This window comes from Lycium barbarum, chromosome 4, assembly GCF_019175385.1.
Source record: "Lycium barbarum isolate Lr01 chromosome 4, ASM1917538v2, whole genome shotgun sequence".
Classification (NCBI taxonomy): Eukaryota; Viridiplantae; Streptophyta; class Magnoliopsida; order Solanales; family Solanaceae; genus Lycium; species Lycium barbarum.
Window position 1 is genome coordinate 17,500,922 of NC_083340.1, and position 71,727 is coordinate 17,572,648.

The 71,727-nt window shown below is 34.6% G+C and overlaps 3 protein-coding genes across 8 annotated transcripts; 1 reads left to right on the plus strand and 2 right to left on the minus strand.

Annotated features, from left to right (window-relative positions):
• Positions 1-213: 213 nt before the first annotated feature.
• Positions 214-10,636, plus strand: LOC132635427 (uncharacterized). 2 transcript variants are annotated; one of them, XM_060351809.1, is made up of 5 exons: positions 222-645; positions 4,636-4,766; positions 6,029-6,151; positions 6,850-6,977; positions 10,141-10,636. In XM_060351809.1, the coding sequence occupies exons 1-5, from the start codon at positions 432-434 to the stop codon at positions 10,451-10,453; spliced, it is 909 nt and encodes a 302-aa protein (XP_060207792.1). In that variant the 5' UTR covers positions 222-431; the 3' UTR covers positions 10,454-10,636. The 2 variants fall into 2 exon arrangements, with proteins under 2 accessions (XP_060207793.1, XP_060207792.1); XM_060351810.1 differs by lacking the exon at positions 6,850-6,977 and having other exon boundaries at positions 214-645; positions 10,141-10,277.
• Positions 10,637-11,593: 957 nt separating this feature from the next.
• LOC132635428 (protein CYCLOPS-like) lies at positions 11,594-17,840 on the minus strand. 2 transcript variants are annotated; one of them, XM_060351812.1, is made up of 11 exons: positions 17,049-17,840; positions 16,601-16,656; positions 16,350-16,487; positions 16,013-16,061; positions 15,889-15,941; positions 14,920-15,602; positions 14,421-14,464; positions 14,259-14,304; positions 13,302-13,350; positions 12,235-12,363; positions 11,594-12,108 (listed from the first exon to the last, which is right to left on the minus strand). In XM_060351812.1, the coding sequence occupies exons 1-11, from the start codon at positions 17,238-17,240 to the stop codon at positions 11,985-11,987; spliced, it is 1,563 nt and encodes a 520-aa protein (XP_060207795.1). In that variant the 5' UTR covers positions 17,241-17,840; the 3' UTR covers positions 11,594-11,984. The 2 variants fall into 2 exon arrangements, with proteins under 2 accessions (XP_060207795.1, XP_060207794.1); XM_060351811.1 differs by having other exon boundaries at positions 14,259-14,313; positions 17,049-17,839.
• A 4,945-nt stretch (positions 17,841-22,785) lies between these two features.
• LOC132635429 (ATP-dependent Clp protease proteolytic subunit 4, chloroplastic) lies at positions 22,786-31,900 on the minus strand. 4 transcript variants are annotated; one of them, XM_060351815.1, is made up of 4 exons: positions 31,431-31,900; positions 28,370-28,865; positions 24,168-24,204; positions 23,816-24,085 (listed from the first exon to the last, which is right to left on the minus strand). In XM_060351815.1, exons 1-2 carry the CDS (start codon positions 31,832-31,834, stop codon positions 28,382-28,384), a joined length of 888 nt encoding a protein of 295 aa, XP_060207798.1. In that variant the 5' UTR covers positions 31,835-31,900; the 3' UTR covers positions 23,816-24,085; positions 24,168-24,204; positions 28,370-28,381. The 4 variants fall into 4 exon arrangements, with proteins under 4 accessions (XP_060207799.1, XP_060207798.1, XP_060207800.1 ...); XM_060351816.1 differs by lacking the exons at positions 23,816-24,085; positions 24,168-24,204 and adding an exon at positions 22,786-22,804; XM_060351817.1 differs by lacking the exon at positions 24,168-24,204.
• Between the last annotated feature and the right edge of the window lie 39,827 nt (positions 31,901-71,727).

The following is a 71,727-nucleotide window of genomic DNA, read 5'->3' on the forward strand; positions in this document are numbered from 1 at the left end:
TGAATGTTTAAAATAGGAAAAAATAGTTTTTTATAATTCCAAATATAAAAAAAATAAAAAAAAACCTTTGAAAAACTTATATCGGAATTTACACAATCCAGTTTTGATTCTCCTACTTGGAACTTTGCCACCAAAGTGCAAACAGGGAGTAGTACTTGGAAAAAAACAAAATAGAATAAATGTAATTGGCTACTACAGCAAAACGTAAATGAAAATGTGGCATAGAAAATGGCCACAGATGGGTCCGCCAGTGCTGACTATACTGAAACTGAACCTGAATCCCAAAATCCTTTCAAAAATATTTTTCTTCCCAAACACCAAATATTGAACCTAAACCCTTTAATAATATTCCGATCACCGGAACCCCCAATCTACCCTCAAATCACATACTAATTTACAACAGTGCCATTCTGCACAATTTTCAGGTTTCGATGGATTTGGCTGAAAATCCGGAAGAGGTAAAAGAGAAGAGAAAGGATGAAATTCGCGGGTCGACCCGGGTTCGCAGATTATTGGCGATTCTTCTCTCTTTATGTGCCGTGTTTTCGCTATCATTTTCGTTGCTTTATTTTGCTGTGTTTCTTGGAAACCTATCGATTTCCAGTCCAATATCTCTTCCTTCTCAATGCAAGATTGTCTCTAGCAGTAAGTTTGATTCCTTTTCCTTGCTCAATTTTGCTTGTTGGTTTTGTTTTTGGTGTGTTAAATACCTTTTCTTGTTGGGTTTTGTTTTTGCAGTGTTAATTACTTTTCTTGCTGAATTTTGTTGTTGGAGTGTTAATAACTTTTTTTTTTTTTTTGTTGAATTTTTCTTTTGGAGTGTTAAATACCTTTTCTTGCTGAAGTTTGCTTGTGGGTTTTGTTTTTTGGAGTGTTAAGTAACTTTGCTTGTGGGTTTTTCTTTTGGAGTGTTAAATACCTTTTCTTGCTGAAGTTTGCTTGTGGGTTTTGTTTTTGGAGTGTTAATTACTTTTCTTGTTTAATTTTGTTTTTGGAGTGTTAATAACTGTTCTTGCAGAATTTTGTTGTTTGGGTTTTGCTTTTGGAGTGTTAATAACTTTTCTTGCAGAATTTTGATTTTTGGGTTTTGCTTTTGGAGTGTTAATAAATTTTCTTGCAGAATTTTGTTGTTTGGGTTTTGCTTTTGGAGTGTTGTTGGTTGCTAAGAAATTGCGGGTATATGAATATAGTTGAAGAGTCTGGTGAGTATTGAATCTCAAATTGTTGAGTAATCCTTGTTGTGTTTTAGCATCATATAGCTCAAAGTTCCTTTTTTTTTTTTTTTTTTTTTTTATTCTTTATTTTGATTGGTGCTGGTTGGTTATTGGGATTGTGTGGTTCCAGGGTGTATCATGGTTTTTGTAGATGATTTTGTGTTAATTGATGAATTTGCCAATGGAATCTGCTAAATCTCAATCTATAAAGAATCATTTTTTTTAGAGTAAGGTTCTTAGACAAGGAGAAGTAACATGCATTGCAGGTTCAACCTTTCAGGAGATTGATATAATAGATAAAATGTAACACATAAAATAAAGGTGTGATGGTCGAAATAGAAGAAAGTCACAAGAGTTCCATGTGATAAAAGGTATACCTACCAAAGTGAAAGGCAGGGAGTATAGAAGGTTTGCGACTAGCGAAATTATATGGAAGTGACTGTTGGGCCTCTTAAGACCCAATGTATCTGCAAGACGAGCGTTGTGACAAAGCAGATGTTAAGATGGATGCTTATACAAGAATAAACAAGACTAGGAATGATCACATCTAGTAGTGGTGTCATGTCTAAATCTACTAATGCTTTGGCACTGGTGCAACACTATGAAGCTTGGATATTTTAAAAATGGGCTAGGTAGATAGACACTCGAATGAAGGAAAGTTGTCTCAAAATAGATTCAATCTTTTAATATTTATTTGGATTTAGCAAATAATAGAGTACAATGAAAAAGAATATGTGTAAATGGGACTAACGAGTCAAGATTACGCTGTTAAGGTTTAGTTATTGTTGGTAAACATTCATTTGGTTTGTCTTTGCCAGTGTTTTCCAGAGGTCATTTTTGCCTGGGTAGTAATTGGTAATTTGTTATATAAGTGTAGGGGTAAGTGTGAGATCAGTCTTAAAAGACGAATTATTGAGTATTCGAATAATTGTGGCCATCTCTGGCCGAAAATATCAGTATAAAAGTGGGCAATGGAAGGAAAATTCTCTTGTGGCATGACAACTGGCTTGGGCATGGATCCTTAAAAGATTTGTTTCCTGAGTTCTATAATATTGTTACTCTACCGGAGGTAAAACTTGAATCAGCTAAAGGAGTACATGGATGGAATATTACTTTCAGAAGATTACTACATGACTGGGAATTGGAAAGAGCTGTGGAATTATTCAAGACCTTGGAACAATTTCAAGGTTTTAAAGAATCTGAGGATTCTTTGTACTGGAAACATGGCAATAATGGTGTTTTTACTGTCAAATCAGCATACAATTATCAACTCAGGCAATATACACAATCTGATCAGTGGCCATGGAAATCCATTTGGAAGACTAAGGCACCGTATAAGGTTTCATGTTTCTCTTGGCTGGTAGCAAGAGAAGCATGTCTCACCCAGGAAAACTTAAGGAGAAGGGGTTTTCATCTATGTACTAGATGTGTTCTGTGTGATGCAGCCAGAGAAAGTAACTCACATTTATTTATACATTGTCCTTTCACTATACAATTGTGGCAATTTTTCCTGAACATGGTAGGACTAAGTTGGACTATGCCGGCGAACAGCTGTGAGTTATTGAAGTGCTGGAACTATAATGGGGGAGCAGTAAGACAAAAGAGTTGGTGGAAACTTGTCCCAGCAGTTATTTGGTGGATAATTTGGAAGGAGAGGAACAATAGAGTTTTTGAAGACAAATGTAATTCTGTGCAGAAAATTAAGATGAATTGTGTCATTTTGTTTCACTTTTGGTATAAAGAAAACTATGTAGAAGAGGCTGAATCACTAGTTGATATGATAGGTTCCTTGTGAAGCAGTAGTCTGCAGCATGGTGGGGTGTTTTTTTTTAATTTTGTATGGCTGCACTGTCATGGTGCAGGTTTAATATATATATATATAAATATACATGTTACCAGTCTCAAAAAAATAAAATAAATGGTGCCCTAATAGGATGGAATAAATATAGAGGATTCAAATAGTTGATGTTAACTAGTTTGGCATTAATGCGTACTTGTTGTTGTACTTTGGTTGCTAAGAAATTGTAGGTATCTGAAATTTTGATCAAAATCAGTTTAAATTGTTCGCTGACTCTTAAAGACGACAACAACTTGGTGTAACATTGCTAATACTTTGATTAAATTTTTTTGGGGTTCAACCTTGCTGTGGTTAGCATCATAAGGCTCAGAAACTATCCTGGAACCAAATGAGACAGTATTAATTTGAGCTCATTTGTTCTTGATTGCAAATTGATAATGGGTTCAAGAGGGTAAGTTGTTGATACAAGTTACGTCGTGTATCTTAGTCCAAAAACTGGCTGACACGTACTGGTTTGGAGGGTTGTGTCCTAGCTTTCTAGGTGATGGAGGTGAAGCAATACGTATAATGCGGCGTCATGAGACTCTGTGAAGTGGCTACCAAGGGTACTGTTGCATATTGTGTTGACTCTGTTGCTTTTAAGGGAAAGAAGAAACACACCATTTATTAAAACTATAAGGAATACCATATGTGTCAGCATGTTCAGTATTGATTAGCCTCAATTTTAGTTATGGAAGAAGAGTTTAATTTTTGTGTACTGACAATGTAAAGATTATTTACACAATCAGGTCATTTATAAGATAATTACAGGTAAATATCTACCATGAATATTAACTAGTAACTTGATAAAATCAATGCTAACCTGCTATAGTAGGTTAAACTACATTGATAATTTGTAGGTTAAACTACATTGATAATTTGATGGTATAAAAATCTTTGCACTGTAGTTACCTTTTACTCAAAAAAAAAAAAAAAAAAATCTTTGCACTGTTAGTTTATACAACTTGACATCCATGGGTGAATAATGAAACCTGCCTCAAATACAATCATATGCAAGTTCCTTACAGAGGCTAGCACTTCTTTTGACACCTCTGTCTCCGTATAGAATTAACTTAACAGATAAATACTCTATACAAGTCCCCTGGAGGGCTAGCAATCACATGCATAATTACATCAAGTGTATTTTTCCATTCTTATTTTGTCCAAAGAACCAAATGACCCCTTATTGCATGTTGCAGCTGCAGTCTAGAAGCTTTTCCATAGTTTTGCCATGTAAGAGATGAATTCCTTCCTAGTCTAACGACTTACTTAGACAGAAATAAGGATTAGTTTTCTCCATCAGTGCCTAATTTGATTAAAACATTGTTAGCAGTAATACACTAATGTGTTCTTTTGTTGATGAAATACATATGCATTCTTGTTTATACTTCTTGAAACTATTTCTTTAAAATTGCTGCAACCTTGTCACGAGGAGCAATGACAAAATGCCATATCCTTGTTGACACAATAGTACAGATTGGTTTATACCCAATAAAGAAATTGTCTTTCATCAAGTTTTGATCTGATTCAGTTAATTGTCAGCATTAAGTTTCAATTTAAACCAATATTTTATCTTCTTTGCAGGTGTGGATCTTAGGTCATCTAAAGTCTGTGAACTGGGGTTGTTGAATTATAAGGCAAAGCATGTTCTTTATCCTTCTGAAAGAAAAAAGTTCCGATGCCATTATGATTACTATTGGGCTTCTGTATTTAAGGTGACTACCACTATTTATTGTTCCTTAAAATATTATTTTCCATTTATAGTTCTTTTGGGGTGTATGTTGATAAGTTGATAGTATCTGATCATCCATTTATGCGGTTAAGTTCTTGAAAAGGAACATGGTATACTTGATGTAGATGAGTTATTGAGTTACAATTCCAGGATAAATTTATAATAAAATTCTTACTTGTCAATAAAAGAGAAAATTCTTATACAATTGACCTGAAATTCTATTCTGAGTTCCATGTTAGGCAGAGATTCTATTTCACAAGGATTTTGCTAGAGTATGATTTCGGAAGTCAGGTATGCTGTATGCCGGAGAACTAGTTCAATTAGATAAATAACCCCTAAAAGATAGGGGAGGTAATATGCATGTACAGGAAACAGAAATTCTTGGTATCAAAGGAGATAGATGTTTATTGAATTCCTCTGGTATATATCCACTATTTCTTTTGGCTTGGAAAGGTAATAGTTATTAAAACTTTCACTTTTCCCCATAAGACGACATTTTTCATTGAGTATATTAAATATACGTGGCTCTGTAACTTTTAGTTTTTTAGCAGAATTGGATTGTGTTTTAGTCACTTGTATGATTCTAAATTTAAACTAACGTACCCATTTTTCACTTTCTTTATATAAGCGGTGATATTATTAGATTTCAGTGACAATTTATTCCTTTCCTTGGGTCTTCCCTTCTCTGTGCCGCTCTGTCTCTTTCATTGGCATTCCATTAGCCAGCAGGACTCTATGCATTTGAAGCTAAAGTTACCTGTCAAGAAAAGAGGTGGAACATTTTCAGCTTGGTGGTATCCATGGATCACTTGGTTCGGACCTTTGTATGGGTTCCTGCCTTGGGATGAACTGAATATGGATTACCTCCAAGTTGCTGCATTTTTTTATTTATTTCATTTTTGGTAATCATCCTTTTCTTCTTTTTTTATTGTTTTTTTGTGGGGGAGGAGGGGGGGGGGGGGGGGGGGGATATCGATTCTTTTCAATTGCTTGCTTATGCATTTACGAAGAACAAAAATACAAGACTTCCTTAACATGTTTATCCTGAGAATGACTTATCTAGAAAAAAGTGTATCATGGAGAATGAACGGAATATGGATTACTTTTGAAAGTTGCTGTTGTTATTTTTGTTCTCTTTTTTTTTTTTTTTTTTGGGTTTGTGGTGGGGAGGATGGGGGATGGATTCTTTCTTATTGATTGTGCAGAAGCCACTCGATTGCTTGCTTATTCGTTTCTGAATAACAGGTCGAATACATGGATCATTCAGGTCAGGCACGACTTGCACTGGCAGAGGCACCTAATGAGGCCCTTCCATCTGATTGTAGACCAAACTTTTCTGGTGCATGGTTGACAAAGGATAAATTTGAGGTAGTTACTGGACATTGTATGCTCACTATCGAGTAAGAGAATGTTGATTTACCTATAGATGAGCTTCTTAACATGAAGTTTATCCAAGTTCTAACTTCTTTTATGTTTCTATTACTGTAAGATGGTCCTTCTCCTAGTACTGATGGGCTCTATTGACTTTATATCTTGTATGTACCCTTCTGCAAGTGTATTCAACTCTAGCAGAACGATAGCCTTAATTTTCTCTTTTTACTTTCTAAATGAACTAAATGTTGCATGTCCCTATTTTCAGTTCTGAAGATAAAGCTGTCAAACAACTGATTTTATAATATGTAAAAGCAACGAATATAAAATTAACAGGGGTATTTATCTGATTAGGAAACATTGACCTGCATGAGTAATTTTTGTTTGTATTTTGATGTATATTGTTTGTGTCTAATTGCTACATCAAAAAGTTTCTACTGAGTGATCTTAGATTGTAACGAGGTTAAGTATTCATTTTGTTTATGTGTTCTTCCTTCTCACTGAAATGTTGAAAGTACAAGAACATGTTAGATTATATATATATATATATATATATATATATATATATATATATATGTTGCATTATGTGAAGCATACGGTTCAATTAATGGTCACTTGAAGAAGCATCAGTTTCATCCTGTTCATGTTACAAAATCAAATATCTTGATGCTGTTGCATGCACATCCTTTTTTCAGGTAAACAAGACTTATGAGTGTTGGTATACATTGGGAATATCTAAAGTGCACATATATAAAGATGGCTTTTTTGATTGCCAAGCAAAAGATCCATCAACTATTGAGATGTTTATTCGATATTTAATCTTGTGAGTATTATTACTTAAGCAAAATGTTCTTGTTCCTTCATCTTTAATGTGTTCTTTTATGTTGCTCGGACTCTCCAAAACTGATGCCGCACCCGTGTCGGATCCTGCAAAAATGCACTAGTTTTGGAGGATCCGACACGCACCCGTCACCATTTTTAAAGAGTCCGAGTAACATTCACTGTTCATAACGTGATAAAAAAAATACACCCAAATTTTAATTTAAGCAAGGAATAGAAACCCCCACCCCACCCCCGGGGCGTATAGTTCAAGTGGCAAAGGTTGAGGGGCTTTTGAATTAAGTCACAAGTTCGAGCTCTGCTCATGGAACTAAGCCTGTAATTAACGGGAGAACAATAGAGGGGCGGGCCCATTATGCCCGAGTTTCGAAGGCCGCAGTTGGTCCTAAAGGTTGGAACAAATGGGTCTCTTGGTTATAAGAAACAATATACATATGAGCAAGCAATAGTTTTCAAAATCTCGATTTTTATCTGTTGCCTCCTTGATCTTCTTTCTTGACATGGAGTCTTTTTATTGTTTTAATATCACTTGACATCATTTGCTCATCTAATTTTATGATATTTGGAAATAATTGGTTTCAATCATTGGATTAATCAACCAAAGTTATGTGAACAGTCGTCAAATTTTCCTAATTTGAAATTATACTGCAGTAACAAGATTAAAAAAAGAACTGGAGTATGAACTTTAACAGAGAAAAAAAAAAGGAAAGAAAATGGGCAGAGGGAGAAGGGGAGTTCTAGATTTTAGATCAATGCGAAGGGAAATGGTCAAACGAGAGGACTGAAACCAAAAGAAGATTGGTGATGATGTTGTTTTGCAGCTCAGTGGGAGGTGGAGAAAGGGAAGAAGATGAATTGTAGCGCAACAAGAAGGTGGAATCACAATGGGGCACCATGTTTGTGTGACAAAAAGGGGTAGTGGTGTGTGGCCTGCCAAGAGGAATAAAGTGACTGGGAACTTCTAGGATCTTTATATTTAGGTTCAGAATGGTCATTTTGTAGTCTTATTATCAGAATGAGCCATAATCCAGGGAATATAATTCCTGCCAAAACCACAAAAGATAAGATATGGAGTGTCTATCAAATGATAGATACTGATGGTTTTCCAGACAAATGATAAGATTGGTGGTTTTCCATGCAAAGTTGGAAATAATTGGTTTCAATCATTGGATTAATCGACCAAAGTTATGTCAACAGTTGTTAAATTTGCCTAATTTGAAATTATACTGCAGTAACAAGATTAAAAGAAGAACTGGAGTATGAACTTTAACAGGGAAAAAAAAGGAAAGAAAATGAGCAGAGGGAGAAGGGGAGTGCTAGATTGTAGATCAAATGGTTAAACGAGAGGACTGAAACCAAAAGAAGATTGGTGATGATGTTGTTTTGCAGCTCAGTGGGAGGTGGAGAAAGGGAAGAAGAAGAATTGTAGCCCAACAAGGTGGAATCACAATGAGAAGGGCACCATGTTTGTATGAAAAGAAGGGGTAGTGGTGTGTGGCCTGCCAAGAGGAATAAGGACGATTGGGAACTTCTAGGATCTTTATATTTAGGTTTAGAATGGTCATTTTGTATTCTTATTATCAGAATGAGCCATAATCCAGGGAAACTAATTCCTGCCAAAACCACAAAAGATAAGATTGGTCTATCAATTGATAAGATACTGATGGTTTTCCAGACAAATAATCCACAAGTATTCTATCTGCGGAATCCTCAATTATTCTATCTGCGGACATACCAAAACATTGGATTTGGCTTGATAAATTTTATCGGAACTTTGGTCCATCTACCAATCGGGCCCTTTAGGGAGACTCATCCATCATCAAGAACCTCTGCAAGCCACAAAATAGTCTCATTTACTACTTCAATTCCATCGTACATTGCATGATGTTGCCTTATTATTGATGCGCTTCTTTTATTTTAATGACTGAGAAATTCGTTGTTCCAGCTTCTACACTCGGGGATAGTGGACCTGTTGCTCTACCTTCTCCACTTAAATACCGAACTTGGCGCAATCCTCGAACTCCTTTTTGAGATTAAACTTGCCTTTGTTTTCTATTGAGGCATATGTTTGTTAAGATTGGTAACAATTTTTATATATCAATGCACAAAGGCTGTGCAAAGCCATATGTAAAGAAATGAAGCTGGCAAAAGAACTATCCTTTTCTCCTTACAAGATTCTAAAGTCTCTAGGATAGGTTCAGTTCCACTAGGAATTCTTCTTTAAACCAAAAATGAAAAAACAATATGGAGTTCATCTTAACTAAGCTTGCCTTCAAAGCATCTTCGATTTCCTTCTCTCCAAACATTCCACCATATGCAAGCTGGTATAAAACTTCCATCTGCTTTTCTGCCTGGATAAACCTCCTAGGGTCCAGTATTTCAGCAAAATCTAATACCTCTCATGCACAAAAAGATGTTCCAGATTTGTGAAGTCACCTCACAATGTAGGATTAGACGGCAATCTGTCTCAGCTTTCTTGCCACAAAGATGACATCTAGAAAACAATTGTATACCTCTCTTCTTTAGATTTTCTTCAGTTAAACAGGGCTCTTTGACCACTAACAACATAAAGCGTGCCACTTTTTTTATGGTATTTTAACTTTCTATATGTGTTTCCATGCCCACAACTCTAGCTGATTGTGGGGTTTGTTCAGGATTCCATTCTGATTGAAAGTTACCTTCGCAACTTAATACTTATTTACGTTCGCAAGTTAATCACAAAACTGGTTTAGAGGTGATTCCTCTACACTAGTATTTTGAACTGAACATGAATAAGCTCAAAGTATGGAGTTAGCTTAGAAACACTAATTCTTCATCTGGCATTACTTGAAACTGGAATTTAATATGTTACCTTAGAAATTGGTATCTGTTAGCTTGCAAACAGTAACCTTGCAAGTTGACGTTTCTTGAAATTAGTCAGGAATGCAAAGTTAGCTCATATCTCTAGTAGCCTGAAACAAGTATGGTTCCTTGAGTCTTCTTCGCCCGTTTGCTGTAATTTACCTTTTCTGTCTTGCTACACCCTATAGGTTTGTCAAATTAAGTTCAAACTTCATGGCATGAATGTCACACTCACTAATGCTAATAGTTTTACTTTTCCATTGCCAGCCTTACTCATATGTCTTAATTGGATATTATTGTGGCAGGTTCATGAGGATATTAAAATCTTGGTATGTTAGTGGGATTTCATACTGGCACTGGAAATGGGAAGCTGTAGCCGGAGTTATTGCTGGTTTCTGTACTTCCATCGTATCAATAATTTTTTTTGGAATGTTACGAAAGTTGTTTTCTTGCATCTGTCAACTTTCCGTGGCGAGAAGGCTTACTCTGCCTCTCAATAAAGTCCGTTTAAAGAGAGTTTGTTTCCTGCTAGCTTATGTGTCATTTACTAGTTGGTTGGCCGTTCAATATCTCAGACGGATTGGCCTCCCTGAAATTGCAGTTCACTATAGCATGTAGCACTCATTTTTGTAGAAGTGCTAGAGCCGGTTGGCAGTTTTAGTGGAAATGTGTAACTATGTAATATCCTTGTACCAGTAGACACAGTTTTCACAGAGTGTTCCTACCATATGTTGTATTCTAGTTCCTTGTGTACAGAACGAAATGCAGGAATAAATACAAGTAAAAGTTTATCCCCGATCATTATTCTGTCTCACACGTGAATGAAGTCTAATATTGTTCTTCTCAGGTGACCGTACTCCGCTTTTTTTTCTTCTTCTAGTTTTTGAAGAGACGATAATATCTGAATCTAGTTGGTTACAGAGGGATCAGGTTAACTAGAAAACTTGTAGTTTTTACCACTCCGTCGATGCCTTTCCTCCTGTTTTTTACCAGGAAGTGTCAGCATATTGTCAGTAACTAGCAGTGGGAGTTTTACGACTTTGTTGTGATACTTTTCAAAGTAATAGTTAGAAGACACATATGGCTCTATTACATCATCTTCTTTCTTTGTGAGAGCTTTGTATCTTTGGCTTCCAACAAATTTACCGTCCCTTGAAATTTACGGGCCCCAGATTTTTTACTCATTTAAAATCCTCAAACAGGATAGTACTGTAACTATTATTTTGTTATTTGACTGATTGCCCCTGCCAAAATTTGTTTGGTATTTGGTTTGTTCCTCTACTGATTTTTATTCTACTGATGCGTTGCCACACTTTCTGAAGAATATTGCCTGAGCTGCAGAGGCGGAGCCATGAATTGAAGTTTATGAGTTCAGGATTTTAGTCCTTTTGAGTTAGTGGTTCTAAATTAATAATTTGTACATAGTAAAGGAATTTCTTAAGACAAAGATAGAGTTTGCAGTGTTTGTACCAAACCTACACTCTCACTCCGCCCCTGGCCTGAGGCATGATGGCTTATCTTGTTAAGCTACTTGTGGATGCAGTTCATGTAGAATAGAAATAAGAGAGCCAACATGTAACACAACTGGTCCAATTATTTTAAAGTACTTGCGCAGAGACGTGAATGTCTTCGAGATAAATTCACTAGTACACCTACAAACTTTTTAACTGTATATTTGTTATTTTACCAAGACAAAACAGTTCAACATCATCAGTTAGGAGGAAAAAACAAATAGATAATGGATAGCAAACAAGGAAATGAAAGGAAATTGGTCAGCTAGGGGATTTTATTGTTAACGAAAGAAACGTCACAAAACATAGTGAGAGAGAATTTGAATTTTACAAGATATTAGCAGAAAAGGAAACAAAGGTACTTCAGAAAACCTTTTAAAACTCCATAGTACGTACCCAAGCATTCTACAATGTACTCATACAATGTTCAAGTTCATCACAATTTTGGGGATTCTGCTCTTATATGCAACCGTAGATTTCTGTCACTTGAGATTTGGATTACAAACTGAAAACATGCAACATTGAATTGAATTCAGCCTAATTTCCTATGCTTGTATCAACCCCATTGAACCTCCTAAGGAAGCACATTTGGAGCTGCTAAAAAGCAACAGTAACCTTAGCAGTTAAGGTGGAGACATTTAAAACCTTCCAGATTCTGAAATGATCCTCTCGATTTCTCCAAGTAGGCGCTCTTTCTCCTTAATCAAGTCCTCATTCTGCTTCTGCAGCTCTTCAATTTGCGTAGTCTGTTCAGAATCCTTTCTGTGATTATGCAAAAGCTCTGATTAGTCACTAATCCATGATTGCTTTACCAAAAGATTATACGTAAGTATGATAAAGTTGTCGCATGTTTTGGACTTTCATTCCTCAGTTTGTGTTTGAATGTACCTATTCATAAACGCCAAATTAAGTTTAAGTGATCGGACTTCCTTCTCCAGATTCTCACAGCGCTTCATAAGAGATTGCATATCTGAAGGCATTGCTGGTGTTAAATTTCTCTCTTTGGCTTCTGCCATTCTGCATCAATATTAAGACCAATAAGCTTATGTAATAGATCATATACTATGAGAAATTTCAATACACAAAATCTGACCATCATACAATTATGGTTGCGAAAACTGAAAAAGAGAAAAAAGTTGGTAAGTATCCCGGCATTAGTCACAGCAGTTATAAACTGCCATTAGCTTTGGTTCTACTCTGGAAGCTCAACAGCCTCTAACATTTTATTTATAAAGCCAGGGAAGACTCTAGGCTTTATCATACTTGAATACAATTACCATCACCACATTCGATAATAAGTTTAGGATATCCATTGTCAAATCAAAGTGACTATCAGCACAGATAACCAACTTTAGGCTGCATTTTTGGATAGAGACACATTTAGGTCACAAAAATTTGTTCAAATTCATGCCTGAGTCAGGTACCAAAAAGTTGGTTTGAAATACAATATAAGCTTAGTCACACAACGTAGATAAAACAGGAAAGCGACAACAAAAAACAGAGAACTAAGAGAAGAGAAGAGAGACATAACATCTTGTTAGACTAATCAAATTTTTGGCATGACAGGAAAAGGCCATGCAAACACGAGGCATCATTTTCGAGCAGCCTAAAATCTGAATGGGCCATGAGGTTAAAGCATCAGAAAGTGCAAAACTTTTGCAAGTATATGCAATGAAAAACATGCATTTGATGTTCCATTTAGAGAGGCAATGCCTTACAGAATGTCAAGGTTTAACTTATAACATCTCATGCTTTTCAAAAACTCATTTCTGATTTCTGTTATCATATCATTGCAGGAAAATAAATCTGGAAGTCACATATGTAGGTAGAACACGTGCTATCCATAATAATTTTCTATATCCTACAGTTTTTCTAACCACAGAAAGGACTAATCACTATGAAGGTAGTAGAAAAAGAATAAGATTCACTTAAGTTCTGAGAATAGTTTTACATACTTCCGAGACCGCTCCACCCTTCGCTTCTTTTTAGGATCTCCATTTTCCGCTGCATTGGTTTATGCCAATTAGAAGCGAACAACATGAAAGAAATTAAGTAACTACATGCAATATTTCACATTTTAGTTTGCTGTTTTTTTCTAGAACTCTTTGATCTTTAAAAATGTTAGAAAAGATATAACAAATCCCAGAAAAGATATAACAAATCCCAGAACAAGAAAGAAGCCCTAAGGTCAATAGAGGGAAGCCTCTCGTAGATTAACAGAACTCTCATGAGAAAGTCTCTGTGGTTGTCTACAACCCTTTTATCATATGTTGTATCCTGCCATTACAGAGGCAAAGGCAGGATGTTAGTTTATGGGTTCTAAATTACAATTCTGTTTGTTTAATCTGTTCTAATAGATTGTAAGTACATATTAAATGAATTTTTAAACACAAATACAAAGTTTGAGCCAAAGTTACTGGGTTGTGTTGAACCGTAACAACCACTCTGGTTCCGTCCCTGCCTGCCTATAAGTGGGATCATTACAAGTGTTGCAAATCATATTTAACTTGTAAGCTCTGTTAAATCCCTTTTAGCACCAAGTAGTATTTAAGGATTTGATTCTTACTTTATTTTTTCCAGTTTCACTCTTTTGAGTTTTGATTGCATGATTCATTTTATAACCTTTCTAAAAGTAATGCAATGAATGGAAACGAATTTCAGCAGTATTGCAGTGCCAACCTTAAAATATATTCCATAAGTTCTTCCGATATACTCATTGTGTTGTTTTTCACCTAACAAGTGATCTATCCTAAACTACTTTGGAATTTCAGGATAGTAAGGCATAATACATCCTTCAACATTGTTACATTTATAATTATAAATAGATATGAAAGTGAAAAATGCAAAGATGTGATATTTATCCAATGCATTTAAAAAAAAAAAAATCCAGTGCATTTAAATGTCTTAGTTACCTGATTGAACTGATGTCAAAGATCCATTTCGAACTAAACCTTCTTTCTGCGATGTCTGAACAAATTGGACAAATTATCATCAGCCTTAACCATCTCGCTATTCTAAGTTGAACAATGGGTAATATTGTTTCCAATTCCAAGGACATGGGGGGTAGAAAATACCTTTTGGTTGTCCTTCACGTTATCATATATTCGTTCTCTAATATCTGCAGTTCAACAGTAAATGACTATATTAACAAACCTGTGCTAAAAACATAGTACTAAGTTTGGAGAAACAACCATCTCAAACAAGTGCATTATGTGAAATCCAAAGTTCCAATTAGTATCTTTTCTTAGTTTGAATAATTAAGAATCATCTTTCAGTTTGAAGACCCCCTCGATTGCATGAATTTACTAAGACGCCCATGTTGCAAATAGAAAGCATACTCCCTCTGTTTCAATTTGTTTGTCTTACTGTCCTTTTTACTATGTTTAAAAAAGAATGTCACTTTCTACATGTAGTAAATCTTTACACCCAACATCCTACATGGCATATCTAAGACCAAAAGATTAAAGTGGCATTTTGGTACATTACGCACATCTTTAGTTTAAGACCACAAGATTCAAACGTGCAAGTCAAACTAAGACAAATAAATTGAAACGAAGGGAGTATCATATTCACCTCTAGCAGTTGAACCATTTTCTGAGCTCCTTGTATATCCAACTTGATTTCTAGAGCCCTCGTACACATTTAAAGCTTGACTTGCATTGCTCAGACCATCACATATATCAAAACTGGTTGAAATTATTGGTGCAGCAACAGAAGATTCACTTCGAGAATGTTCCTGTGATACCACGGCCATCTGGATTGGGTTTGAGGGAGCCATAATACCTTCTAAGACGTCATTAAATGACCCCTGCACTGTTTGTAGAATCCCCGTATCTCTGACTTGAACAACGGATGCATCCTGATATGTCCCTTGATTTTCAGAGATATGATTAATGCTGGAGTTACAAAAGACTTCTTGATTACCATAATACCCCAGCATATTTTCCTCAATGGCTTCCCTAGCAGTATGATAGTTTGTTAATTTCTTCCGTTCTAAGGTACCCTTCAGCATGCTTACAACAGAGGAAATATTATCTGCACCATCCACTTGCTGAGTTTCAAAAGTTGATGAAGATGAGTTGGATGGAGATACAAAAGTATTGGGTTGGTTGTTAATTTCACACATCGACATGTCAGTGTACCCAATTGGATCTGCAACTTCCTCGTTAAAGTTATTAACAGAATTTCCAGGTATATTATGCAAGGCTTCACGAGCTAGTGAAGACTGTGAGTTCTGCATAGCTGCATACCTCCTCCTACAGAATTTTTGAGGCAAATAACCAAATATCCCAAGAAATTATCAGCATCCAACAATAACAATGTCGGAATGAAATACATCGAGAGGGGAAAAGATTCTCCAATTAGTTTTTGGTAATTTCTTGTACTTGGAAGCCTTTAATTAAAATTAGATAAACACAATTTATATATAGGAAAATAAAAAAATCTTGAGGGTCTAATCCAAGGATATATATAATGCTCCTTTGAGAGGAGCAAAAGGATATTATTTTCCAATCTCGATGAAGGATGCAATATGAAAGGTACCTTAACTCAGAGGAGCGACTTCTCGTCATGGGCTGAGAACTATGGAACCAGGTCTGCAAGAAAGTTCTTTATGAGGATATCAAGAGAGATTCTATGAAATGATATCTGTAGTTACAGAACAAACCTTAGCTAAAAACAGATTACTTGCTTGCATTTCCCTATCTGTCACGTTCCTGATGACAAAAGAAAACATTGGTTATTACCCCCAATATTTTCAGAATGACTAATAAGATGAGATAAATCGCTTGAAATATGTAGATTGGTTGAGCAATAGCCTCAAGCCGGATAACCGACAAGGCCACAAATAATGAAAACCAAAAGAGTAAGCCTTACGCAGCAAGAAAACACATCACGATAGCCCCAAAAATTGCAGTTCTTTTTTTCACATTTTCAATTTTCAATTTACTAACACTGATCATAATTAAATCATACGTGCCTAAAGAGGTAAAGGTATAGATCACCTGGTTAAATGTTGGTTAAGGTTGCTAGACGATTCTTTGGCTATACATGTATTTTGTGGCTGTAGAGTGTCAGCCACTTTTCTTTTCTGAATTCCCCCATTCTGCTGACTAGATAGACCCGCAAGTTCACTGGAGATCCTGCATTTTAAAACGAAAGCATGTCATAAAAACTTCATTTAAATTACTCCCGCAACGAGAAGTGAAATGATAAAATGATTTGTCTTATTGCACTTCATTCCACACACGCTAACCTTCGTGATTCTTGTCTAGCACGATGAGCCATCGGTGTAGAATCACTGCCATTATTCTGAGAAGCAAACAGTAACGAATCAGCCAAGATACAAAAAAACAAACAGACAAGTGTAGAACTGCTATACATGCTTTATAAATACCATAAACATGGATTTTGCATCTGAAGAATAAACGTTTCAATTAACAAACAAACTAAGTCTATTATGAAGGAGAAGAACTTCCATGATTTACTATAACTAAAGAACGTACATCCAATAATAATTCAGATGCGAGAGCTCGAGAGATGATCTACACTATAGATAGCATGATACAAGAAGTAAATAAGGAAAGGATGAAACTCATTTATATCCATATACATAAAGGTATTTGTAATAACATAGAAGATTTGAAAATGTAACGTGATTAGATGAAAGTCAACATGTATAAGAGAATGGCAGGATTTCTTACCTCTGCACTTGTGAGCCAGCTTTTGAAGAGTTCTTCACTGTCGGTTCGAAGGGAATGGGAGATGTTTCTAAAACCCAACATCTCCATTGTAGGAACAGGCACTCCTACTGAGTTCTCCATCATAGTTCTTATGAACAATTCTTCGCTCGTGTTTCTACAAAAATCTGAATATCCTCTTCCCTCCATTTCCATTCCCTATCCTTTCCCTTCCCCGGATTTCTTGATAACTTAATTCTATTTTCTACCAAGATTTATGAAGTAGTAGTTAACAATTCCACCATTGATCAATCCCTCAGTGCAAGAGTGGAGTTACAAGTCTGTCTACAAGTTCGACAGAACCAGTAGCTTTGCCCTAAATCCAATATTTGTGTTTAAAATTCCACTTAATATGTATAAATAATTTATCCAAAATTAGTAACCTGTCTTTTCTATAATTCAGAATCCATAAACTCAAAATTCTAAACTCCGCCTCCGCCTTAGCAAAAAAGTCCACCTAGAGAAGCAAACTAAAGAGATAGATTTAAATAAAATCCTGATTACATAAGAGAATTCAAACCTATTTGCTTAACACTCAAATGAAAAAATAATCAGAGTCACAATGACAAAAGAATTTTCCTCAACAAGTAGATATGCTGCAGAATGATCAAATTCTTGCTACAGAAGAAAATCTTAAAGGTGGTGAGTTTAGCAGTAGAAGGATTTTAGGAATAAAACATTCAAGTTAATTAACAAGTTTGTAATTATAGAAGAAAGAAAACTTGGTGTATAATAGAAGCATCAAACGTCACATTCAAGCTCATCTCTTTCTTAGTCAGAAAAATTGACAAACATATAGTGGGCTTAATTAAAAATTATTGTCTCAATTAATGGAATTAATAAAAATTCAAATTGATTAGATTCCAATTACCTTATACTTGTCTTCTTTCGAGTGTGAAAACGATATTATTTTCCTAGGCTAATTTGTATCTGTCAATCAGTGAAACTAAAGTAAACTTTTCACATTCCATATAACTGTATGACACTGACTTAATCCCCCTGAGAAGCAAAAAGAAAAGAAATTGTCTCATGTTATCTTTGTTCTGTTCTCTTTTTTGTTTTCTATATTTGAGAATATAATTTGTAGATGATAAGGAATTGATCACATAGCAAAAACCAAATATAAATATTCTCATATCAAACTTCTCTGCCCTTTCTTAAAATTCGGGGTTTAAGGGTTTGATTTCAACTTGATATTCAGGTCTGCATGCATATACATGAAGACCAAACAAAGATACACATCATCCACCTACATAATAATTTTTTTTCACACTATCATTGTACTTTAATTTTGTTATAACATATTAACTGTCTCATTTCAGCTCACTGAGGGCATGACCTTAGATAGGAAGTTACGAAGGACATGCATCAGGGTAGTAGGCTAGTAGGTAGTTGTGCATGTCACGCTTCGTATTACTCTTGCAGTTTCTTGTCCTCTGATTCGTGCTATTATCTGTTGTGCCTTGTACCTCGATTGACATCTGATTTTGTGTTAGTTACGTTATTTTTTTCTTTCTCCAGACTGCTTTGTCATGCTTTATTTAGTATTTTTTCATGCTTCATTACTGTTGCTATTTCTTTTTCTAGTCTAATGTGGTTGTTTTTTTTTTTGCCGAGGGTCTTTCGGAAATATCCTCTCGACCTCCATGGTAGGGGTAAAGTCTGTGTACACTCTACCCTTCCTAGACCCAATTTGCGGGATTACACTGGGTATGTTGTTGTAGATTAACTGTCTTATTTTCAGGATACTAATTACACTTATTATGAATATTTATTTGACGTTCAATATAATTTTTTTGTTACACTACCAGTGTATATGTGCCTAAATTTAGGATGAAATTATGGGGGAAGACGGTCAAGAGACTGAGTGTGAACCATAATTGTGCCAATACATTTCCATGGAAAAACAAAAGGAAGATTAAAATGAACAGATTTATGGGGTTCAGATATTGGAGGACGCATTGAATGATGGAAGCCATGAAAATGACTCATTGGATCTTCCCATCAAACACTACTGGCTGTTTCATTTCTTAACTTCAAATTAGTTGAGCCGTTTTGAACGTTCAGTTTTAGATCCAGGAATTAAATTTTATGGTTTCACTCTTAAGATTTTTAATTTTGAATCCATCATATACGTAAAGTTATGAGTTCATATTAGTACTATTTATTTAAATTTTAATAATTTTTTACACATTAATTTATGCACCGCGTCGAAAGTTAGGGGTTCAATTGAACCCCCACTCGCAAGTCACAATGCTAGATACGCCACTGCCCTCAACACCAGAGGCAGAGTCATGAATTTGAGATTTTAGTCTTTTTGAATTATTGAGTTCCAAATTAATAATTTGTACATATTACGTGAATTTTGTTACGATAAATATTGAGTTTAAAGTGTTTGAACCAAAGCTGCTGAATTTACTGAACCCGCTTTTTACGCTCTAGCTCTGACCCCTGCCCAACACGCAACTGATTTATTTTCCTACTTAGCTCCATGATTTAACATAGTGTTCCAAAATGTAATTTAAAATGCTTATAATATCACTGTGATATAACTAATTAATGTAGTGCTTGACTAATTTAGTCTTGGTAGAATGGTTTCTGGATACGGCCTTTTCTTACTCTACACTTTGGAATATTGTTGAAGTGCTTTATAGATGCATAATTGCATACCAAATGAAAATTGTGAAAGAGGAAGAAAGGTTTCGTACGTGTAGAAATATTTACACCATAGAATATTCGTCAAGTCTAATGATCAGTTGTCTGCAATTTATTTTGTTAAACTTTTACATGATCCGATATCCATTGTGCATAATTTATTTAAACTGAAATTTAAATAAATTTTTCACAAATCAAGTCACATACATAAAAAGTAAAAATAAAAAGAGCCTTTCCTTGTAAGGTTGAATCTGGTAACCTACAAAATATGATAAATAACTTGTTATTGCCTGTAAAACAAAAATAATATAAAAAAAAACTGCACTATTGGTGCATAGATTTATTTCTTTCCCTCGAACTGATTCATAGACATGAAATAGTAGAGCTGCTTGCAAGGTCAAGAGAGATTTTAAGTTACCCCGATCAGTAAAATAATTATGAGCATCTATTTCATCAAAATCAATAATATCCAAAACAAGAAATAAGTAAATTCACATTCTTACTTTCATGGTCGACGTTCGACCAAAATTTACTTTTTATCTTCTAGCTCTCCTTATTGAAAAAGTAAAGTTGATAATAAAATTGTATTATGCCGCTGATTGAATTGAAAAAATTATTCACCTAATCCAACTTCTGAGGAGTATTTATTAAATTTGATGAAATGTCCGTTGAAATAAAATAATAGAATAAATAAATGAGAAGAAACATAAATGTTGTGCCACTTGACAATTCTCATCAGCAATTCGTAATGAGAACTACAATAACTGTTTATTAGTATACTTAAATTATTCTTTTACTTAACTCATGAGTAAGACATACTCCAAAAAAATATTTATCATTAACTCATTATAATATCGACAATAGAGATATAAAACCCTTGACAAGCAATTTGTCCTTTAAGAAAGAAGAAATAAATAAAAGATGTTTGACTGGACGTCATATGTACGCCTGGCAACCGGTTTCATTTAACCGGTTTTAACCGGTAACCGAACCGGTTAAACCGGAACCGGAACCGGAACCGGTATAACCGGTTAACCGGTATAACCGGTTAACCGGTTCCGGTTAACCGTGTATTGGTTTACCGGTCCGGTTCCAATATTTTGGAAACCGGAACCGGTTAAACCGGTAAAACCGGAACCGGAACCGGTTAAACCGGTTTAACCGGTAAAAAGTTAAAAAAAAAAAAAAACTAAAGTATATAAGTAAGTATATATAGTATATAGTACATATATATATATTAAGTATATATAGTATATAGTACATATATATAAGTATATATAGTATATATATTAAGTTATACACATATATAAGTATATATAGTATATAAGTATATATAGTATATAAATATATATAGTACATATATATTAAGTATATATAGTATATATAGTAGATATGTATATGTAGTATATATATTAAGTTATACATATATATAAGTATATAGAGTATATAGTACATATATATTAAGTATATATAGTAGATATGTATATGTAGTATATATATTAAGTTATACATATACAATATATATATATTTATATATAAGTATATATAGTATATAGTACATATATATAAGTATGTATAGTATATATATTAAGTTATACATATATTTAGTATATATATATATATATATATATATATATATATAGTTATACATATATATAAGTATATGTAAGTTATACATATATATGTATACGAAAAGCACTATTCTGTGTTGCTGACTTGCTGTTAGGCTGTTAGTCAGTAAATATTTAAACTTTAATTATAAAGTTGTATAACATATGAAAATATAGCTACAATATACAAATAAATACTATAATATATATATATAATACAAAAAACAAAAAAAAATAGATTTTAATCACTCCAAACCGGATCGGTTCCGGTTTGAGGTTTAAAACCGGTAAACCGGAACCGGTTAGGCGGTTCCGGTTTTGGAACCGGAACCGGCCGGTTTCCTAACCGGTTCCGGTTCCGGTTCCAACCGGTTGCCACCTTTAGTCATATGTATGGCTTTTGGAGGAATAAAATTTAGTCCGTTAAATTTCCTCTGATTAATTGTTGGAGGAAAACTCCAAGAGTGCACTTTTGATCTATTGTTAAAATAATAAGTAGTTGGATATCAAAATCATTATGTAAGACTCCATTTTTTTTATTGACTATATAACGTTATACAACGTCATCATAAAAAGCGCTTCAAATATTCCCACAACAAGAAGAATATGCCGAATCACTTTGTAGTGCTTTAATAGATTAATAGTTCTTTAATTTTCTATGGAGAAGAAAAAACTGGAAAAAAATGCGTCTATCATCAGTCCTAATATTTTGAGTCAAAGTTAATTGAATATACATTTGAAGATCGATCAACCGGCAAAAAAGAATTGTTTAGTGTTCCTGTGGAGTATCTTTTGGAAGGCCGGCAAACTATTATTTCCATTTGTGGTGGGGGGGAGGGTTGTGTTTGTGACTCTTTCAATAGTGACATCTCTTTCACTATTTGCTTCTTCAAAAGAATTTTACGTATCGTGTAAAACTATGTGGACCTCTCAAGTTTTACAAATCTAAAGTTGTGCTCGGGTGATTGAAATTCTCTCTCTCTTTAATTAGAGTCTTGAATTCGAGGCCTGGAATGAAAAACCTTTCATTAAAATTTGTTTTATCCTCTTAGTTGGCATAATGTTTGAATGTCGAATCAGTCGAGCCAATAGCGGCAATACCTGACACAATATTGAGTTAGCCGTTAATGGCGCAATGCCAAATTAGTTGAGCCAATAGGTTTCAGATATTGAATAATTTAACGGAGAAAGGAAAAAAAAAGAAAAGCATTAGCTTTAGTGTTGAGTCTAACTAAAAGATTGTCCTGTTTTTGTGTACTTACTAGTTCTCTATGACTCGGAAACATAAAGCATCGTTTGACAATGTACAAGATATTAATTCATCCACAGTGTGTCCCATTTTTCTAACAATAAAATTCATGGAACCTTTTCACAAGTCTATTTGACCCAATACAGGAAGCGTGTTGACTGAGTAGCTTCTCCCCATGAATTATCTTCACACTTCAATGAGAAGTTCTGGACAGATGAAAACAGTCATATTTTAAGCAAGAACCTATAAAATGTAAGGTTAACAACAACATACCCAATGTAGTCCTACAAGTGGGTTTTGGGGAGAGTAGAGCGTACGCAGACCTTAACCCTACCATATGAGGTAGAGAAGTTGTTTCCGATAAACTATAGGCTCAGTGCAAGAATCTATGAAATGTATGGTTGATACTAGAAAATGATTGGTGAGTAGTGGGGAATATGTATGCATGCCTGGTGATCAGATCCATTGAAATTTAGCACTTTCAGTACACCTTACAACTACTACTACGCCTAAACTCCATCATGTTGGCCGGCTATATCAATTTTCACTATTCATGTCACGCCATATAAGCTACTCTAAATTCCATAGGATTAATTTCACCAATAAACACTAAACTTACTCGTTGTAACACTAAAGACACTATATTATTTTGTGTAACACTATAGTCACTAACTATTAGTAACACAAAAGTAATAAAGCTAGTTTTTGTAACAATAAAGTCACTAAACTATATGTCAGTTGTCGAAAAAACACAAATATGTTAAAATTTGGTGCCAAAAAATGACACGGAATCATTTTTTTCATTGTATACTTGCCACGTGAGAAATGAAAATGCGGGGTGGGAGCTATGGGGGCTGGGGCGAGGATGGGATATGTTTAAGGGTAGGGAGAAGATAACCACTGTGACAATGTCCTTGTTTTCCTTTCTTCCATCAGGAAAGTCTTTTTCTTTACATTTTCCTAAGAAAATGTTCTCCAAAATTTTTGATCAACCAAACATGAAAAAATTAGAATTATTTTTCCTCCATCTACCGAACACACCCTTAGCGACAATTCGAAAACTGTTAGAATGAAAATTCAAGTCTAGACATTACTCTTTGCACTCTCACCCTAGTACAGGAGAAGGAAGAAGATAACATTATTGTGTGAAGATCTTCCGCCAGAATCAAAGAGCTAACATTTTCATAAAAGAAATTGCAGCATGATGGGCACAGAGATGAGAAAATGAGAAATACATTAAATGCTGTGACAATAGTATTAAACCCTCCACCACCAGTCCACCACCATCCGCTCTCAATAAAAATAACAAAAAAAGGAGAAAAGGAAAGATAGAAACCTATGAAAAAAAACTAGTTACTAAGTAGAAAGTAAAGGGTATAAAAATGCCAACGATGGCTTTAATATCAAATTCAGTGCAATTCATTCCAGTTATAGCTGCAAATCCAGAGTTTCCTCGAATGATTCTGCGCTGTAACTCCTAGAAAATTCTACAACAAACGATGCCCAAGATAATGAGGATAATGCTGCACGTTCAGGTATGCACTATTTCTAAGCCAAGTGCTACCGTACCTGATAAAAGACATGCATCAGCTAAAACGGTGGCAGTCTGCAGTAATTAAGCAAATCATAAATCACATTTGTATCGGGAAGTAATAACTCCGGAAACTCATTTCAACAAATAAGCAGATTGCCAATTCACAAAATGGGAACTTTTTGTTATCAATCCTTAAATAATCAGATGAAGTCAAGTATCATTTTGATCACAGATACAAATGACACAAACAATTTTTGTTATGATTGGTAAAAACTGTGGAACTAATTATGTCCGCAGCAATATCAGGTGAAACTCCAGTTCCACAACTGATCCTATCCACAGAGTAGCCCCTTCACTTCCCAAATCCCGTCATTCTTTCTAAGTAAGTCCAAAATCCCATCCTCTAGAGATCCAATCACGTAAACCCATTTAAAACGAAGTTTAACCCAAAAAGATTTTGTGGATTAATTGATCGATCTCAACCATATCCAACAACACTATAGGTCAGTCAAATGGCTAACAATGTTAATGAGATTGGGGCCTCAATAATGGAGTGTTGCTGATATTAGAAGTTATAGTATTTCAATTCGCTTTAACTGCAGCGGAAAAGATTTTTTTTTTTAGTTCCGTTGATCAAAAGAGAAAACATCATGTATGCTTAATCATGATAAGAGATGGGACTCAGGGATTGAGCATGCAGAGGTCAGTTGTAAAAGGGATTGAGCAAGCAGAAGAAGAACAACGCCTCAACTCTGGGGCCGGCTATATGAGTTCTCCCTGACCTTGTTCCTTCATTTAAATTCAGCTCAGGCTAATATTATACATATAAAAAACAACAAAAACAGCATACCCATTGTAATTCCACAAGTGGATTCTGGGAAGGATAGGATGTATGCAGATCTTAACCCTACCTTTGTGGGGTAGAGAAGTTGTTTCGGATAAACCATCGGCTCAAAAGAAAAGTTTTCGAAGTAAATACAAATAAAAAGAATAAAACACAAATTACTGGAAGTTCTCTATATTTCCTTCTAGCATAAAAGTTTCCAATAGCGCAAAAAACACTCCAAGCATATGACCAGGGCTGTCAAAATGGTTAAAAAGAAAAAGTAACCATCCAATCCGACTCATTACCCATTAAGTATGGGTCGGATTACTGACCATTTAAAAATGGATCAAAATGAATATTATCCACTAAAAAGTGGATATCCATGTGGATTAGTGGATAATATGGATATCCATATTATCAATACCCATTTGTCTTGTCTACTTGTTATTTTTCATGAGTTCTTGCTTTTTGGGAGTCTAAGCTTCTTTTAACTTTTTAGCTTGTGTTCACCTCACTGTTCCAGAAATAATGGATAATATGGATAATCATATTATCCGTCGGTTAACTCATTGTTTATCTGTGTTAAATATTGGCGGGTCAGATATTTTATCCATTTTTGTTTCACTCAAGTTCAACCCGCCCATATCCGATCCGACTCGCCTGTTAGCCACTCCTACATATGACCTCGCGTACATGTACTAACATGACAAACATATTTCTGTCTAATTTGTATCGCCGATATATATCTTTTGTTTCCATTGTGCTCTATATGTGCACGGATTTCAAGAGATGTGTAAGAATTTCGAGAAAACCTCCTTACTTGACTAACATCAATCCTTTTTTTCTTTTTTATTGTTCTCTCCTTTTTTTTTTTTTTGGAAGTTTCAAGTATCTTGGGTCTATTATACAGGGAGATGGGGATATCGACGATGATGTTTCACATCGTATTGGTGCAGGGTGGATGAAATGGAGGCTCGCTTCCGGAGTGCTGTGTGACAAGAAAGTGCCACCAAAACTTAAAGGCAAGTTCTACAAAGTGGTGGTTAGACCGACTTTTTATTGTACGGGGCGGAGTGTTGGCCAGTCAAGAACTCTCACGTTCAGAAGATGAAAGTCGCGGAAATGCAAATGCTGCAATGGATGTGTGGACACACTAAGAGGGATAGAATTAGGAATGAAGATATCCGGGATAAGGTGGGAGTGGCATCGGTGGAGAACAAGATGCGGGAAGCGAGGCTGAAATGGTTTGGGCATGTGAAGAGGAGAGACACAGATGCTCCAGTGCGGAGGTGTGAGAGGTTGACTTTGGGCGGTTTCAGGAGAGGTAGAGGGAGGCCGAAGAAGTATTAGGGAGAGGTGATTAGACAGGACATGGTGCAGTTTCAGCTTACCGAGGACATGACCTTAGATAGGAGGTTGTGGAGGACTCGGATTAGGATAGAAGGCTAGGTTGCTTATCCTTTCATCCTAGTAGTTGTAGTTTTGCTCATTCGTTTATTGCCACTTGATTTCTGCTTATATTTGTTGGGCCTTGTACTTCGATTATCGTATATACCTATGGTAGCTAATGCTCCTTTCTTTCCAGACTGTTCTATCATGACTTTCTCGCTTTTGTTATTCCTCGTTTTCATATTGTTTTTGATATGCTTGTCCCTATCTGACTTTTTGTCTTGTTTTCTCTCTTGAGCCGAGGGTCTTTCAGAAACATCCTCCGTACCTTTCAAGGTGGGGGTGGTCTGCGTACACTCTACCCTCCCCAGACCCCACATTATACTGGGCATGTTGTTGTTGTTTGTTGTATTGTTCTCTCCTTTTTTGACTTTCTCATTTCCTTTCTGGCTTTCTCTATTTTTGGTCTTCCATGGGGACCCATTCTCACAGACACAACTGCTTATGAAATAAAAGTTCAAGGCATACTGTAAACAACATCTTCTTGATCCTTGCAAGAGTCCAAGATTAACTTCTACCTCAAGCATCAGATTCAATAAAAAATATCTCCAGAATTGCAGAGGCATGGAAACATCTACATTTCTGTAGAACTTTTTTGAACAACCACAGATATCCATTAGATGTTCATCTAATAGACATGTAAGTTGTAACACATACCATCAGAGTTAAAATTCAACTCAGCCCCTAGCTGATAAACTTGAACCATATTTTGCAATTTTTCCACTTATTTTATTTTATTTTATTTTTTATAACCGTGGTGTCCGGGCCAGCTCTCGGGCACCTCGACTAATTCCACAGGATACCTGTCACCTCCCACCCGCAATAAGTACCAGGTAACTCTGTCTAACAAGGCCAGAACAGATGGGAAGAAATCACCTAGTGTTTTGTCTCTGCTGGGAATTGAATTTGAGACCTCATGGTTCTCAACCCACTTCATTGACCACTAGGCTACACCCTTTGGTGCATTTTGCAATTTTTCCACATGTAACTGAATATCTTGTAAAAGGCATAGATCTTTGGCATTCCTTAGTCATTTTAGATTGAAAAGGAACAAATAAAAGATCAGCCTAGCTACATATACTAAAAGTAGGTTCTCCAACTTATGAGTTCCACCGTGAGTGTAATGCATAAAAGCAGCAACCCTCTTTCTTTCCTTCGAAATTTAATCCGACTTCCCCGAGTCAACCGAAGAACAGCAACTTTACACATTAATATTTATTTACCATCTAGTTCAAATCTATACTTGGTAAATGGTGATGCAAGAATTACCCTTTTTTTGAAAAATTACCTAATTTTGGCGATTGTAAAATGTTTTCTTTTCTAAAATATTTCTTTTTCTCTTTGATGAAGTAATTGTATTTCATTCAAAAGGATGAAAAAATACAATATAGTAGAGTAGATCACTGCATAGAGTTTGTAGTGTTGGCTCCTCTATTTTTTATTTGCGTTTTATTTGTTAATTCTAACATTAATACTACTACGCCTCAATTCCAAGCACGTTGGGGTTGGATATATGGACCCTCACTGACCATACAATTCCATTTAAGCTCGTCTTAGACCCATATTACTAATTTTAGCATTCATAAATAAACTTCCTATTATAAGAATGAGCAAGTGAGCAACCTTAACCAATCTGCTACACGTCAACAGAAAATGCCTAAAATTCACTCTATCTTTAGTGCATTTTACTGCAAGAACAGACGTTGCTCATAAAGCAAATTATTAAAGCTAGTTACCTGTATACATAAACATAAATACTCCTTTATCATTAAAGAAAAAAAACATTAAGACTCCTAACAAGAACCATACTCAATCCAATCATTTCTTTAATGTAACCTGACTCAAACATAAAGACACTCTGCTCTCTGGAGTTGATTGCAAGGTAGCTAGTTGCCCATATTTTTTTACTCCACTCATAAGCTAGCAATGTCATGGAACATAGACAGAAAACAAAGAAGGTACCTGTTGCACCAGCTAATATATTTCATCATCAGGGATTTCTGGGTTCAAAAATTTCTTAGGATCCTGGATCATTTCTTGATAATTCAATGTAGATTTAACCCTTTCAGGAACGGGCATAAGTGGAATGATGCTATCTCTATCAATAACACCGTCAATGAGCCCATATTCGACAGCTTCAATAGGGGACATGTAACGATCTCTATCAATATCTTTCATAACTTGTTCATGTGATCGTCCAGTGCAATTGGAAATAATTTTGGTAACATTGTCCTTGTTATGCATTATTTCTCGGGCTTGAATTTCCACATCTATTGCCTGACCGCTTGCACCTCCAAGTGGTTGATGTATCATAATTCGAGTATTAGGCATTGCGTAGCGCTTTCCTTTGGTACCACCACCAAGGATTATTGAAGCGGTGGAAGCTGAAATGCCAAGTGCAACTGTGGATACATCGGCCCTCACCAACTGCACAACGTCAAAGATAGCCATTGTTGCGCTGGTAAACAGAAAGAAGTACATCAGAAGAGAGAAAAGGTAAAAGTATTGCTATAGAAGATTCCACATTTTTTATTAACAAAATGACATGAATGCGTGGAGACAAGATAAGATAAACATGTGAATGCTGACAGAACTGAAGTTTTCAAATTGAAAAATTAAATTTTGATGCATGGGCCTCGCATGCTCACTCGGCCTTCAGCACGGATGTATCAAAAAGTTGGGCCTGACTCTGAAATCTTTACAATATACAGTGAGTGGAAACCAATTCTATGCAATTACAAATAAAGTTCAATTCGCAGTTATTAACTCAAATGAACAGATCAAATCCAAGAGAGGACAAAGAAATTTAACATGATATGGGGGGACTGGGAGAGCATAGAAACATGATATAGAGGCTATTACACTCAATAAAGATAAGTGCAAAAGGAACAAAAAATGAGGCACTAGATCATCAGTTTTTGACAAAATTAAAGTAAAAAGAAGACAAGTGCAACCTAGTGGTCAATGAAGTGGGCATGAGGTTTCAGGTTCAACTCCTAGAAGAGACAAAAAAACACTAGGTGATTTCTTCCCATCTGTCCAAGCCATAGTGGACAGAGTTACCTGGTACCTATTATGGTGGGAGGTAGCAAGTACCTCGTGGTAGTTGATTAGAAAAGCGTAAATTTTTTACATTAACGATAAGTAGGTTAAAAGAATTGTTTTAAAGAATCAAAACAAGGGAGGTATCGTAAACACACTTCATCAAAAGTAGTATCGTAAACACAAGGGAGATTAGTGTTTTTTATAAGCCAAAAGGGAGGTTAGTGTTACGAACCAAAACTTGAGAGAGAGGCCTATGAAATTACCCCACCCAACCCCCAATAAGTTCCTTACATGCACCTACATTCATAACAGTTGTTCTTAATTTCCCATATGTCTGAATAATTAATTGTTGTTTCTGCCTTAGGTTGGGTAGTTGAACCATTTTGTCTAAAGTTAAGAACCATTTTGGGAAATTAAGAACTATTAGAAGTCGATAGTAATGCTTGCCATTTAAAAAAACGATTAGAAGTCAATAACATAGAGGAAAAGATTTTTTGATGACTTTAAGAAAACAAAAGTAAGCCAACAGGGATCTCCTTTAATAAGGTAAAGATATAAGGGGAGGCAGCAAATATTGAGGCTACTGCATGATTCTCTAGAATAACATTTTTATCATGTGTAGGCTCTCTACTCTCTAGAACAACATTGGTGCACTTTCAATGAACTCTAGTATCTCGTCAACTATAATTCATGATATCTAGTCAGCTAAATCAGCAAATAATATTTCGTTTTTTCAAAAATAATACCAAGTATTTAATTTAAGGCTTAGTCGTGTTAATACACTTACATTACGGCGGATTTTGCTAGGTTTATTTTTAGTTAGGTTAGAGATTTGTAAGTGTAGGATAACTGTGAGACTCGGAGAACATCTGATTTTAGATAATCCCTAATTTTATTGTAATAAAATGAAATGTGCCTAAAATAAAGCGAAATGGATATAGAGGATTCATATATTCAACCTCAACTAGTTTGATACTGAGACATAATAATTGTTGTTGTAGTTCAAGTTTGGGATTATTTCTTTCTTTCTGATCACATTGTGATATTCATATACTTGAAGATGGAAAACAAATACGACATACATGTTCAATTTTGTAAACCTGTATCCAAACTGAATTTAATATTTTAATATTATAATGGCTGGAAACACCTCTACCTCGGGGGAGGCAGCAAATATTGAGGCGACTGCATGGTTCTCTAGAGTAACATTTTTATATTAGCAAAAAACACCTCTAAGACGGAGGACACATCGTCTTTCCTCCGAAATGATCATGCAAGCTACAGAACTGTTTCATACGTTCGGTCTCTATAATATCAGACATTATATAAAGTGGTACATAAATTTTACTGTCATAAGATGAATCTTCAACAGCATATTCAATTAAGACATTTAAAAAAAAAAAAAAAAGTAGATTGCACCTTCAGGATGCTCACACGCTGCTCATCATCTTCATCAATCACTCATAATTTAAATGTCCAACACGAAGTTTAAACACTTTTTTTCTCTCTTTCCTCCTTTCCATTACATCTTCCACTGAAGGGACAGTGGGACACGACTGTATAGACCAAATCCTAAGAAAATTTGAAAATCAAGCAAGAAAAAACCTTTTTTATTTTATTCTTCACGTCAAGGATTACGTCCGGGATCATTAGAATTTTCAAAATTACATCCGCTGTCAAAAGGAATGCCTATTCAGACAACAACTAATACTACTACAACACTACACACTCAATCCCAAACTAACTATATGAGTCATCCATATACATTCCAGTCCATTGGGCTCATTTCATTCCGGTACCCAATAATTCGGACAAAGGCGTCACACAATACAACTAAAGCTAAGCTTCTCAATTTCACATATAAATTCTAACATAAAATAATCATAATCAAAAAAAAAAAAATGAAAGATTTTAAACAAAGAAACACTACCCAGGATAGTCAATACTAAAAATTACAGAGAATGGGGGCAAATGATACCTGAGGGAGCCACCAGGGGAATTAATAAAGAGCCTAATATCTTTCTTGGAATCCATAGCATCAAGCAACAACAACTGACTAATAATAGAATCAGCAATAAAATCATCAATGTTATTACCCAAGAAGACAATCCTCTCCCTAAACAACAGCCCCATTGCATCAGCTTCAGCACCCCGCATAGCCGTAGCGGGGGTCTGAGGAGAAGACGCAAGTAACAAAGACAACTTCTCATCATCCTCAAGGGTTTTAGAAGTGAATTGTTGGTGAGAAGTAGTGAGCGAGGATTTGAGAGATGAAAAGGGGGTTTTGCAAAAAGTGGGGGAGAGTTTGGGAATAGAGCGATTGGGGAGATTGAAGGAAGGGTAATTGGGGGATAGAAAAGTAGAAAGAGTGAGGGAATCCATTGCTAGAGAAAGAAAATTGGGGTAAGGGGATGAGGAAAGGGAAGTTGCTTTTCAACTGAGTGTGAGCAAAAAAAAAAGAACTGTTTATTATTTCGGGTCGGATAAGGGTTACGCAACCTAAATAAAAATAAATAAAAAATTCAACAAAAAGAAAGAAAATACAATTTTTTGCACAGATTGGCCTTCATACGGACTGGTCTTTAATTTTTTGCCGAATTGCTGATCTAAGTTGTGTAATAACTAATTCACTTGCCAGTTGGCATATAGAAATTTTATCTTGTCCGGCGTAAGTTTTGTAGAAATGAAGTTATGGCAGATCACTTAATATGTATAGAAGTATACTGGACAAGGCATAATTTTTATATAACTTTGTCAGACAAGGCAAAGTTTCATTGCGGCATTAGGTCATATATCAGAGTTTCTTTTTTTGTTTTTTCAATGTCAAGGATATTTTCGATCATTTTTTTGTTACTTAAAGTATCACAGGGTAAAAATTAAAAACCAACAATATGAGGGGCAAAAATTAAAGACCACCCCAATATAGGGGCATTCAGGCAAATTGTCCAAGAAACTATCATAGAAATAAAGGATGAAATGTTATTTATAGGGTTACATTGAGTAGCATTAAAGAGAATCATACATATGACATTAACCCTGAGACGGTGGGAAAGATATATATGGGTGTGGAGATCAATAAAGAGGTAGCGAAGGTGTGAATATTACTACACGTAACCATAGGAGTTATGAACATCTACAATAAATTAATATAAATATCTACAACATGGAAATTATTGTTTGAAAAATCAAATCCTCCCAGTGCAACAGTATTTCTCTTTTATCTCAAACAATGGACATGTTGATTTGAAACCATGAGATGAAATCAACGTTTGGACATGCATTTCATCTCTTGGTTTCAAACCATGGTTTGAAATCCTAAATCATCCAAAAAGGCATGATTTGGGGTTTCAAACCATGATTTTAAAATTTTTAAATATAAACTTGACCCATAAGTCTATATTTTGTAAAAAAAAAGACCCATAAGTTAGTAAATATTTTTAACAATTATTCTCACCAACCATTTACCAACTTTTATTTTTGTCTACCATAGAGAACTTACTCGCCCTTCGCGCAGTTTAATAAATTGTCATTGAATTTAATAAGTGAAAATAACTTTTTAAAAACTTGTACTTTTGTGTCATGGGTGGGGGTGGTCGTATAATTTTACGACATGATTCTTAGTTTAATTATATGTACTAGTCAATTATAAAGAAAATCAAAATATGGCTAAACAACTATTGTTAAATTTTTTTAATTGAAAAGATCAATCATCTTTCAATTTGATCTTTTTCTCTGTTCTTCAACTAATACAATCTGGTGTTCTAACCATATTTTCAAGGTTGATACCAACAACAACAACATACCCAGTTAAATCCCACAGTGTGGAGTTTGGGGAGGGTAAAGTGTACACAGACCCTACCCCTACCTTGGAAGGTAAGGAGGTTATTTCTGAAAGACCCTTGGCTCAAGAGAAACATGACGAAAAAAGGTCAAATACAGACAAGTTGATCAAACAAGTATGAAAATGAAACTAACAAAAGCGAAAAGAAGTCATGATAAAGCAGTCTGAAAATAGGGTAGTATCTACCACAGATAAATAAGATAATCGAAGTACAAGAAACAGCAGATAATAGTAGGAATCAAAAGACTTTTCAAGGTTGATACCAAATAAGAAAATATCCACTCGACAAATTCAATATCAAACAAAATTACCCTCCTTAATTTTGGCCCTCCCATCTAGTATGTCACAAGAATCATATGCCGCTGGTGTGGCAAAACTGCACCATTCAGTCTTAATTTTTTCGTTAGGTATTTCTAGTAAATATTTTAAGTTAAAAATTTGTTTCACACTTTTACAAATTTAATTGAGAAAAAAGAAATGATCACATATTCTCATTACCTTACATTTTTAAAATCTCCTTTTTCATTTTTTGTTATTTTTCATGACTATCTACCCTTCTTTTTCATATGTTTTCCATCTTAATAATTTTTGCTCATGTAATCCTACTCTTCTTTGTATTCATCCCGTCATTTTTTTCCGGATTCTCCCGGGGTGAAATGATTTTGTATTCAGAGAATAGATGTGCTTGTTGTGGTTCTATCTTGATTTGCATTGTCTTAAAAATATCAATCTTAAGTTATATGTCTATGTGGTCTTTCCTTTTTATTTTGTCATGCCCAGAGGGGTTCAAAGTAGTCTTATGATTAAGATCCTAGGCTAAGTTAACTGGAATTGCTTACTTATGGCAATGTCAACTAGGTGTTTAGTTGGGATTTAATTTAAAAGATAGTGCTAAGATAACCTTAACCACAGTGGCCTTAGTGGTTATCACTTGAGCATGAGAATGAGGTAATGCCCAGTGGAGCCCAAGATCCCTTTTTACTGAGAGAAGGATTCAGGCTAAGGTTTGGGGAGGTGATGACCTCACCCTATCTTATTTCCTTTTTAGGACCCCGAGGCTCCTTCTTTCTTCTGAACTCTATTTCCATGACCATGGGACACACAAAAGTTCCAATTGGGTTAGGAAAGCTTAACCATAACTGGGAGAATCCTATTGAAACGCTATGCTATTTAAATCAAGTTAGTGTTAGGATATAGGGTCAAAAGTTATACCATGGCCAGAGTTCCAGGGTAGAATGATTAAAGGCTAATCTGTGTCATTGGTAATCAAGCATTAGATTGAGGTTGATTCAAATGATGATTTTATGGTGTCATGAGTGTCCAATGTCAAGCTATAACCACTTAACATGAGGGAAGCCTTTTTAAGACATTTCAAAGAGTGGATTGGGAAGAGCCAAGTCCAACTTGGCTCATAGTCCCTCTCCTTCAAATAAGGAGTGTCATGGCATTGCCCCATAAGTCATGGGGTGTGTGCTTGCCATATAAGTGCATTTGACTGTATAAACCCATCATTAGATCAAAGGGAGAGGGATGCATTTGAGTCTGTTTTTGTTCAAACAAGTCTGATAAGGGCAAAGGTGGCATCTGTCTGTAATAACTGATTTTCTCTGAACTCGGATTTGATGACATGAAACCTGGATGGTCAAATTATTGTTTCTAAAAGTAAACACTGAAACCCTTGTAACATGTTGATTTGTTTTGAACTCTTCTGTGTCCTCCTCTGTCTGTAGAGTCTGTTTTCCATTCTTTGTCTCATACAGTTCTTGCTTAGTGGAGTGAATTGGTTTAAGGTTTGAGGGATTACTCTGTTTCTTTTTCCTGGAAACTGTCTAAGTTTGATGCTCTTTGTCATCACTTTGCTTGTCCAAATTGGTGTGAAACCTTGAGTACTCTGGGTTGCTTGACATTTCCCTTAGGCTTTGAGGAGTTGATAGGTTCAGCTTGAATTGTGATATCTGTGTTTTCTTCTTTTTCCTGAACTGATGTATGTTGCACCTTCTCTACTTCTATGCCTTTGATTGAGCCTCTAACTGTCACTTTGGTGTTGCTTTTTCTTTTTGTTTTGTGCTCAGTCTATCAACTGAGTACACATCTTTGCTTGCATTGGATTACTCTGTCTAGAATCATGAATAATTTTATGCCTGATAAGAATCCTTGTAGTTTGTCCAAATTAGTTGATTTACTATTGGAGACTGTAGTAAGCTTAAATAAATCATTTACATCAAGTTAGTTTAATCAGTTTGAACTAAGCAACAACCTTAACCTAGGTTTGGATATTGTTTTAATGACAAAAGAATCAGATAGCACACTTGGAACATTAACTTGGGATTTATGTCTGAGACCTAAGATTAGATATACATGAAATATGTAGTGTTTGGTAAAGAAGAGAGGGGCATATACATATGGTATACACCTAATATACACACGTACATCTTAGTTTATCAGGTGTACAGTGGAGTAAAATTGGCATTAAAAACGAGTACAATGGGAGATAGAATTTATTAGACTTGAAATTTATTCCAACTTGGACATAGCCTCAATCTGGGCCTGGCCCATTTCATTTTGTATAAGAATTGGTCCATGCTTACACTTAGTTAAACAAAAAGACTTGGGCAGAACTGAGAAGTGTGCTTATGGCCCTTTTGGGCCCAATTTTGAAATTTTACAAGTACATATATTGTTTCATTTTATGTGTGTATATATATGTTTGATAAGTGCAGTAAATATTTGCTAACCGGGTTTCCCCTTTTGTTTCCTCCTCTTCACTGCATTGGCCATTTGGGCCAGGTCAAACCAGCCCAACAGACGAATACTTACAAATTTACGATCAAGTCCAAATGAAGAAAGGAAGCTATATCGGAGAAAACGCGCTGAAGGCCCAATCATGGGTGAAAATGGCCAACTAGGGGTTTGGTACGCCCCTAGCATAACTCTTCTTTTTATTTTTTTATTAAAATATGTATTGTATTCATTGTACTTGTAAAAACTTGTATTATAGTGAAATCCTTATGTTATGAACTAGACATCTTAGGATAACGGTGCTTATGCCGTTTAGATGACTTTAGGTCCCCAACTGATTTTTCAAAACCCGTCGAAACACAACGATTTTCAAATGCAATAAAAATGGTTAAGCTAACGATTTTATGCAAAGTTCGGATAAGAAATGGCAACGATTTTGCAAACCCAGATTTAGTGTAAGGATTTTCGAAGTCTAAATGAACAACAAAATAAAACAGTTTTGATACAAGTTCAAAATGGATACAAAAGGTTTCAAAAACCATAAACTAAGATCATTTCTTTAAGATCAGATCAGTTTTACAACAATGTATTTTAGGAAATAAAACCAGTTTTGGATAGAAAACAAAGTGGATCGATTTTGGGCAAGCTCAAACCAAAACTGATATTTTGGGCCTAAGCCCAACTGAGCTCTTTTATCAGAAAACAAAGGGAAGAAAGAATGACTTTGGGCCAAAAGCCCACTTATTTAAAAATAAATCTGCGTACAATTTTTCGCCACTTTGGCATACTTTCTTCTTAAGTGAAATGTTCTGGGCCCAAGCCCAAAAATCAAGACCATTTTACCAAACATACAAGTTTATAAACAAGCATTAAAACATATCTTTTTTTTTCAGGACTAGATTTATTCAAATAAAATTATGCGCGTTTTAATACGAGGTTTAAGATAAGACGTTCTAAAACATAGTATAAGTTGACCCGAAACAAAGTGTGGATTAAACATGAATAAAAGAGGATATGTACTTACTTATATATATACAAAAACCTAAATATTATGTATTTTTTTCTTTACAAATAAAATATACTATCCTTATACAAAAAGAGTTTATTCTTATCCAGATATTATAAATCCGAACCTAAAGTACCCATATAAGGGGAATATATTAAAATTTCGCCAAAAAAACAAATGATATGCAATAAATGACAAAATTTTAATGCGGAAATCAAACACTTAATAAGAGTTCATGCAAACAACCACACATTGGAATTCGAAGGTCAACCGTATAGTACGGATCCTTAACACTAGGGTGTCTAACACCTTCCCTAGAGGATCATCAGAACCCTTACTTAGAACTATGGATTACGAAAGATTTTTCACGGTATTTGAATAAACCCTTCGACCTGATTTTTCTAATTTCCTAAGAATTAGGTGACGACTCTTTTTCAAAACAAAGTCTGAAAGAGCACCAACAAACTCGTAGTAGCTTTTATGCACCCACCTAAAAGTGAACCGTAACACCAGAAATTGTCAAATCAAGAATTTGAATGAAGTCAATATACCTTCTTGGTCATCAGTAGGGGCAACAACTTTCAAGAATAGAAACACAAATAGGAAAATTGCAAACCCTAAAATTGTATGTTTTGCCATTATCCTCCAACTTAATCCATGTATTTGGTTAATTTCGCTTCAATACCAAGAGAGATTATCACCAGTAAAATCATGCAATTCAATAGCAAAACACCCATGAAAGAAACCGAAGCAAAACTACATAACAATAGTCGTCTTTCATAATCAAGACTAATTATAATCCAGAAACTAAGGTATAATAATGATTCTTTTGCATGGTACGAATTATTATCACGAATTCAAAATTTTCATTCTTCAACAAGAAATCAAAAAACAAAATTAAAGCAGAAATCAGACTTTTGTTAATAGAACGCAAAACATAATTACGTAGATACGCATACCGAGAAAGATAATAGTCGAGAGAAAGAGAAATGGAGTGGTCGATTAAGTAACAGTGGAAGTATCGACGAACAAGTGAAAATATTTTTGAGTCCAATACAGTAAAGCGGTTAGTTAGTTCGTTCTAATACAAATACGACATTACACCTCGTAGCTCTGTATGTTAAAGAATTGACGTATGTTAGTCATGTTAGTCTTGGACTGGGATTACTCTTGAGGTTATACGGAACTATGCATGCTCATGTTATGTGTGTGAAGGGTTAAGTTTATGCTTAGTAGGTATTGAAAGGATTAGAGGTTAAAACGAATCAAAGAGAGCAAGTTATCGGAAGGACACTTTGACGATCCATTTGATGGACCGTAGGATGTTTGACGGCCCGTCAAATGGTGGAGCCTCCACTGTGAAATGGTCACAGAGAGGTATGTTTGGTTGGGCATATTTTACGGTCCGTTTGACGGATCGCAGGCTTTTTGACGGTCCGTCAAAATGGCCGTTAAAGTTGCCGGCGGGATTTTAAGTGAAGCTTTATATATTTGTTTTTCCCCATTTGGATCCATTATTTCCCCATTCAGACCCTAGAGATCTCCAAAAACCTCTTCCCAAGTTTATGTACTAATCCATGCCAAACCCAAGAGGATCAAGAGATTTAAGTGCTAGAAAGCTTACTAGGGTTTGTGAAGCTCAAGAATTTCTTAGGTGTTGAAGTTAGAGGTTTCACTCTAGTGGAGTAATTTGATCTAAGGCTTGCTCTTTTGTGATTAAGGTAAGTTTTTACATCTATTGCATGTAGTTAAGGTTGTTTGATTGTTATACAACTTGGTTAAAAGAGGAAAATGAAAGGAGAGTTCAAATATCAGTTTGAGGATATTTTGAGCTATAAATTAACTTGAGTTATAATTTTTGGCATATTATGAATATAATCTTGTTATGAGTGGTAATAATGATGATGAGGAAGTGTTGTATACAAGTGTATATGGAGTTGTGTTAAAATTATTGTTATGGGTCAATTATGAAAAGGAGTTTTGGGGTTGAATAGAGTATAACTTGAATGAAGTCTCTTAATCATGGTATTGTTGATAATGTTATGTTGATTGGGAGTTGTTTTGGAATTTGGTAGACGTATATGGAATGGGGGAAATGCTGTCCAATTTTTGCTAGCTCACAAATTATACTAGTTTGAACTTAAGAAGTGTCTTTGAGACCTAACCTTGGTATGAATCCTCTTGAATGTAGATTTTTCGGGCTTTGGAGGAGAACCTTAAGTAGTTAAGAAGACGAAAATGTATGTAAGTCTAACCCTTCTTTCTAAAGGCATGATTTCCTTATTGTGAATCCATTTAAGATATCTGAAATGTCCTATTCCTAGAAACGTTAGAAGTTCATGATTCTCAAAGTTCTCATGATTTTGTTGATCTTGTTCATCGTCGTTGACCTCGTCTTATGACAGTTGATCCTCTAAGGAAAGATATAGTGATGATGATGTTGTTTTTATGTATGTATTCATCTATATATATATATAGCTATTTTGAGACACCGAGCTTGTATGACCGGGTACGATATCTATTGTGCGCACACCACTGTAGTTGGGTACGATCAACACTGAGCCTTGTTATGTAGTGATGATGATGTTGTTTTTACGTATGTATTCATCTATATATATATATATATATATATATATATATATATATATATATATATATATATATATAGCCTTGTTATGTAGTGATGATGATGTTGTTTTTACGTATATATATATATATGTATGTATATATATATATATATATATATGTATATATATATGTGTATATATATATGTATATATATATATATAGCCTTGTTATGTAGTGATGATGATGTTGTTTTTACGTATGTATTCATCTATATATATATATATAGCTATTTTGAGACACCGAGCTTGTATGACCGGGTACGATATCTATTGTGCGCACACCACTGTAGTTGGGTACGATCAACACCGAGCCTTGTTATGGCCGGGTATGGATAACACCAAACCTACATGATCGGGTATGGTATCATTGTATGTACATGTATATGTATGGAAGGTTTTCTTTAGAGAAAAGTTAAGTAAGTAAGAGGAACGTCTCAAGAGGTATAAATGGTCCTTCTATCTTATATTATCCTTCATATTTTTATTGTGTTACTACTTACGCCATACATACTCGGTACATTATTCGTACTGACGTCCTTTTGTTTGTGAACGCTGCGTTCATGCCCGCAGGTAGACAGACTCGACCCTTAGGCTGCTTCATCAGAGATTGCTTGGAAGAGCTCCATTTATTTCGAAGTTGCAGTAGTGGTACTATCTTTTGTGTACATATGGGCATGGCGAGGTCCTGTCCCGTCTTTATGATATTACATACTCTGCGTAAAGGATCGTAGACAGTTGTGTATAGCTAGATATTCCTCAGCCTTATCGGCTCATATTTTGTATATCATTTTGATAGCCTTGCCGGCTTATGTATATATGGGCCTAGTTAGTGATGTTTGTATAAAGGCACCTACTTCCGATGAAAATTGTGTTATTTGGCACATGGTAATTATGAGTTAGCCATGTGGCTCACCTAGATGTGATTATGAGGACATGATAAGAGGTGCTCGGTAGGTTAACTCTGGGTGCCCGTCATGGCCCTCTGGTTGGGTCGTGACATATGACCCCCCCCCCCCCCCCCCCTAAAAAAAAACCAAGGAGCGCGGGAGTAGTATTTTCTATTTTTCTAGTGGTGTATAAAAATGTTCTACACTACCGCGGTGTAACTTAACCAATTTTGTCATATGTATTATGTTTTTATAAAATTTAAAAATATGTAACTCATATGCGTTGTAAGAATTTATTTGTAGTACAAAAATATCTTTACATAACTAGCGTACAAAAGAAGAAATTAATTTGTATGACTAAGTGTAATTTGAATTTTTTTTTTAAAAATCACTCTAATCATTTTCATGTGTTTTTGAAGTAATCTTTTATACTCGCTTACGACTTTAACAGAGGAAAGTGACTCAATAAAGATCTCTTGTGTTTTATTTACAGATCTCTTGTGTTATTTTTTATTATTTTTCGTGAGAAGTGTCATAGAACTAAAATAGTATTTGTGATATTATCAAACCAAATCTTTCATTTCATTTATCGATTTCCTATGAAAATGATCATGAAACTAAAAAACTATTTGTAAATATACATAAATCGATCTCTCTCGTCCATAGTAAGCACAAGTTAATAACTTGGAAGAGATGATAAATACCTTTATTATAACAAGTTGGCTTAAGTCATCCGCAACCTCTTAAAGTTGTCCACATATTCCACTTAAACACCTCAACTTAGGCTCGTTTTGATTGAACACTTACACTCACTAAAATTTGACCTATTAAACACTTTTTTGTAATCAACAAAACATATAAAATGTGTGTGATACACTCGCGGTGATATGGCAAAATGACTAATTAAAAGGCGACATGTTTAATGTCCAAAGTAATTATTAAAATAAAAAAATCTAAGTTAAAAAAAATTAAACCTAAACCCTAACAGTTGTCGCTGCCGTCGTCTCAATTCATCTTCATCTGCTAACCATCCGCAATATTAAACCTAAACAATTTAACTCCTCACGTTTTCTTCCTTTTTTTCTGGTTTTTGGATCTGTTTTGGCTTTAAGCTTAGATTTTGATACTAATTTTCGGTAGGAGAGAAGGAGTGAGGAGAGAGAGGTATGGTGGTGGTGGCAGATCCATTATTTCTGGTGAAATGAAGGTTGTGGTTGAAGGCTAAGGAGAAAGAACAACAGTGACGATGGCAGATTTGGAAGAAAATGATGAATGGCTCGAGAAAGAAGGAAAAAGAGAAATACGGTCGGCAGTGGCGACAACATTGGCGGTAAAGTAATAACATGAAGAAGCAGAGAAGAGATTAAAAAAAAAAAGGAAAAATAGGCTAAATAATGTTTTCACATGCCTATCTTGTGTGCAATACACACATTTTGCCACATCAGTAAAAAGTTTTTAATATATCTAATTTTTAGTTAGTGTAAGTGTTCAATCGGAACAAGCCTAAGTTGAGGTGTCTAAGTGGAATATGTGAACAACTTTAAAGGGCTACGCATGACTTAAGCCTAACAAGTTTGACTAGACAGGTAATGTTATACTCCTTCCGGATAAAAAATAATGTCCACTTAGCTATTTGCACACCCATTAAGAAAATCCTAACTAGTAAAAAAAAAAAAAGGTAATTCAACTAAAATGCCCCTAATTAAATAGGTATTGGGATTTGATCACATAGCACTTAATAGGGGCAAATCTGAAAAAATAAGGTTAATTCTTTCTCAATTTGATAAGTGGACACTCTTTTTGACCAAAAAAAAAAAGGCTAATTGGATACTTTTTTTGATCCGGAGAGAGTAACTTCTTTATCAGTATATCTCATACTCATTCATCCTCTTTCCTACTCACCCACTCCCTTTTCAATTTTTCCCCTTTTTGATGTAAGGAGTAAAATTTTGAGAAAATGACATAGGGTAACTACTTAATACTCTTTATTACAAAATATATAGGTAGTTTTCCTTATTTACAAAACTTAAAGATTAATTACAAAACTTGACGAATTTGGGCTCACTACGTTTTTGGGCCTCTATCTTTTATACTCGCTTACGACTTTAACAGAGGAAAGTGACCCAATAAAGATCTCTTGTGTTATTTTTTAATTATTTTCCGTAAGAAGTGTCATAGAACTAATATTATCAAACCAAATTTTTCATTTCATTTATCGATTTCCCGTGAAAATGATCATGAAACTAAAAAACTATTTGTAAATATACATAAATCGATCTCTCCCACCCATAGTAACTGTAGGTTAATAACTTGGAAGATATGGTAAATACCTTTATCATAACAAGTTGGCTTAGGTCATCCACAGCCCCTTAAAGTTGTCCACATATTTCACTTAGACATATCAACTTAGGCTTGTTTCGGTTGAACATTTATACTCACTAAAATTTGTACCTATTAAACACTTTTTTGATAATCAACAAAAAATATGAAACTCTATTTTGCAGTATATGCATCGAATGGTGTCCACAACAAAAACCATGTGAATTTACTACTATATAGAAGTTGGGTCTCAACCCATGCTTCGTCGTCCGTTAGGCATAAAAAAAATGTGGTCTCCATATTAAACACCAACCAATATTAAAAAATAAAAAAACCCAACCAATATTAAAAAAATAATTACTACTATATAGAAGCATGGGTCTCAACCCATGCTTCGTCGTCCGTTAGGCATAAAAAAAAAGTGTGATCCCCATATTAAACACTAACTAATATTAAAAAATATAAAAAAACCAACCAATATTAAAAATAAAAAAAAAAGTAAAACAACTGGAACCCACCATCTACAAACTCACGGGGGGAAAAAAAGTGAACCTCATATTAACAAAATGAAGCAATATAAAAAAAAAGTGAATCTCATATTAAAAAAAAACAAACAATGTCAAAAAAAAAATGCAGACTTTTTATTCGTAGCAAACACTAATATAATAAAGTTTTAAATACGGAGCACAAACTACAATGTTATATTAATCGTGTTTTGAACATAGTATCCCATATTGACAAAATCAAGCAATATAAAAAAAAAAGTGAATCCTATATTAAAAAACAAATAATGTCAAAAAACAAAGTGCAGACTTTGTATTCGTAGCAAACACTAATATAATAAAGTTTTAGATACGAAGCACAAACTACAATGTTGTATTAATCGTGTTTTGAACATAGTGTATATATATATATATATATATATATATATATATATATATATATATATATATATATATATATTATATGCATAAAAATAGTGCAAACTAATAATGTCCAAAAGGGTGGGCCCCATACTAAACAACACCAAGCAATATAAAAAAAAAATAATAAAAAAAAAGAAACTATATAAAGCATGGGTTTAGACCCATGCTTCGTCGTCCGTTGTCCCTTAAAAAAAAGGGGTAGGCCCCATACTAAATAACACCGAGCAATAAAACAAAGGAAGAAAAAAAAGTGAAACTCACCATCTCCAAACTCATGGGAAAAAAAAAGTAGATCCCATATTATCAAAATCAAGCAATATCAAAAAAAAAAAAGTGAACCCCATATTAAAAATAATATAATGTTTAAAAAAAGAAGTGCAGACTTTGTATTCGTAGCAAACACTAATATAATAAAGTTTTAGATACGGAGCACAAACTACAATGTTATATTAATCGTTTTTTGAACATAGTATATGTATATATATTATATGCATAAAAATAGTACAAACTAATAATGTCCAAAAAAAAAGTGCACCCCATAAAGGGTGGACCTCGGACTAAACAACATCAAGCAATATAAAAAATAAAAATAAAAAGTCGAACCCACCATCTCTAAACTCACGGTAAAAAAACGTCGGCCCCATATTAACAAAATCAAGTAATATAAAAAAAAAAGTAAACCCCATATTAAAAAAACAAACAATGTCAAAAAAAAATGCAGACTTTGTATTCGTAGCAAACACTAATATAATAAAGTTTTAGATGCGGAGCATAAACTACAATGTTATATTAATTGTGTTTTGAACATAGTATATATATATATATATATATATATAGTGCAAACTAATAATGTCCAAAAGGGTGGGCCCATACTAAACACCAAGCAATATAAAAAATAAAAATTAAAAAAAAAAAGAAACTATATAAAGCATGGGTTTAGACTCATGCTTCGTCGTCCGTTGTCCCTTAAAAAAAAGGGGGGGGGGGGGGGGGGTTGGGCCCCATACTAAATAACACCGAGCAATAAAAAAAAAGGAAGAAAAAAAGTGGAACTCACCATCTCCAAACTCATGGGAAAAAAAAAAGTGGACCCCATATTATCAAAATCAAGCAATATAAAAAAAAATAATAATAAAAAAAAACTGAACCCCATATTAAAAAAAATATAATTTAAAAAAAAAAAGTGCTGACTTTGTATTCGTAGCAAACACTAATATAATAAAGTTTTAGATACGGAGCACAAACTGCAATGCTATATTAATCATGTTTTGAACATAGTATATGTATATATATTATATGCATAAAAATAGTACAAACTAATAATGTCCAAAAAAAAAAGTGCACCCCATAAAGGGTGGACCTCATACTAAACAACATCAAGCAATATAAAAAAAAAAAAAGTGGAACCCACCATCTCCAAATTCACGGTAAAAAAAAGTGGATCCTGTATTAACAAAATCAAGCAATATCAAAAAAAAAAAAAAAAGGTGAACCCCATATTAAAAACAAAATAATGTAAAAAAAAGTGCAGACTTTGTATTCGTAGTAAACACTAATATAATAAAGTTTTAGATACGGAGTACAAACTATAATGTTATATTAATCGTATTTTGAACATAATATATATATATATATATATATATGCATAAAAATAGTGCAAATTAATAATGTTAAAAAAAAAAATGCACTCCATATTAAAAAATCAAACAATATTCATGTAATTTCCAAAGTATCTCATTAAGTCAATAATGATTGATTCATTGCCACGTGCGTATCAATCCATTAGTGGGAGCAAATGAAATTGCTTTTCTTCAAAAGATTAAGTAGTCAAACCATACAATTTTCTTTCTTTTTTTATATTAGCCTGAGATCTAATCTAGATATTAAATTGTTATATTTGCTATTCTGCCATGTCATTTATTTGTTTACTAAAATAAATATACGTAAAATATTTATATTTTAAAATAAGATAGAATTTAATTACTTTTTTATTTTTATTCTTACTCTAATAAATGTGAAAAGAGATTAATGTCGTAAAAAAAATATATATCAAATGGAGATCAAATAATGAATAAGTTAAATTAGTCAAATTATAATTCTAATCGATGTTTTCTTAAAAAACCATACAAAAGACAACATGACAAGTAAAATGAGCTAAGCCGAGAATATTTACCAAAAATTAAAAAATAGTATTTCTTCGTTTAAATAGAAAATCAATTTCTACTTTGTTTCGTTTTAAACATGTAAAATTAATTTAATAATTTGAATTAGAATTATCCAAATCAAAATTTGATAAAAAATAATAAGTATTTTATACCTTTAAATTAATCGAATTAAAATTGAAAGTAGCAACGGATGCTTAAATATTGCTATTGTTTTATCTCAAAGAGAGGAAAATAGTTTCCTTTTAAACAAGTCTTCTCTTTTAAAAAATATTAATAAATTTCCCGATTTTGTATTCGTAGCAAACATTAGTATAATAAAATTTTAAATATAGAGCACAGACTACAATGTTATATTAATCGTGTTTTGAACATAATATATACTCTCTCTCTCTCTCTCTCTCTCTCTCTCTCTCTATATATATATATATATATATATATATATATATAATCACTATTTAAAGACAACTACATACACATAGATGCACTATAATCGAAAGTGTTGGGCCCGTGCGCAGCACAGGCATAGACCGTCTAGTTATTTAGAGAAAGTTAAAAGGAATTGTTCGTGACTATGTGCATTCCCAAGTTAATTGACAAACCGTGTGGTGTAAACGTTACAAACTTCAAGCATAATTAAGAGATCTAATTTATAGAATTAAGAGAGCGACTTTTTTTGCTTTTTAATATATAATACATTAATTTTAAAATGAGGAAAAAAATTCAAAAAAGAAGGAAAAAGATAAATAGTATTCTAGGCCATAGAGAAGTGTCACATCTCCTTGTCTATGCCTAACTTTATATTATATATAGATATAGATGTGGGAGGATTATATTAAAGAGTAGTTACATTGGTATTCATGTTAAATTATCTTTTTTATTGAACTAAAGTTTGATCAATTGGTTTTGTATTTTTTAGAAAGGCCTTCTAGTAGCGTCAAAATTTTGTTATGAACTATGACTTACTCATTTGGTAAGATTGTATAAGAATTGAGAATATTTTGATAGTTTTCACAACTTGTGGGGTTTTTATGTCTATACGAAAAAAATACAACTTAAGAAATTCAAATTGCATGTCCAAACATGGTTTCATCTCATGGTTTCAAACCATGTCCAAACGGCTCCTTAAAGTAGTGCTTAGATCGGGTATATGTGCACTTCGGCATGCAAATACAATTTTTTTTGTGCGGAATGTCCTTTAAAGGCACTGGTCTTTAATTTTTGCCCCTCAAATTGGTAGTCTTTAATTTTTGTCCTTCGCTAGAAATCCCTTGGTTCCGGGTTCAAACCCCCGCTTAATCAAAAATTTTAAAAAAATTCGCACGGTAGAGTTTGGATTTGCAAGGCAGAGTTTGACTGCAAACTCTACCTGATCAGGCAGAGGCAAAGTCTGCCTTAAGGAAGAGTTTTGTTTTCAGGCGTGGCAAGGCAAAACTCTACCTTAAAACAGAGTTTTGTTTTATACCTGAAGGAAAAACTCTACCGTAGAAATTTGCATTAAGACAATTTTTTTTTTTAATTATTCAGTTGAAATTTTGTAAAACTCTTCCTTAAGGTCTAATTTTGCTATGAAACTTTGCCTTGCAATTTTTTTATTAAGCCGGGTTTTGAACCTAAAATTTCGGGATATTAGGCAAAGAATAAAAATTAAGTAAAATTTACTTGGCATAGCTTACATTATTACCTATTTATGGAACATAACTAAACTTTACAATAATTATATTTAGTAGCTAAAATATAACATTTTTACTTCCTATAGCTACCACTTTTTTACCACTCATCTGATAACTTCCCACACCCCTAAATTTAAGCAAAAAAAAAGGTCCCTCTCTCCTATCCCCCTAAATACACGCCATTATGCCCAATATCCCTTAATTTCCTCCAATTTCAAATCAGTTTTACAATAGTTCAACTTCCTTGTTATCTCTAATTAACTACTCATTAATTTCACTCATAATTCAAATCTCATTTCCAAAAATGGTAAGATTCTATACTGATTTTTACATTTCACCGTGCATTTCTTATATTTATATTTTCGTTTTTTTTTCCGTTTGAATCATCAATGCAACTCTAAATAATTAGTTATCACTGTTTGTTCTTGGTTGTTTTTTGTTAGATTCAAGTGAACTGGCTAAGAAAGCTTCTAATCCGATGAGGACTAGAGGTATAGAACCCGAATTTTCAATTCCCAATGTTTTGGATTGATATTTTAATAGTTGTTTTTCATATATATTTTGGCTATATTTTTAATTGTATTTTGATTATTATGCTCAATATTACTTATTCTGATTTCTGTTGACTATATTTCAGATATATTTTTCATATATTTTGACTATATTTAGAAAAATTTCAGAAAAAAATAGGAAAAAAGTTGCAGTCAAAACGTTGTTACCCCAATTATGAACTCAATTATGACTATATTTTGGCTATATTTTAATTGTATTTTTTATTATTATGTTCAATATTACTTATTCTGGTTTCTGTTGACTATATTTCAGATATATTTTTCAAAATTTCAGAAAAATAAAAAAAATAAAAAAGTTGCAGTGAAAACGTTGTTACCTCAATTATGAACTCAACTTGAATTCGATGTTTTAACAGATGAATTCAAATATATATTCGTCATTTAAACCGAACTTTGTTCACTGGTTTGATATTGTTATTTTTCAAAGTTTTTTGATGAACTAGTTTTTGAACTTTTTTTTTTGGTTAAAAATATAAATGTACTTTTTGAATTCAATTTTTTTTTTTTGAATTTGTTAGCTTTTTGAATGAGATATGAGATCAGATATGGAATGGGAGGATATTTGCGTGAATAAGGGAACATTAAAAACTAATTTTAATTTAAATTGGAATAGATTTTGTTTCCATAAATATAGCACTTTCAGTTTTCTCAGCGTGTGTATTTCCGTTATATTTATCCTATATTTAAGTCGACGCATCTACTAGCTAAATATAGGTCCTCTAGCTACGAATTGTAAATGTAGAACATGTAGTTATAGATTGTTAGAAGGAGCTAAAAAGTAGTTGTTTGTGAAAATTTTACTATTTTTAATCCGTGACTAATAAGTACTTGTAATTTAAAAGTAAATGCAATGGCTGATTCATAGATTAACAGTTTAGCACCTTCTAATTACCAGGTAAAGATTAGAAGACAATTAAGTAAAGAAAAATATTTTACATCGATTGTCACTAATTTTCTTATGAAAAAAGCATATTAATGATTAATTTGGAGTGAAATTATCCTTGCTCTTTCTCTCTCCCTCTCTATTAAAGGTTCTCAATTGGGCTTTGTTACTATGGGCGGGGTAGGAATGTGGCCAGAGTTGATTTCATGGGTCAGCCACTTTTTACTGCACCATTTAAGACCTATCCACTTTTAATTTTTTTTTGTATCCGTAGACAGTATAGGCAAACTTCAAGGAAGCTTCTTCTTCTCCCTTCCTGTGTATAGTGTTTTTCGAATCTACAGCAATTGAAGCATAATGCTTTGAAAAGTTAGTCTTGAATTCTGAATCTAAAAAGTGAATTTAAATCAAGTGGTGTTGTTGAAAAAGCTTGAAAACATTAACAAATCGCCATTACTGCAAGTTTAAAAAGTGAGTTTTGAATTTGAGTATGAAAATGTTAAATCAAGTGGACGTTGTTGTTCAAACTTGAAAATATTGACAAATCACCATTGTTGTTAGCCTAGAGAAGGGCATGTCTGAAATTCCAAATACGAAAATTGAGTTTAAATCAAGTATGTATTGTTGGAAAAGTTTTGAAACATTGGTAGAGATGAAAATTGATAGTTCAAACTTCAGTAAAACTGCTTTCAGTTTCAAATATCGAAAGTTTAGCCTTGACAAGCCAAATTCCAAATACAAATTTCGCAATTTTAATCCCTTATATTTAAAATTATATCAGAAAAGGCTAAATCTACAAAAATTTATAAACATCGGAAAAATCAACGTCTGTGCACTTCCCCTAAGTGACCAGAATTAAATATTGATGTGTAAATTTTTAACAGAGTTGCTAAATTGCCACACCAATTTGACCCAAATTTGGTCACACTTATATAAAATCCACCATAACTTCTATTGTACAATTTTAAATTAAGATAAACTTTGAGAAGAAAAGATAGAAATGACATTAAGTAAGCATAAAATATTAAATTTGACCTAAATAGTCATATAAAATTACCCCATTTGGATCATTGTGACTAAAATAGTGTGACAAAAAGACGTTATTGAATTTATAACTTCAAAATAAGTATTAGTATTTTGTTTAGTGTGACCAAAAGAAGAAAGAAAGTGGCGTTAAAGTGACAGGTTTGTCTTGTTCTAAGGTTACACTTAATTCCTGCTTTGTTCCCTTTTTGGTCGTCACGTCTCGTGAATTTTCCCAAAATAGCAACTTATTGTAAATGCATGTCGTTACTGTTCTATGTTTTGGCTTCAGTTCTGTCCCGTGAAACTAATTCCCAGATTACAGGTTTTATATATTATTATTTTATATATATATATATATGAGGTCGAGAATTAGGATAAACAGTTAGTAGGTAATCGAGCTTTGTCTAGTTTCAATATCGGTATTGATATTATTACTCTTCTATTATTTTATTATTCAATTTCATATATAGACAGAATAATCTTTCAACGTCCGAGAACTTGGCACCAAATGTTCCTTTCTCGCTCAAGATAGTACGTAGTGACCCGGAACGATACATCCGGAAGGTCTAAGGTATCCGGACAGTCGATAACAACGCCAGATTTTGAGATGTTTGGAATTTCATTTAACCACATTTGATATCCACGATCTTATCCTTGTAAAGATTGTAAAAGGGCGACGTTCACATGGTCGGTCACGGTTAGTCAATCGTATAAATACCCTCGTCTCCCTGACAAAATCACTCTTCATCGTCGTTTACCATGTGACTGGACTGGAACATTTAATAAGAATCTCTTTTTTGATTTCTCTCTTTTGGTATTTCAAGTTGATTATCTATTTTGTGGTTACCATTACGTTGCTTTATTACATTCACATTATCAGATGATTAATTGAATTCGGATTAATCACATATGTTGCTCGTGACTTTAATTTTAACAGTTTAACTGGTTGACCGAACAAACAATTTTTAAGATTCAATAAAAAATATTTATGTTCTCTTTGAATTTTTCTTAGAATTCACACTGCTTAGAAATGAACAAAGTAAAACAAGATCAGTTGGTCGTTCATTGAAAATGAATAAGAGGCTTGACGTGGCCAGAAGAATGACTATATTTCTCAAAGCGAACTGAATATATTATTTGTTACTTTGAATAGAAAAAGAAATTGCAACCTTAAAATATTTTAAAATTGTTTAAAAATATCCAAATCCAATTTAACATCAAACAAGTTTTTGCTCAGTTGACAGCCCACAAAAGAAGAAAAAGAGGTCGCATTAGTGTTTACCCCGAATTTGGATAATCAATTAATTTTGTTGATGAGGTATAGGATATGTGATTTTTTCTTGAGTTTATGTGATGGAGAAAAGAAATATGTGACTATGCTACGAGGAGCAATTGATGACCAATGATTTTTTCTAGACTCGTGTATCGACTAGCAAATAAGTGTTGTTTGATTTAAGAAATATACGGAATGAACACAACAAATATGGAAGGAATCTGATGTATGTGAGAGATTTTGTATATATTTTGCTTTTACAAGAATGCTTGGTAAGAAGGAGCCAACCCTCTAAAAGGAGGACAATGCCCCTTATTTATAGTGTTGCCCCATGGGCTTCATACAACATAAAAAATAATATAATAAAGAAAAAGTTCTGAGTTGGATTAGGTTGGGTTAGGTAGACCGTACGGTCTGACACCCGTACGATTGGTAGTTGAACACAGCAGGACGTCATCGATGCGAGGCAATCGCGCAACGGATCTCCCGGACCACCGGTCACGGTCAAACGGACATACGGCCTCGGACAACCGGTCATCGAAGAACCGGACCAACTGACGCCCTTCCTTTGCTGCGGTCCAAGCGTTTCCCCGGTTCAGAATGGGAGCCTTCATGCACGTTCTTCCCCCTTTCTCTCTTCGGCCTTCAGTCTCACTGGTTTAACGTATACCCAGTTTTTACCGTATACAGATAGTCCCCACACTTCCTGGATTGTAGATTTCTCGAAGTGATGGGGAGTGGATGAATCAAGAAATCGTCGACTTCGTTTGTCCGTAGTTATCTTCTCATTTTGGCGGGAACGGTTGCGTCACGTCTTCTTTCCATCGGCCACGTGTCATATCCCGGATGGTCTGCTCTGACAACCGCCGCACGCACGTCGTTTCAAGTCATTCTTCATTAATTATGGGACACGTGGCGCCTCCTGATTGGCTGAAAACCGTAACCGCCTAAACCCCATAACTATAAAACGTCCACTAACCCTTCATTTTTCCATTTGAACTCCTTTCAAATTTTCAACTCATTTCCTCTCTGCCTTGGATTTTTTCACTTCATTTCTTCGTCTTCATCACATCTGCTCACCTTCTATACCAAGTCTGTTGCTGATTCATCGCTCACTCTACGTAAAAGGAAGCAACTTTGCTCTTCCCTTACACTAATCTGCTGCTGTTCATTGTTGATTCTAGTCTTCTGACTTCTCCTATATTGTCTGTTGCTTTATTACCCTTCGTTTTCTTTAACTCCTCTTTCGAATCCATTCAACTTCTTCTTTTCATATTTCCAGATGTCTGAAACAACGTCCCATGATATTCCCTCGGTTTCGTCTCAAGGAACCGAGGCTGCCTCCTCTTCTAAGGCAAAGGGCTCCTTCGAGCCCACGGCCTCGGATATCATACCGGCCAAAACCAATTTCAATAAAGACTTAGAGGTCGAAAAACCTTCCTCCGTATCCGACAGAGGGTATGACGTGAGACGATACCCCTCCTCCATTACCGAGGATAGGCTTGACCTTGTCCGGTCCGACTGCGGATAGGACAATCGCCCGGTCCGACTGCGGATGGGACAATCGCCCGGTCCGAGTTTTTGCCCCTGGGCCTGATGAGTCAGTCACTGACCATCGGGAGGGTTTTTTGTATGTCTATACTTATCCCTTCACTCTCAAGCTCGATCCTCCGGTAGATCTGGTTATTTTGGACATGTGCCGGACCTACGACGTGACCTTGGCGCAAATTGGTCCGATCGTTTGGAGGGTCGTAGCATGCCTCCGATTGTTGGCCAACAATGCCGGGAAGGAGCTCACGCTGGCCCACCTGATACGCCTATACTCCCCGAGGCTGTTCCGGGGTAGCATGATAAAACTCGCCAAGCGCAGCCGAAATCCATTAGTCTCGAGAAATCTCAAAAAAGAAGCAACAAACCAGCCCCACCATGCCAGGCAGTCAGAAAAGTTTCCAAGAAATAGAAATAAGAAACAGGTAACTTTTTTGAGACTAGAAACAGGTGACTACATTGTCAAACACTTAAACTAACCAGAGTACAACGAGAAAGCAAGTGAACTCAGAAAAGTGATCCAGATACAAAACACTTACCAGGTTTTCTGGCTTTGGACTAGCTGGAGAAGGCTTTTCTGCAGCACTATTCTTGGACAAACTCCCATTACCCGCACCTTTGTCATGCTGCTTCATGAACCATTTCCTGATATCTGACTGTATTATACAGAACTACACTATCAACCTCTCAAGCCATGCATCTCAAACTCTAAATAGTTGAAGAACACATACTTCAATCTGGAAATTCCAGAAATCACAACTTGACACTTGCTATCTGTTAAAGGTATAATCTTTTCCTATACGGTAAATGTGCAACAGTATGTGCTTGGGGAAAGGTTTTTTTTTTTTTTTGATAAGGTAAGTATTTATTAACAAACTAGTTATGTGAGGCCCGAGCTTCAAACTCAAGATATAAAAGTAGATATTTTAACTAAGAAATATAATTTATATTAATACAAGTGTACAACAACAACAACAACAACAACCATATACTCATTGTAGTCCCACAAGTGGGTAGTTATATAAAAGAAAATTTTTCATTCCACTCCTTTAATATTTTAACTTCCATTTGGATGAAATTTTTTACTTCAAATCAAATGTGGAGCCAGAATTTGACATTTATAACTTATGTATCCTAATTTTTTGAAGTTATTTAGTTCTAAATATATAATTTATACATAGTTAATGAACTTTTAAGATAAATACATAATTTAACTTGTGCAGCGGATGGAGCTGCTCCTCTCTTAATTAAGGATTAGGGGTTCGAACATGGATATGGAAAAAATCTTTGGAGGAAGCGCTCCCCCCGAAGAGGCGCGATACAGTGCGAATTATCTGGATTAATTGGGCTCAAATGCGGATATCGAGCACCAACCAGAAAACCAAAGAACGTGAAAAATGAGGTAGGAGGTTCGTTAGCTTTTGAAAAGTAGACCTTAAAAACAAAAAACAAAAAATTTGACTTAAATAAATAAGATTAGGACCTAAAAGTAATTAATTAAAAAATTTTTAAAAATTTTTGGAAATTATTGTGAGGACTACAAAAATCCCCAGGTTCGATAGCTTTTGAAAAGTAGACCTTAAAAATAAAAAACCAAAAAATTGACTTAAATAAATAAGATTAGAACCTAAAAATAATTAATTAAAAAGTTTTTAAAAAATTGGGAAATTATTGTGAGGACATAGTTAATGAACTTTTAAGACAAATACATAATTTAACTTATGCAGCGGATGGAGCTGCTCCTCTCTTAATTAGGGATTAGGAGTTCGAACATGGATATGGAAAAAATCTTTGGAGGAAGCGCTCCCCCCGAAGAGGCGCGATACAGAGCGAATTATCTAGATTAATTGGGCTCAAATGCGAATACCGAGCACCAACCAGAAAACCAAAGAACATGAAAAATGAGGTAGGAGGTTTGATAGCTTTTGAAAAGTAGACCTTAAAAACAAAAAACAAAAAAATTGACTTAAATAAATAAGATTAGGACCTAAAAGTAATTAATTAATTTTTTTTTTTTAAATTTGGAAATTATTGTGAGGACTATAAAAATCCCCAGGTTCGATAGCTTTTGAAAAGTAGACCTTAAAAATAAAAAACCAAAAAATTGACTTAAATAAATAAGATTAGGACCTAAAAGTAATTAATTAAAAAGTTTTAAAAAAATTGGGAAATTATTGTGAGGACTACAAAAGTCCTCACATTTGCTCTTATATTATATAGTAATGTGCTTGGGGAAAGGTATAGTATAAAAGTTGAATTGCACAAAGTACCCAAATAAGATCCTAACGGAGTTTAAGATACAAGTAGAGGTGTCAAATGGGACGGTTGGGCTACATTGGACGGGTCAAAATGGGCTGAGTTTACTTTTGGGAGGGTTATTGACCAACCCAAAAGTTACTTGGGCTGGAATGGTCTAAAATGCAGGTCATAACCCAACCCACCCAATTCTTACTAAGTTTTACTTGCTTTATTTCTTCTTTTAGAATTTTTTAGTACCTTACAAAATTATTATTTTTCTTTACTATGGCTATATATAACATATCAAATAAAAAAAAATCGAAACTATTTTGACAAAAAATTTCATGAGTAAATTTGGGTTACATATCAACCCATTTTTTATGGGCTGAAATGGGTTAAGCTAATAAATGGGCGGGTCAATAAACCCCGCAAACTTGGACGGATTGGACGGGTTATGTTTTTATGGACTAATTTTGCCACCTCTAGATACAAGCATTTCGTTATACATGCAGTGAAACAGTGAAAGATGCCAAAATAGTATTTTGAAAATTAATTTGCTGGAGATTTTTTCTTTTTTAAAAAAATAAAATAAAAATTGATTTAAGCATTCTAAAATCTGGGACAAGTTAAAATTGGCCTAACACAGTGACAATTAACATGGGCATACCACAAATTAAGAAACAGTCAGAATTCCATGTATTAAAATCTCACAAACTACCTAAAGTTATGCAAATTAGCATTGTCAAATGAATGGCTTGAACTATTTGGGACATCCAAGGTTAAAAAACAGTATCAATAAACTATATAGATGGGAAAAAGATGATTTTTTTTTAACTAGCATTTCTTATATATTAGTGCAAGACAATGTACAAAATAGTACTTGGAAAATTAGTTTGGTGGAGATTTTTTTTTTTTTTTTTGAATTTGATTTAATTGAGCATTTTAAAATTTGAATTTGATTTAATTAGTTTGGTGGAGATTTTTTTTTTTTTTTGATACAACAAATATTAACATAGGCATATCACAAATCAAGAAATGGTCAGAATTCCATGTACTAAAATCTCACAAACTATCTAAAGTTATGCAAATTAGCATTGCCAAATGAATGGCTTGAAATATTTGGGACATCCAAATTTAAAAAACAGTATCAATAAACTATATAGATGGGAAAAAGATGATTTTTTTTTTTTGCATATATATAAATTGTTGAATCTCCTTGGCATAAGATTTTTTTTTTTTTTACTAGCATGTCTTATATATTAGTGCAAGACAATGTACAAAATAGTACTTGGAAAATTAGTTTGGTGAAGACTTCTTAATTTTACTTTTTTGAATTTTATTTAATTAAGCATTTTACAATGGGGGACAAATTAAAATTGATACAATACAGAAAATATTAACATGGGCATATCACAAATCAAGAAATGATCAGAATTCCATGTATTAAAATCTTACAAACTACTGAAAATTACACAAATTAACATTTTTTAAAGGTTAAACAAGAGTATGAATAAAACTGAGACATAAGTATTACCATTTTTTTATGACACCCAATATCTTCAATTGGCAATTTCTACCTCAATTTCCACTTTTATCTTCAAAATGCCACCTAAATACAAATAAAAAAACATAAAAACAGATTAAATCAATGTATGAGTAATTTCTTTATACAAACCTCAAAAACCAGACAACTGCATGGAAAAGACAAGCTAAAATAGGTACAATACAAACAAAATTAACATGGGTATATCCAATGGCGGAGCTACATGCATCCAAGTCGCCAAAAAATTACACTGTGTAAATACCTAAAAAGATTTTTTTTATGTATATATACTATGTGTTGAACTACCTTAATTTCGTCGTATTTTTTTTTTTGAAGCTACACATTTTCAATCAAACAAATCTGGAAGAAAAGTGCAATCAACAATAGCAGAAGTGAAGAACAGGAAACAAACCTTAGATTGATTCACCACAAGGCCTTACAAAGTTACAGATCCACATCTCGAATCACCGGCGGCGATGATAATCACAAACGGAAACAATGGGTCTGTCACGCCCCGAACCATGGCCTGGGCGTAACACGGCACTCGGGCCTTGCTTGCATGTGTCCGAGCGAACCTCATGGCTTGCTTGTCAACATGAGCATCAAAAAAATATAATCTATATGATGCAATTTAAATAAATCATGAAAATGTAATTTGCGGAATAAAGTCTTGAAATTTATCTCATAGCATGAAATATCATGGAAACACAATAGTTTGCAAACATAAAAGCATAACTGACTCTGTGAACTAACATATGTCTATGAAACCTCTAAAACATGTCTGAATACTAACTACCAGGACATGGCCCTGGACTACCATAAACTAAAACTAATGCAGACTCCATGTTGAACCCCGAGAGAAGTGGGGCTCACCAATAAGCTGATATCTGAAGTGATCCTACTGTGCAGATGTATGCTCCTGAAAACCGGTATCTGCACCGTGAAGTGCAGGCCCCGGGCAAAAGGGACGTTAGTACATGGTGAATAGTACTAGTATGTAAAACCTGCTGAAATGAAGAACATGGCACAACATAGATATAGGATACGAACTGAAACTGAATGTAACTTGAACATGAAACGTGAGTGAAATCTTAAAACAGTAATCAATAGAAATACTTGTATGTAAAACTACTTGTAACGTGGGGAATGCTATAGTATAACTGACAACATGGTCTGGTACTTGCGTCCTACCAGCAGAACACTCACAACCTTGCCAGGGATATGAGATTTAAGTAATAATAAGCATGTAAGGATCCAAACTGCATAATGAAGGTGTTGCCTCCTTGCTGACAACCCTTATCCTACGGTGGCTACGTAGTTTCAGGCTATCTGAGCCTTCTCGGTTAACTAAGCAATTCCCAAAACATGAACATAATATAGTTGGCTAAGAAGCCCATGATTTTCATGAAATAACTTGTAATCATGATTTCACGAAATAACTTGTAACTTGGTTTCATGAAATATCTTGTAATATGGTTTCATAAGATAACTTGTCATAGTCTTGCAAACATATTCTTGATTCATGAGTAATAACAATAGTTCATAATTATATATATATAATTGACTTGAAAACATGCTTGTAACTTGCTACATAAAATCATAAAGTTTCATATACACATAATGAGAATACATGAGGAAGAATTCATGATTCATGGATTAAGCTAGGGTTCCTAATAACCGTAATGGAAGATTAGGAATACAATAACGAATAGAGATACAAAATTCATGGACATAATTACATAAATACGGGCTACCAATATGTTGGGTTTAATGCCCTAGGATTTGAACTTCATGAATATCAAGAAACGGAGCATGGGGAAGAACGTAGAGATTCCCACATGTGGATGGAAGTTCTACATACCTTAATTGCTCCAAAATTTGAATTAAAGATTTGAGCTTTGAAGAAGATTTCCAAAATCTTGAATTCTTGAACCTTGAGATGGGTTTTCTTGAAAACCCTAGTTTTAGAATGATAATTTCTTGTTTAGATTACAAGGATAGGTGTTAGAATTGAGTTGGAATAATTAGAGTAGACTTACCTAGGTGTTCTTGATGATGGAAGATGGTAGGAAGTCGTTCTAGGGCTTGAAGGAATGAAAAATAATGATTTGAACTGGTATGGACGAATATATACTGTCCTGGGAAAATGCAGTTTACGTCCAGCACTGTGCTGGCCGTATTTTGCAATATGGACTGCACTGCGTCTCTTTAGTAAAATGGCCATAACTCTTTGCACATATGTCCGTTTGACGCCCATAATATACCGTTGGAAAGGTATTTCAAAGCTCTACAACTTTCATCAAGAAAGTTTTCCCAAATTCCAAATACGTTTTGAAATACGGGCCGTAAACTGAAATACGGTCCGTATTTAACCATGTGACATCAAAATGCCAAATTCCAGAATGTTCAGAAATTCTTGGTTTCAGTTTACGATTTGAAATACGGGCCGTATAGTGAAATACTGTCCGTATTTAACCATATGACATTCAACTGCCAAATTCCAGAATGCTCAGAAATCCTTGGTACCAGTTTACGACTTGGTTTACGGCCCGTAAACTGAAATATGTCCACTGTTCATGGGCGTAAACCACTATCTCACAACTGAACAGGAAAATTCTAATTCCCACATTCTTTATCTGATTTTTCAAGTCTAGGATCATGGTTAAAGCTTACGTTAAAGGTACGAAGTGTTACAGGGTCATCTCGACGTTTGCACCTGTGGACCGGTCAAATAGTAGATTTAGCTAGCTTTCTTATTTTGCTTTTCTCTTTCTTATTTGCAGACACTATCTGGACAAAAAGGTGCTCACAAGTTACAACTCGATTTCTAGACATTGATTCGTATTATTACATCACATAACAAGAGTGCAGCTATTGATTTTGCATAGGCATTTTACTCACATATTAACAAGCAACCATACAAAGCTCTATATAAAACAAGTTAAAAAGGTGCTTACAACTTGATTTCTAGATAACAAGCAACAAAAATCATATTAGCAACCAATTCTTAGCATCTATTGTAGCTATTAATTTTGCATAGGCTTTTCACCACATATTAACAATACAAAGCAGATTTGAGGCTTTTCTAATTTCTACACAAATCATAAGATCTAATTCACAACTCCCATGTTTACAAAACAATTGAATTTTTTTTTTAAAAGAGAGAGATAGAGAAAAACTAGGGTTTTGGACTGATAGAGAATAAAAAGGTACTTACAGGTCGATTTCTCAGTCGTGAGTTTACCGGAGCGTGGGCTGAACGCGCCAAAGAAGACGTCGGTAATTTAGGGTACTAAGAGCCCGTTTGGATTGGCTTATAAGCTGTTTTCAGCTTTTTTGAGTGTTTGGCTGCCCAGCTTAAAGTCATTTTGTGCTTAGAATAAGCTCAAAAAAATAATTGGGCCCATTTGACTTAGCTTATTTAAAGCAGCTTATAAGCCAAAAAAAAAAGTTAGACTACCCAATTTATTTTTAGCTTATAAGCTGTTTGCACCTTACAGGCATAAGCCCATCCAAACAGGCTCTAATAATCGATCTCAATTGGGATATTTTCTGAGTATCGTCTATTTTGACGTGCTTATCTTTTCCTATTTATATAGCCCCAAAAATACTTAGGGTGAAATTCATTAACAAATCTATATATATAAAAAAGAAGAGGTACAAGTAATGTGGTTAAGCCAAGTGATAACTGTCGCACCCCATTTTAACCCGGAGTCAAATTAGAGAGCACGACATATTGGTGATTCCTATTTGTTTGTTTTATTTAAGGAGTCGCCACCTAATTGATTTAACGATGAATTAGGACACCTAAATGTTAACTAAGGCAGAGTTAAAACTAAACCTCAATTAATAGTCTGCTTAACCAGTGTGATTCTAGGTAAGGGCTCTATATTATCCTAAAGGGAATGGGTTAGGCATCCTTTAGAATCCGTTAACTTACGGTTATCCGACCAAACTTAGGTTAATTAATTAAGATGGAAATTCATATAAAAGAGGACTTTGAATGCCATTTTAAATAAACTCGTAAATATTACTAAGGCTTTAAATCAAATGCTATTTAGAAATAAAACTTATAAAAGATAGTTTGCATAAAAGAGGATTTTAGATGCAATTTAAATAAAGCTTAAAATGTTGCTAAGACTTTATATGAAAGTAATAATGATGTCGTTTGATATAATACTTGTAGAAAATATGATGTATTGCATAAAAGAAGATTTTAAAGGCTATTTAAAACAAAACTTGGACATGCTAAAACCTTGAATGAAAATGTAATAATGTTCTTGAAAATAAGACTTGCAAAAATATAACAACTCGCTATAGCAAAATGTAAACTTTAGAAAATTTTTTGTATTATATCAATATGGTGATGTAAAATACCTAAACTTATTTTCTTTAAAATGTGATGGATAGGGTATGAATTTTCGTTCTTTTATATTAACTATACTTGGCTAAAAGAAGTATATTATTAGATAAACTTTGAAAAATTATTCATAGAATGTATTTGAACTTATATTTGCATATTAGTGATGTTTTGGAACTTCTGGGATAGTGAGCATGAAATATGATTCTTTTAACTCAATATATAAGGTCATGCTATTTTGCAAATCAATTATGCTAAATAAAATAAATATTATAAATTTTAATGTAAAAAATAATAGAGAGTGAAACGTATGGCATCAATTATCAGTTCAACTACCCATTACTAAACTAAACCCCACTAGTTTGCTAAGGTTCATCTAATTTAAGAAAATAAAGCAACATAAAGGGTTAGTTGCATAATACAAGTTAAATGCACAAAATAAAATAAAAAGGGGTAAATAAAAAATCGAATGGGCCAGCCCCTTTGGGAACTGCTGGACCTATTTGTTGTTGGGCTTCGGCCCAGCAACATTAATATATTGCTGCGGGTTGAGGATGAATCGAGAGGAGAATTTCGTTGGGCTTTGGCCCAATACCGAATGCGGGAGAAGAACAAGTCCCTCGGACTCGTATGCGATGGTCATGTATAGAGAAAAAGAAAAGGATTAGTATCTACTCAATGAATGAAATTAAACATGTAAAAAAGAAATAAATTCGAGACAAATCCAAGATTATGCATACTGTGTATATTTAAGAGGAAAATGAAATATTTAAGAGGAAAATGAAATAGAGATGGAAAGAAAAGGGAAGGCCTTAAACCAATTCAAACACCAAAAATCAGACAGATCGTTTAGAACCAACTCAGCCTGGCATATTCGATTACATGGAAGGGAGTTTTTAATGATGCTTGTAAGAAAAGCGTAAAGAAAAGGGTCAACCATTCAACAAAAAGATAAAGAAGGGACAAGCCCACATGCAGTTTTAGAAATGTGCAAACCAAAACCAAACATACCAAAGCAAAACCAAACATACCAAAGCAAACACAAAGCACAGTTTCATGAGTAACCAGTGGGAATGCCCAGATACCTTAACATCTTTCAAACAGGTAGTCAAATGAACATGCATATCCGACATTCCCATTCTAATGTATTAACTAGATGCAGCAACTTCACCATTCATATAGGTTTAGATGAATATATCCTGAGGATGTATGCTCACATGCTTCATATAATGCCCATAAGTAAGCTTAAACAGATTCAACTCAAACAGGGAGTGACCTCATATCATACAATTAGCATGTTTTATCAATAGGGAACCTCAAAATACACTTTCATAAAATGTTGTTCGCCCTTATTAACATGTTCTAAAATCTAAAAAGATGGAAACTAACAGCAAATTAAACTGGAAACTACCCTTTTTCTTTTAAAGAAAACATGCTACTGACATGAGGTGCAAATTCAACTTGTTTTGAAGGAAAGAAAAAATAAGCACAGAGCCTGTCCTTAATTCAAAAGATTTAAAATCAATTCTATACTCAAAAGAGAATAAACCAAATAAGTAGTTGTTGCACTCATAAAGCAGTTTTAGAAGGCAAAAAGGCCTGTTTTCATCACTACCTATTTTCAATCCAATATACGAATTCAGGCAGCGTAGTACTTTGAATACACTGAGCTACTTTGGGCTCTTCCAAATAAATATTCAACCTCACGGCCACATTTCTTATCAACTATCTCGGGTAAACACACACATGGGCAGCTTCATTTCTTAATCAACAGGCAAATACAAGACAAAGAAACATACATTCGTCTAATCCTAATATTTGATGTTCAATCCAAATGCATATTAACATCTGCCTTTGTCCAAAAAAAGCTGACATTTGATCTTACTAAAACATGCTTTACACAATTTAACAGAGTACCTTACACATATGTGAACGACCTACAAACACATAAAGAGTATAAACCAGCTTGAAACGCATAAGGCAAGGTTTATTAAATCACCATCAATGCTAGTTGGAGTTGTTTTCATGGCACATTTTGAGATAGTTCAAATTAGGCAAGTTTTCATTAGTTAACAATCAAGATTGGTCAAGGTGACTCAACAATCATCTATGATTCAAAACCAGGCAGACTCGTACTGACACTGTCCCATATCAACCAACAAACATTCATGATTTAGGCCTTTTACTACTGATGTGAGATTCATATTAACAGCTAATCACATTTAATCTGAACAACAATAGTAATGTAAGCTCAAAAAACCAGACCAGAGGTTCATAAGGCATCAATCCCATTCAGATAAGGGAAACAATAATGACAAATGAGGTTAACATCATATCATAAAGCTTATGCTCAGTGCTGACCATATCCAAGCTTAAAGCAGATGACTATACCAATATGGGGCTAGCGAAATTGTAAAGTGCTAGTTCAATACTAATCATGTTCAACTCACGACAGTCGATTATGACAATATGAACCAGTATGAACCTCAAACCAATCTTTTGACATCGATCATATTCCGCCTTAACAAACAGTCATGGCAAGGTAAGCTAGAGGGAATTTCAGCTAACCAAACCAGCAACTATCATCTAGCGTTAATCGAATTCGATTTAAACATGCAGTAAGGATGTGGTAAACTAACCTAAGTCTCGAACTATCTATTCGACATTAATTCTAGAAACTTAGACAAACAACCATGACTTTATAGACCAAATAAATCTTAAACTAATCAGCCAACATCAATCATATCAATTTAAACAAAACAGCTACGACATTGTCGACTAAAAGGGACTTCAATTAACCAACATCAAATTTAATAACACCAATTATTCAGCGTCTTGGTATGGTTAATCCGGATTTAAAACATGTATAAACACTGCTTAATTACCAGCAAAACTCTTCAATTGCACTAATATAGCAGACTGCATACATTAATGAAATCATTACTAAATCAATTCACACGAAAATTCATAAACGAACTAAGCTACCAAGATGAAAATAAACTAAGATGAGGAACAAATTACCTTCTTCGGGTGCAGCGAAGTGAGGCGAGGGTTTCGATATCTACCTCGAACACTTTGGAATTCGAACTTGCGTATGCTCGGATTAAAAGCGACCCAGAGGCAAGTAAAAAAAATAGAAAATTGATTTAATGTTCTTGGTTCGACGTTTAGAATTTTTCTTATGACTACTGAAAACTTGATATATATATATATATATATTTGGAGAATTTTGGGGTTTCAAGATCTTTAATTTTCAGGGGGTTTCTACGGCTAAAAGAAAACGGATTCTTGGAGGAATTTTATGAAACGAACAAAGATCCTCTGTTCTTGAGGGATTTCACCCATCAAAAATCCTCCTTATTTTTTAGGGATTTCGGGTTCAAGCCCCGTCTTTTGCAAGGGGATTTTTTTTTGGGGTTTCAAAACTTCGTATTTTGAAGGGAAAAGGGTGGGGGTTTCCGCCTCCTCCCTGATGACTCGAGAAAAAGACCATTTATAAGGTGGGTTTAGGGTTCTTGATGAAGAAAGAGAGAGAGGAGCGGGGGGACAGGAGAACGTGGGGAACAGAGGGAAGTGGGAGCGGGGTGCAGGCGGCGGTGGTGGGGACGAGAGATGATGAAGGAGAGGAGCGGATGGGGAAAAGGGGAGAAGAGAGAGGAAGGAGAGAAAGAGATGGGGGTGGCGGCTTGAAGGAGAAAAAATGAAGGAAACCCTAATGGGTTTCCTTTGTTAAGTGAAAGGGGCGGGTCGGGTCGGTGATTTAATGGACTGGGTTGGCTGAAATATGGGCTGGTTTGGCTAAAATATGGGCTGGGCAAAATTAAAAGAGTGGGCTGGTCCGAAAATGTTGGTTAATTATTTGGGCTGGGGTGAATTAAGTTGGGCTAGTAAATTAAAATGACACCAGGTAAATTAAAATGTGAACTGGTTTTGTGAATTGGTCCGAAAATAGTATGAGTTGATTGGGCTACTACATTTAAATAAAAGACCTATTTAAATAAACTTGTGTTAAAATATTACTTAATATAAAATATGCAATTATTGGTGCTCAGATAAAAATGGCGTTGTAATAGCCGTGCAATAATATTTCGAAAATCCATAGTAAATAAACACTATTATTTAATTATGCAAAGATAAATGCGATGCATGTGCGTAAGCTGGCAAAAATGTCGAAATGATAAAATTGTGAATTATAATAATAATAATAATAATAATAATAATAATAATAATAATAGTAACTGTAATAGAATAATAAAACGTGAGTATTAATAAGAGGCTAATAATTATAGTAAAATATAAATATATATTTTTTAATTTTCCCAAAATATTAGAAGCGTAAATAGGTATTTCGGAGGAGAGGCGGGACAAAATTGGGTGTCAACAACTTGTCCCTCTTTGCCCGGTAATGATGAAAAGAGTTGTCGGGCAAAGACGTTGACTCAATAGCCTATTTTGTCCCGGCTAAAGGAAACTTGAGAAGTATATGACCGAACTCCGGTCTCTGAGTTGCCTACATATCTCGGGCTGCACGAGAATTAGGTCAAGTGTAGTTCTGGGACAACTACGACACCTTATGACTAACGATTGGCGCGAATCTTTGCAAAATATTATCCCAATGTCGAATTATGATGGCACTGGGTATTGTGAGAGAACTTGAGAATTCTGAAAATTGAATTGGTGGAATGCAGGTAGAATACTTGTGATTAGAGACGAGTGTTCGAGGTAGATCCTTGACCCGTGTCGGGAAGTCTGCTTATCCTTCCCAACGCATTGCCCCAGTTCGCTGCCGAAGAAATAGTTCCACGAGTTGATGTGTGATGCCGACTTCAATATGGTCGAAAGCCACCAGCTAAAAACAATTGTTAGCAATAAACAAATATATGTGTAAATAAGACAAGGCTGAAGAAGTTTACACTTGTAACCCCTGTTTCGAAGGTTGAATCCACAACATACCCGCATTCGGAGGTGGGTGCCTGAACTGAAATATGAAATACCCGCATTCGGAGGTGGGTGCCTGAACTGAAATGTAAAATACCCGCATTCGGAGGTGGGCGCCTGAACTGAAATGTAAAATACCCGCATTCGGAGGTGGGCGCCTGAACTGAAATATAAGATACCCGCATTCGGAGGTGGGCGCCTGAACTGAAATATAAGATACCCGCATTCGGAGGTGGGCGCCTGAACTGAAATATAAAATACCCGCATTCGGAGGTGGGCGCCTGAACTGAAATATAAAATACCAGCATTCGGAGGTGGGCGCCTGAACTGAAATATAAAATACCCGCATTCGGAGGTGGGCGCCTGAACTGAAATATAAAATACCCGCATTCGGAGGTGGGCGCCTGAACTGAAATATAAGATACCCGCATTCGGAGGTGGGCGCCTGAACTGAAATATAAGATACCCGCATTCGGAGGTGGGCGCCTGAACTGAAATATAAAATACCCGCATTCGGAGGTGGGCGCCTGAACTGAAATATAAAATACCAGCATTCGGAGGTGGGCGCCTGAACTGAAATATAAAATACCCGCATTCGGAGGTGGGCGCCTGAACTGAAATATAAAATACCCGCATTCGGAGGTGGGCGCCTGAACTGAAATATAAAATACCCGCATTCGGAGGTGGGCGCCTGAACTGCAATATAAAATACCCGCATTCGGAGGTGGGCGCCTGAACTGAAATATAAAATACCCGCATTCGGAGGTGGGCGCCTGAACTGAAATATAAAATACCCGCATTCGGAGGTGGGCGCCTGAACTGAAATATAAAATACCCGCATTCGGAGGTGGGCGCCTGAACTGAAATATAAAATACCCGCATTCGGAGGTGGGCGCCTGAACTGAAATATAAAATACCCGCATTCGGAGGTGGGCGCCTGAACTGAAATATAGAATACCCGCATTCGGAGGTGGGCGCCTGAACTGAAATATAAAATACCCGCATTCGGAGGTGAGCGCCTGAACTGAAATATAAAATACCCGCATTCGGAGGTGGGCGCCTGAACTGAAATATAAAATACCCGCATTCGGAGGTGCCTGAACTGAAATATAAAATACCCGCATTCGGAGGTGGGTGCCTGAACTGAAATATAAAATACCCGCATTCAGAGGTGGGTGCCTGAACTTAAATATAAGATACCCGCATTCGGAGGTGGGTGCCTGAACTGAAATATAAAATACCCGCATTCGGAGGTGGGCGCCTGAACTGAAATATAAAATACCCGCATTCGGAGGTGGGCGCCTGAACTGAAATATAAGATACCCGCATTCGGAGGTGGGCGCCTGAACTGAAATATAAGATACCCGCATTCGGAGGTGGGCGCCTGAACTGAAATATAAAATACCCGCATTCGGAGGTGGGCGCCTGAACTGAAATATAAAATACCCGCATTCGGAGGTGGGCGCCTGAACTGAATTTTGAAATACTCGCATTCTAAGGTGGGTGCCTAAATTAAATTTTGAAATACCCGCATTCTAAGGTGGGTGCCTAAACTGAAATATAATCCACGTCCACTTCCACGGTACAAAAAAAAATGTAAATCCTCATCCACTTCCACAGTGCAGAAAAATAAAACCACGTCCACTTCCACAGTTCAAAATATAAATCTACGTCCGCATGTAACGGTACAAAAAATAAATCCATATCCACTTCCACAGTGCAGAAAAATAAATCCACGTCCGCATTTCACGGTACAAAAATGTAAATCCATATCCACTTCCACAGTGCAGAAAAATAAATCCACGTATATTTCCACATCTGTATCATACGGTTGTTTGAAATAAATCCCTTTCTATTTCCACGCCCGTATTATACGGTGCAAAAATAAATCCACTTTTACTTTCGAAAAAATAAATCTGCATCCACTCTCCATAATTATATGTGTATTTTTTTTCTTTTGTAACATAAATCTACTTCCACTTCCGCGCTCACATCCACAGTGTAAGTGTAAAACCACGTCCACTTTAGAAATAGTATTGTAGAAAGGTATCCACATCTTAATCCATGTCCCGTTGTGACGGAAGTTAAATTTATAATTATCCCCACAATTTAATATACGACGCAAAATTTCGATCTTGTTACCTTATTAAAATACCACATTCTAAAAGAACTTTGTTAGCGACTCGAAATAAATAAATATGTATAAAGTGATAGCAAAATTGAGGAATTCAAACCAATAACAGATGACCAATGTCAGTATCCACTTTGGAAAAGGTTAAATCCACGATTATATGTACTTGATCCATCGAGAAATGCCACGAGCTAAAATAACTGTTAGTGATAAGAATATGTAAATAGCTGGGTTTGAAAGAATTATGCTCACAGCCCTTGGTTGAGAAGATAAATTTGTGTCCACTGCTGCGATCGAAATTTCATGACGAGTGGCACGACGCCCACCGTTCAGCACAAGCTACCTTTGCATCCACGTTGAAGATTAATGCATTTTGAAGAAAGCTAACTCTTTGATCATATCCATAACTAAAATTTGAAGAAGAGTCAAATATGCGTCACATCTATGTTAATTGAAACCTGTCTCATCAAAGAAAAGTTGTGAGTTTACAGAAAATTGATTGACTTGTGCTTGTTGGGGAACTTGGCCCTTGAATTGATTTTTTCTTCGGTTGCGTCCACGTTCTTCGATGTCCCACCAGATATTTTGCTTTGCCCGGGAGTTTCAGTTATAAGTAATAAAAGTGTATTTTGAGAATAACGAGATTTGGATGACTTCGAAGAGAAATACTTAGTGGCTCTAATAGATAGAATGATTGTGAAGACTCGAATTTGAATTTATCAACATTTTTAGAAAGATATGGGCGGACTTTTATTTAGAATCGTCAAACATTTAAGACCACTTTTGTGCTAACTTCTAAAAATTGTCCCAGTTTCAAGTCCTGGAGGCACTTGGTTCTAAACGATTGAAAAGTGAGAACTTATAATGAAAGTTTTTTTGGAAGCGATTTGACCGATTTCAAAAATTTGTCCCAGTTTCAAGATACTAAGACATATGAATTTAAACAGTGGGAAGACCAAAATCTTATATAAAAATCCTTATGTATCTTGTAGGAACTACAATGGTTTGGACAAGAACAGAAGATATTGAAAAATTTAAAAACTAGAAGGGCCGAACCCGCCTCGGGTTGTCTACGTATCCTAAAGGAATCAGGTCAGACGTAGTTCGTGATTAAAATAAGAACTTTTGAGTTTTTGTTTTTAATAAAAGGGAGGGTCGAACCCGATGTGGGTTGCCTAAATTGAAATTTAAAATACCCACATTATGAGGTGGGTGCCTGATTCGGAATGAGCTGGTCGAGAAGAGGTAAAATAACTTGCTTGGTTTGAGAATCTGGCATAGGCAAAGTCTGACGAACCCCATGAGATGGAGTCATATGTGGCGGAGTTTGAGAAAATGACCGATTTTGAAGTACCATACGACTTAAGTTTATCAAACCGTTGCTCCAGACGGGCAATGATCTCCAAATGTGTTTCTGGTTCATTAAAGGATGTGGGATTACTTATGATCGGTAAACTAATAGATGGCTCAGATGAAGTGGTTGCATTGATCAAAATTTGCTCCATTTTAGAACGAGTCTTTTTGGTTAACCAGGTGATTAGTGATGAGCCAGAGTCTAATTTATTGGCTTTAGACTGTGTGAAATATGAATGCTCCGTCAGTTCCCCTTTAGCACAAGTCAACCTTTTTTGTTTTGAAAATTGAGTTTAAAAAAAAAAAAAAGATAAAAGGAAGAAAGAAAAAGAAAACGAGTCAGTATACGATAATGACATATTATTGCACATAAACACATTATTGCACATAATACATCGCGTTCTATAATGCAAGGGACCTCTTTATGCCCGAGGTAGGCCTAACGAGCATTTGAAGGACAAACACGTCTTTTATGTATCATTCCATAACTCTTCCTAAAACTAATTTACAAGAAAAATAAAAAATAAAAATTATTACATGCCAATCAATAATACATCTCGAAGTTAATCTAAGATATCTAATACTTCAATTCCACTAATTTCCTTTGGTTGTCTTCAACCTTCGGCATTAATTTTGGATGCTCCATGACAACCTGCAACAACATGTCAGTTTTCCCTGAAATATTTATCTATAGAGTCTTAGGTCCACATAATCCACATATTTGTCCTTCAAATAATGCATATAGACAGTGAATAGTGTCACTTAGAGTCATAGACTCGTTTGGACATCTGGTAAGGTTGACTAATGAACTAAATACACCAAGGGTATTAAGCCTCCTAGGTTTAAAATGATGCATGTCCCTACAAGGTTTTGGTTTTCGCTCTACCTAGGTAGACTAAGAGTGGTTTTCCTATGACACAAGGCTCCCCCAAGCGGACAACTTGGGAGTGGAAAGTCCGTGGCCGTCGACTGCACCGCCGATCGACTAAATCCACAAGACCAATCCAACTAAAGGGAAATTTAGTAGTGCACGGGCGCAAACTGCGAAGCCGTTTTAAGTGTGTGAATATGTGTGAGTTTCCAGGAGTGCAAGAAATATGAACGGAATGCCAATTCAAGGAAAGCAATAACATACATATTACATAGAAAATTTCACGTAAGGAATGGAACAATAATAAAATACTTAAAATCATATAAAGCAACAATATAGGCAAAATAAAGCAAAACGAACAAACATCCTACAAATTATTTATTAACCTAAGCTGTTATGGTTAGAGCCTAAGATCCCCAGCGGAGTCGCCAAGCTGTCGCACCCCATTTTAATCGGGTTGATTTAGGAGGTATGACGTATTGGTGATTCCTATTTGTTTGTTTTATTTAAGGAGTCGCCACCTAATTGATTTAACGATGAATTAGGACACCTAAATGTTAACTAAGGCAGAGTTAAAACTAAACTTCAATTAATAGTTTGCTTAACCAGTGTGATTCTAGGTAAGGGCTCTATATTATCCTAAAGGGAAGGGGTTAGGCATCCTTTAGAATCCGTTAACTTACGGTTATCCGACCAAACTTAGGTTAATTAATTAAGATGGAAATTCATATAAAAGAGGACTTTGAATGCCATTTTAAATAAACTCGTAAATATTACTAAGGCTTTAAATCAAATGCTATTTAGAAATAAAACTTATAAAAGATAGTTTGCATAAAAGAGGATTTTAGATGCAATTTAAATAAAGCTTAAAATGTTGCTAAGACTTTATATGAAAGTAATAATGATGTCGTTTGATATAATACTTGTAGAAAATATGATGTATTGCATAAAAGAAGATTTTAAAGGCTATTTAAAACAAAACTTGGACATGCTAAAACCTTGAATGAAAATGTAATAATGTTCTTGAAAATAAGACTTGCAAAAATATAACAACTCGCTATAGCAAAATGTAAACTTTAGACAAAATTTTGTATTATATCAATATGGTGATGTAAAATACCTAAACTTATTTTCTTTAAAATGTGATGGATAGGGTATGAATTTTCGTTCTTTTATATTAACTATACTTGGCTAAAAGAAGTATATTATTAGATAAACTTTGAAAAATTATTCATAGAATGTATTTGAACTTATATTTGCATATTAGTGATGTTTTGGAACTTCTGGGATAGTGAGCATGAAATATGATTCTTTTAACTCAATATATAAGGTCATGCTATTTTGCAAATCAATTATGCT

What these genes read in the sequence shown, in the direction of transcription:
- LOC132635428 (XM_060351811.1), bottom strand. Translation starts at nt 17,240, where the DNA reads ATGGAAATGGAGGGAAGAGGATATTCAGATTTTTGTAGAAACACGAGC. An exon ending in AAATGGTTCAACTGCTAGAG is followed by an intron (nt 14,465 to 14,919) that starts GTGAATATGATA and finishes GTTGAACTGCAG; the next exon opens with ATATTAGAGAACGAATATAT. An exon ending in AGGGTGGAGCGGTCTCGGAA is followed by an intron (nt 12,364 to 13,301) that starts GTATGTAAAACT and finishes ATATTGATGCAG; the next exon opens with AATGGCAGAAGCCAAAGAGA.
- LOC132635429 (XM_060351816.1), bottom strand. Translation starts at nt 31,834, where the DNA reads ATGGATTCCCTCACTCTTTCTACTTTTCTATCCCCCAATTACCCTTCC. An exon ending in TCCCCTGGTGGCTCCCTCAG is followed by an intron (nt 28,866 to 31,430) that starts GTATCATTTGCC and finishes TCTGTTTACCAG; the next exon opens with CGCAACAATGGCTATCTTTG.
- LOC132635427 (XM_060351809.1), top strand. Translation starts at nt 432, where the DNA reads ATGGATTTGGCTGAAAATCCGGAAGAGGTAAAAGAGAAGAGAAAGGAT. An exon ending in ATGCAAGATTGTCTCTAGCA is followed by an intron (nt 646 to 4,635) that starts GTAAGTTTGATT and finishes TCTTCTTTGCAG; the next exon opens with GTGTGGATCTTAGGTCATCT. An exon ending in ATTGGGCTTCTGTATTTAAG is followed by an intron (nt 4,767 to 6,028) that starts GTGACTACCACT and finishes TCTGAATAACAG; the next exon opens with GTCGAATACATGGATCATTC.